Consider the following 54,255-nt stretch of genomic DNA (forward strand, 5'->3'; position numbering starts at 1 on the left):
TGAGTTAATCAGAGTAGTGATCTGAGTGGAACTGGTAAGCTGGGGTGTACTGTTTCTCTTTGGAAGCAGCAAATCCATGAATTCTGTGAGTGTCCTGGGGACCAGAGTCTGGACACTCCAGGGAGATGCTCAGAGGGCTCAAGCATTGGGGTGTGCCAATCACTTAACCTGTAGAGCAGAGGTGGGCAAACTATGGCCCATGGGCCACATCTGTCCCGCAGGACCCTCCTGCCCGGCCCCATAGTTCCTGGCCTGGGAGGCTAGCCCCCGGCCCCTCCCCTACTGTTCCCCCTCCCCCACAGCCTCAGTGCGCTGCCGGCGCAGTTGCAGAGCCGCAGCCTGACCCGGTGCTCTTGGTGGCGTGGCTGTAGCACCGCCAGCCATCGGTGCTCCAGGCAGCACGGTAAGGGGGCAGGGAGCGGGGGGTGGGATAGAGGGCAGGGGAGTTGGGGTGGTGGTCAGGGGGCGGGGGTGTGGATAGGGGTCAGGGCGGTCAGAGGGCAGGGAACAGGGGGTTGGATGGGGCAGGGGTCCTGGGGGGGGCAATCAGGAAGGAGAAGGGGGGTTGGATGGGGTGGCGGGGGGCAGTCAGGGGCAGGGGTTCCGGGGGCCGTCAGGGGACAGGGAGAAGGGGTGGTTGGATAGGGCAGGGGTTCCGGGGGCCGTCAGGGGACAGGGAGAAGGGGTGGTTGGATAGGGCAGTGGTCCCTGGGGGGCAAGTCAGGAATGAAATGGGGGGTTGGATGGGGCGGCAGGAGGCTGTCAGGGTTGGGGGTTCCGGGGGTGGTCAGGGGACAGGGAGCAGGGGGTGGTGGATGGGGTAGGAGTCCCGGGGAGGCCGTCAGGGGACAGGGGTTGTTGGATGGGGCAGGAGTCCTGGGAGAGCCGTCAGGGGGTGAGAAGTGGGCGGGGGAGAGAGGGTGGATAGGAGGCAGGGGCTGGGCCACACCTGGCTCTTTGGGGAGGCACAGCTTCCCCTAACCGGCCCTCCATACAATTTTGGAAACCTGATGCGGCCCTCAGGTCAAAAAGTTTGCCCACCCCTGCTGTAGAGTAACAGCAGGGCCTGCGAGGTTTAGAGAGGAGTGCTTGAGTTGCCTGTGAAGCTGGAGGCTGACCCATGGCTGGCGCAGACAAGGCTTCCTCACACTATGAGCAGATGGTAGCCAGGAGCCTCACAACCCTGGATACTCTTGGAAAGCATCACACATGTCAACGCAGCTAGGGTCTTGAGAGGTCTGAGGAACTAGTTTTGGGATTTAGGGCAGCTGGACTGCAGAGTGCCATTACTCAAGGAAGGGTTCATGTCGTGTAATGGTTGTCGTGGTAATAGAATCTTGTTGAAAGATGAAAGTGCACAATGAAAATAGTTTTCAACTATAGTTTTCAACATCCAGTCGATTCCTTTGTTTCATTTTTATTATGACTAAACTTGAAAAGCTTTTTTCATAGAGGTACATCGATGAAAACGGAAAAATAATATGCAGCGCTGCTTCCCCAACTTTCGGGTAAATTGGGAAATATTTTATCCACAATTCCTCTGGGCTTAAGTTTTCAGAAATATCTTTCGCACTTGAATCATATTTCATTTCGAGTGCTTGTTCTTGCAATACTCCTGGCAATGAATCAACATCAACATTGAACGGATTACGTGCTAATTTACGAACGGGGTTGTCAGAAAAGTTGTTTGGAAAATAGCAGATGAATTCGTCAGCAAGGCAGTCCAGATGAAACACAATTTTGTTCTTTGCATCCTCTTTATAAAGTTCTTGGAAACCTTCATTTTCAGCAAGTGATGAAACTGTTGGAAAAGACAAAAAATTAGGTGTCTGAGCTTGCGTTCAACGTTTCCAAATCTTGATTTTTTCTGTAAACACTTTGATGGCATCGTGGTGTGCTATAATGTTTGCAGTGTTGTTTCCTTGCAGCTTCAAGTTGAGATTGTTCAAAGATTCAAAAATGACCACGAGGTATGACAGTGAAAGTTGAAACATTTGGTCCATAAACACACAATATAACTCTTCTTTTTTCTGTTGCTTGAGGAAAATTTCCACTTCGTCTTTCAGTTCGAATAATCTCAAAAGCATGTTCCCTTTGGAAAGCCATCGTACCTCCGTGTGAAACAAAAGAATTTTATGATCCGCTCCCAAATCCACGCAAAGAGCTGCAAAAAGTCTCCTATTTAAAGCGCTGTTCTTCACAAAATTAACAACTTTGATGGCCAAATTCAACGAGTCACATAGGTCATCTGGAAGGCTTTTAGCAGCCAACGCTTGTCTGTGTATGACGCAGTGAGTCGTGGTTACGGCTGGATTTTTTTCTTTCACCAATGTCACAAATTCAGAGCGAGAGCCAAGCATCACTGGAGCACCGTATGTGCATACACCACCCATGAAAAGTCCATTTTCCCATGAAAGTCCATTTTCTTCAAAAAAGTCGGAAACCATTTTCATAACATCAGAAGCCTTTGATGTGGTCTCAATTCCTTTGAAAAAAGCAGTTCTTCTTTCACAGTTCCATCGTTAATGAATCGAATGTAGATGAGCAACTGAGAGAATTGTGCTACGTCAGTGGTATCATCGCACTGAATTGAAAAAAGAGGAGAAGCTTTCACTGCCTCCACAACTTGAAGTTTTAGATCTTTCGCCATGTCATTGATGCAACGTTTCACGGAATTGTCGGAAAGTGAAATTTCTGATATTTTTTTCTTGCTTTCGGCACCAAGCACAATATCAGCTGCTTTCAACAAGCAAGGTGTCGTAAATATAAAGGGAAGGGTAACCACCTTTCTGTATACAGTGCTATAAAATCCCTCCTGGCCAGAGGCAAAACTCTTTCACCTGTAAAGGGTTAAGAAGCTAAGATAACCTCGCTGGCACCTGACCAAAATGACCAATGAGGGGACAAGATACTTTCAAAGCTAGAGGAGGGGAACAAAGGGTTCGTCTGTCTGTGTGATGCTTTTGCCGGGAACAGATCAGGAATGCAGCCTTACAACTGTTAGTTAGTAAGTAATCTAGCTAAAAATGCGTTAGATTCCCTTTTGTTTAATGGCTGGTAAAATAAGCTGTGCTGGACGGAATGTATATTCCTGTTTTTGTGTCTTTTTGTAACTTAAGGTTTTGCCTAGAGGGATTCTCTATGTTTTGAATCTGACTGCCTGTAAGATTATCTTCCATTTTGATCTTACAGAGTTGTTCTCTTATCTTTTTTTTGTTCTTCTAATAAAGTTCTGTTTTTTTAAGAATCTGATTGGGTTTTGGGTCTTAAAAATCCAAGGCTGGTTTCTGCTCATCTTGTTTATTCTCAAGCCTCCCCAGGAAAGGGGGTGTAAGGGCTTGAGGAGATATTTTGGGGAAATAGGAACTCCAAGTGGTCCTTTCCCTGTTCTTTGTCTAAATCGTTTGGTGGTGGCAGCATACTGTTCAAGGACAAGGCAAAATTTGTGCCTTAGGAAAGTTTTTAACTTAAGCTGGTAAAAATAAGCTTAAGGGTCTTTCATGCAGGTCCCCACATCTGTACCCTAAAGTTCAGAGTGGGGAGGGAACCCTGACACAAGGCTTCACAAGAGTTTCTCCTATTGTGTGCGCTTTCTTGGCTTTAGCCATGAGCAATGACAGTTCATAAGATGCTTCTACCACTTTGGCCGACGCTTGATGAAAAGCTCCAGTAGTGTCTAGCTTCATGAATTTTAAATTTTGAATTTTTGCAGCAAAAAACTCTTTTGATTTGTCTTTCACAGCGCTGTGGCTCTTTGTCAAGTGTCACTCGAGACAACTAGGTCTCAAGGCATCATTGCTGAGAACTGCGTGGCATACTATGCATTGAGGATGATCGATCCCGTTTTTTTCCGTGACGGTGAAACCATACTTAATGTAGTCTTCATCTTACTTCCTTTTCTTAATCACGGCCATAATATACTAATAAAAAAAATCTATAAAAATAATTTTCCTGATTCGTGACTAATAATGGATGCAAGTTAATTTGAGTTATTGCAAACGTTTATTTATTAGTACTATTACGTATGGACGCATGCTACCCTATATATACCCAACCACCAGTCCGGCAAGTAGCCGGTCTTACACGGTGACTGGTGGAGGTAACCACTCCCATAATAGAACAGTCTCAAACACTCTCGTGAGCAAGCTAGGAAGTTTTAAAAAGTTCCATCACTTTCTACATTGGTCTTCAGCCTCCCCACCTACCGAAACAGCACTCCTACACGTTGAAAGGCAAAAAAAAAAAAAAAATATTCACATTTCGTGGTATGAAATTTGAAAACATTACAGTTATATACTTTTATTTTTAATTGTATTTTTATTATTATTGTACTTTGTTATACCTTTATTCTTGTCTATTATATTCATAATAAAAAATGAGAAGATTGTTAATACTTTATTGTAGTTAAATAATATAGGCCTGTAACTGGACAATTTTATGAGTAGTTATTATGTATAAAGAATATATATAATTTATCATCTGTTGGTCTATTAAATTTAAAAAAAAATTTTTTTACGCTGATAAAATTTTTTTTCGTAATGTAAATTTCACAGCCTTGTGCCCCCCCTTGGAATTTCTTTACGCCCCCCCCCCGGCTGCTAAATTGCCACTGTTTGTGGTGAGAGGTAACTACCCAGCCTTAATGGGTAGGTCTTGGCTTAGAAAGATTCAGCTGATCTGGGCAGAAGTGCACTGAATAACTAAAGAAGAAACTGGTCTGACCGCTATACTAAGGAAACATGCTGCTCTTTTTGGAGAGGATCTGGGAATTATGAAGAGAATCACTGTGACATTGAATATTAAACCTGACAGTCAACCAAAATATCTGAAAGCCAGAACTGTGCCATATGCCATCACGCCAAAAGTTGAAGCGGACCTGGAGCGCCTGCTCACAAATGGAGTCCTAATACCAGTTACCTATAGCCCATGGGCAACTCCTATCGTTGCAATAGTGAAGAAAGATGGCCCCCTCCGAATTTGTGGTGATTTTAAATTCACTGTCAACCCAGTGTTGTGTGCAGAGCAATACCCGCTTCTCCGCATTGATAACCTCTTTGTGGGCCTGGCTGGAGGACAAATGTTTAGTAAGATTGATCTGAGTCAGACGTATTTACAGATGCACGTCGATGAAAAGTCCCAAGAGCGGTTGACTATTGTGATGCTAAAGGGCTTTATCGATACTGTCGCCTACCCTTTTGGAATAACATCTGCTCCCACCCTGTTCCAGAGGGTTATGGACCAGATTTTGTGTGGCTTGCCAGGAGTCCAGTGCTATCTGGATGACATCCTGGTCACTGGAAGGAATGAGGAGGATCACCTGACGAATTTAGATGCTACCCTACAAAGACTGGAAGAGTATGGCCTATGAGTCCACAAAGACAAGTGTGAATTCTTCCAATCCCCTTGAATATTTGGGACACATCATTGATGCTACGGGTCTTCGTAAGGCCCCTGCAAAAGTTAAGGCTATTATGGAGGCTCCCTCGCCTCGAAATGTTAGCCAGCTTCACTTGTTTCTAGGACTATTAAACTATTCTGGAACGTTCATCTCAGTTAGCCACACTGCTAAAACCACTTCACGAACTCCTTGGGCAGAACAACGCCTGGAAGTGGACTGAAGCCTGTGATGTTGCATTTAACAAAGCTAAGGGTGCATTGCTAAATTCTGAAGTTCTGACACACTTTGATCCATCCTTACCCCTTATGGAGTGGGAGCGGTCGTGTCACACATTATGCTTTCGGGAGAAGAGAGACCTATTGCTTTTGCTTCACGCAGTCTAAGCAAAGCAGAAACTAAATATGCCCAAATCGAACATGAGGCATTGGGAATCGTTTTTGGAATTCAGAAGTTTCATCAGTATCTGTTTGGACGGAAGTTTACTCTTCTCACAGACCATCGACCTCTGACTTCAATTTTTGGACCCCACACAGGCATCCCCCCATTAGCTGCTAGTCGTATGCAACGCTGGACATTGTTGCTTTCTGCTCACACATATGAAATCAAATATCGGAAATCCACTCTGCATGACAATGCAGATGGTCTCTCAAGGCTGCTTTTGCCAGTCAAACATCAAGATATTGCCCAGAAGGAAATCTTTTACTTTGAACAGGTAGAGAATACACCCATCACTGCTCCTCGGGTAAAGAAGGCAACTTGAGTTGACCCAGTATTGTCCCAAGTTATGGACCTGGTGATGCACAGAACATCTCGACGAACCTCTCCAGTCTCACCCAACCTTGTTACCTACATATCCAGGAGGACGGAGTTATCGATCCAATCTGGTTGTTTGTTGTGGGGGAGACGTGTCATTATCCCACCACCACTGATATCACAGATGTTAGAACAGCTACATTACGGTCACTCTGGAATAGTGAGCATGAAAGAAACTGCACAAAGCTATTTTTGGTGGCCTGGATTGGACAGTGCTATTGAAGAGAAGGCAAGAGCATGTATGTCATGTCAGGGTCTGAGGAATGCACCCCAGTGGGCACCCCTACACCCATGGGACTGGCCTGAAAATCCGTGGCAATGTATTCACCTTGACTTCGCTGGCCTACTTGAAGGAAGCATGTTCTTGGTGGTGGTAGATAGATGCCCATTCTAAATGGCCAGAAGTCTCTATAATGCAGTCCACTACTGCAGAGAGTACTATCCAAAAATTATGGGGACTCTTTAGTCGTTTCACTCTGCCAGAACAATTTGTGAGCGACAACAGACTGCAGTTTGTCTCTCAGGAGTTTCAAAATTTTATTAAGGCAAATGGGATACACCACATCACTTCAGCACCATATCATCCATCCACCAATGGATTAGCTGAAAGATTTGTGCAGACAATGAAACAAGCTTTGAAATCAGCAAGAGGACAATTATCCATTCAAAAGCATCTGGACACCTTCTTACTATCCTACAGAAACACACCTCATGCTACGACCAAGGCATCCCCGGCCTTTCTAATGGCGGGATGACAGCTGCGCACTTGCTTTGATCTGCTGAAACCTTCTGACCCCAACAAATTGTGCAACGTCAGCAGCAAGGTCAAGTCATCAGGTGTGCACCCAGAGCAAAAGACCGAACCTTTAGCCCAGGACAGCCAGTTTTGGCTCAGAATTATACTTCTGGAGCTAAATGAATCCCTGCCACTGTCATTGCTCAAACCAGACCTGTTTCCTACAGTCAGGACTGTAGAGGATCTCACCTGGCGGCGACATGTAGATCAGCTGTTGCCAGGTCATACCAGTCCTCAGGATACATCTTCAGTTGAGTTGCCTGACTTCACCACTTTCAGTGAGACACCGAATCAAGAGTCACCTGTTCCTGACTTTCCTCCTCCATTACTGCCAGCGGCAGAGATACCCTCCTTCCCGGAATGAGCTGATATCACATCTTCACCCATTCGCACTGTGAACCCTGAGCCCATTGTTAGGCCTGCGCCCAAGACATTTTCAGGTGCAACAACACCAGAAGTCTGCCGTAATCCACTTAGAGACAGAAGGCCTCCTCAATGACTGGATCTTTAGCTAGGGTGAACCCACGGTTACCGGGCAAAATAATCCCTGGGGTTTAGCCAGGAACAGAAGCAGTCTTCACTCCTTCTCTAGTCCAGTGTTTGTTTTATTTAGATGTTCTCATTAAGGGGGGAGAAATATGTTGTGTATTTGGTTGTCATGGTAATAGAATCTTGTTGTTGCTATGGCAACTGAGTTAGATTATTAGGGGATAGCCCAGCCAGTTTTGGCTGGTTTTTGGTTAGTTCAGTGTGGGGCAATAAATGGCTGCTTTTAAGGTTTACAGCTCTCTGTGTCTCAAGTAGAAAAGGAGTACTTGTGGCACCTTAGAGACTAACCAATTTATTTGAGCATGAGCTTTCGTGAGCTACAGCTCACTTCATCACTTCATTCATTGCGAATACAGACTAACACGGCTGTTACTCTGAAATGTGTCTCAAGTGATTGTTTCCTAAAACGGTTGCCCCTAAGGATATAACAGTTCAGACAAGAGGTCTGTGCCTGGTAGTGTGCCCTAGAATCACAGACCTATAAACAATAAATGGACCAGGGGGCTTAGAAGCATCTGGGGTCCAGGACTGGATCTGCTTACAACAGATTGGTGACTTTTCCAGAAGAGAGGACTGGGCCAGGTTGTAATATTAAGTATCGCATTGACTTGCAAGTGCTCAGCATCTATCAGGCTTTAGCCTTTAGTGCACAGGACACATTTTATTTAAGTTTCTCTTGACAGTAGAAACACAACACATGGTTTGGGACAAGCTAATCACAAAAAAAAAAAAATACACCAATTGTGAGCCAAATTCTGAGGTGCCCTTATCTATTTGGCAGTATTGCAAGTTCTTCATTTTATCTGAAGCTTTGCCATGTTTGTTGTTTTTATTAATCCTGGTGACTTGGAGTCAAGTAATTACATGAGAATCTGAAAAAGAAAAGGAGGACTTGTAGCACCTTAGAAACTAACCAATTTATTTGAGCATAAGCTTTCGTGAGCTACAGCTCATTGCATCCGACGAAGGTGCCACAAGTCCTCCTTTTCTTTTTGCGAATACAGACTAACAGGGCGGCCTCTGAAACCTGTCATGAGACTCTCAGGTTTCAATAAAAAAAGGGGGAAGACGGGGCGCAAGGCCCCAATCCTGAAACTGCTTCTGCACGTGCTTGACTTCAGGAGTGTGAGCAGCAGTCCCACGCCCTTCCAGCAAAGGTAAAGTTGCGCAGGTGCATCAGCGTGTGTGTGTACAGGCAGAATCAGGACTTAAGTTTCTAACCCTTGGGGTGGCACAGAAAAGCTTCAGCATAGGGCCCAAGTCTGCCGCGACCCCCCGCCCGGAGACTCGGAGCCGCCGTCCAAGGGCGGATAAAATGGGGGGATGCGCGCGCGGTGACCCGGCAGCGGTTCGTTTCCGTTGAGAGCGAACTACAACTCCCAGCCTGCCCCGCGCCCGCGCATGCTCCTTTCAGCGATCGGCTGGCGAGGCTGGGCCGCTGCGGGGCCGGGGCTCGGCCCGTGCCGCGGGGGAGAAGGAGCCGGTTCGGGGGTAACCGCCGCGGTATACGGGGGTGGGGTGAGCCGAGCCAGCGCTGCGCCGGCGCGGGAGGGCGCGGAGCCGACCCTCCCTGCGGCCCGGCCAGCTCGCGGCGGCGGCCCGCTCACCCCTCCCGGGGCCAGAGCCGGGCCCGGGGGCGGCCGCGAGACCGGCGCAGCTGGATAAAGTAGCCACCCGCCTCCTGTCAGTCGCTGTGGCAGAGCCGGGCTTCCCCGATGCGAAGGTCTGCACAGTAGCAATTAGACTTCCAAGGGCCGGTGGGTTGGTGCACTTCTGACCATTTCCTTCTAGTCTTTTTAAAAACAACCAGATCGAATTGAGCTCGAAGTTCAGGTTTTTATAAAAGGACTTTTATAAAAAAAAATAATTTTTTAAATAAAAAAAAAATCAAAAGAAATTGTCCTTGGAGGGGGGGGGGGGGAATTGCAGAGATTTTGATCAAATAAATACTTCACCGAACATTGCAGTGTTTTGCTGATGTTGTTTTAAAGTGGAGAACCAGCTTTCACCTTTCTTTTTCCCTTTCTATTTCAAGCTGGCCAAAAGGTCGCATGTCTTTCTCTTTTGTGCAGACTTCACAACAGCGATTCATGTTTTGTCATCACCAGCAGAGGAAGGATGGTCCAGCATTCAATCCATTTGGCCCTAGCCTAGGATTTAGGACCCTTGGGTTCAAATCCTTCTTCTGTCACAGACTTACACTGTGACCTTGGGCAAATCATTTAGTCTCTTTGTAGGAACATTGTGCATCCCTGTATCTCAGGGTTTTTTTTAAATAGATGAAAAAGACTATGAGGTGCTCAGATAATATAGTAGTGGTTCCATATAAGTACCTAACAGATTAGTGCACTATGCTTTATTTGGGGCTGTATCTTAATTCCATTGGGAAATTGCAGCTAGTACAATTTACAGCAGTTTACTTGTATTTCACAGTGAGCTGCTACCAGTGCTTTGTGATCTGCACTGCATGCTTTTGGGAATTGACCTACACAGCCCTAAATGGCCTGCACTTTTTCTGCCTTGAGAGATCACCTCTCACCTTGTGTAATACTGCTGTAGTTGAGAACTGGAAGTTCTGGAGGTGGCGTTCCCTTGCTTATGTAAAAGAGAGGGCTACGAAGCGTCATGTATTTCGTGTTGCAGTCATGCTTTTGACAGGCATGCCATGCATTTCCACATCTTACCTGAAATGTCATTTGCTTAGGTGTGCTGTGGGAAGGCAACAGGCATTTGACTGCAGTTTTGTATTTTGGTCACTAGAGATACCTGCAGTGCCTGTGGACTAGCGACCAGATTGCCTTCTTTCTTGCTGTTCCTTCTGTTTGACCAGGGCCAGGAATGAGCAGCTGGAGGAGGAGGTGCCACAGCAGCAGATAAGGTGAGGCCTAATACTGGCCCCTGGCTTCCCAGCGGTTCCCCACCCCCACACCAGACGCCAACCCAGCTAGTATCCCTGGCTCCCCATGAGCATCAACACCCTCGGTCTCCAAATCCTAGTAGCATTTGTTTTCCAGAAGCCCCAACATCCACCACCTAGCTTCCTACTCTGGTTCCTCCATTGGTACCCAGCTATACACCAGCCACCCTCCAGTGAGCCCTCCTTACCAGCCAGAACTGCCACTTTACAGTGCTGAAACTTGCATCGCTCAGGGGAGTGTGTTTTCACACCCCTGGGTGAAGAAATTTTCAGCGTTGTAAGTGGCAGTGTAGACAAGGCCTTTGTTCATATGATGGAATTCTTAGTATAGTCATTTTTACTGTTTCACCTGCATGGATTCTGCAAGTGGCTCCACATGGGTGAGAGAAATTTTCTAGGAATAGGAAACTCTTATAGTTTAAAAAAGAATTGAGGGGGTAGCTGTTATGGTACCTGACAACATATTTCTCTCTCTCTCTTTTTTTTTTCTTTTTTTAAAAATATTGACCCTATTGCAAATTGACAACATTTCTGTGTGCATCACAACTGCCCTGTAGGTTAGGGAAGTACTTAGGCTGCTGTGGGTCGGGCGGACTGCAGTGGGGCCCCATTTGCGCGGGGAGGGAGGGGAGTAAGGACAAGGAAACTGGTTCGGTGGTAACCGGCCCGGGCCAGCACTCCAGTGTGGGGTGATGGTGCTGCTCACTTCACTGTTGTGTAGATTTATAGCTAGCTTACTATGCTTGTTATGAATAGTGCCGTGCAAGAGACAGGAAAACTTGCCTTCACCAAGAATCTTCAGGTTTAGTTGAGCAAGGCAAATTAAATACTTTTGATGCCTGTTTTGTTTGTTATTTATGTTACAGAAGTTACAGGGAGTATAAAATGGGGTATAAATTTAACTTTTGCTCATGTGCAGCCTGCGTGCAGTCATCTTCCTGATTTATCACATGAAAAGGAAGAATTATTGGGGTCGCCTAGCTATTGCAGGCAGTGGAATAAGAGATTTTAATCTCAGGGTTATGGGTTTCACTTAGATCATAAGATATTTAGGGTAGGGATCATGAGTTTTTTCATGTGTCTTCTGTGAAGTACTCAATATGCTTGTAAAATAATGAAGAACCCAATAATCATCATAGTGGATGGTTACTCAGCTACTATTGTAGCTGTGATTTAATGCAACTCTACTATTTTGTTGGTGAGCAAGGTTTTCTAAACACACTCTTTGTGTTTATAAATGTTTGTATTAATAACAAACCCTTTGTTTTCATAAACAAGGTTATTCGCACCATAAAGTAAATATTTACAACTTTTCCCCATAGATTCTTTTCCTTCAAAGTAAGTAAGGAAGAACAATGGGAGTTCAAGGACTTTGGAAACTGCTTGAATGCTCTGGAAGACCTATAAACCCAGAAACTTTGGAAGGAAAAATTCTTGCTGTTGGTATCCTTAAAACCTTAAGTTGACATACTGTTGCTGAAACATGCTGGTCCATCTGTTCCACTGTGAAAAATGCAGAAATGTCCCAAATTGACCTTACCAAAACAATCTGTTAGGACTAGGCATAGTACAGGTATAGACCCTGTGAGTTTGACAGATGAAATCTTACGATTGGAAAGATCAAGAGGCAAGGAGTTCTTTAACTGGTTTGGTCTTTATATCTTACACACAAACGTAGAATGAAATGTTCCAGTAAAGGGTGTGCTAATCTTAAAAGCTGAAAGGGACTGAATTCATTCTGTATGTAAGGTTTCACTTTTGGTTCATGCCAAAATAGGATGAGGTGAAATGCTGCATCTGATTGACTCTAGCTCTGTTCCTGACATTTTTCTACACATTAAAGTGCAGTCTGTTAATAAAAGGCTTTTCAGTGTTATCAAAGGCACATTCTAATCGTCTGTATTTAAGACATGGTTCAGACTGAAATGAGTTACACTACAGTTTAGCCAGATGGTGCAGAGAGGAATTTCAAAACCTTGCATTAGTTCAGGAAGAGACATAGACTAGGTTTTTTTTTTTAAAAAAAAACAACTCATTTATAACATGGTGTGGTCTGGCCTACCTGGCTGGCCAAACCAGTATAACTTAGTTTGGATATGGCTGTGTTATTAAAAAAATAAATAAATAGATAAATGCTATATAAACCATTTATATCACACTCATCATCTGAGCATCAACGCATGGTTGCAAAGCATATTTGTTTCAGCATTCTACATGGGGCCCAGGGGAGTGGGATTCTATAACAGTTTTGCTTAGGACAGATGTACTGGCTGAAAATTTATCAGAGCATGCATAGGACACCTCTTTGGCAAATGAAAGTGTATTTTTTGGAACAAAAATGAACCCTTGCCAAAATTCTGTGTATTTTATTTTTATTACCCTATATATGCCATTGAAACTAACCACTAATCTAGTTAGTTATCTTCATGGTTTGACTTCAAGGATTACTTGTAAAAATGTAGGAATCAAGGGATGATAAATAAGAACAAACAATAATTAAACGTGTGCCTTTATAGTTATAGATGCCTTCCACAAACAAATGACAGGTTGTAGGAGTCTGTATTTCATAAGCTCATCTGATGTCTGCAGTGCTGACAGTCATTTGAACTAGAATACAAAAAAAGGGAAAACTAATGCCTATCTTCTGGGTCAGGAAAAATCAGTTCAAATCATCTTGTTAACATGGATGAAAGCTGGGAAGCTATTACAATTCATTCACTTACAGGAGGAATGAGGGTTGTTGTATATGGCTCCATTGCTGCTCTTCGGCTTGGGTATGGTGTAAAATATTCCTTCCTCTCCCATCTTCACTGGTCCTTGGAGGATCAGCTGGCCTTTTGTATACAAACCTAGCTACTTGGGCTTGGAACAACAGACAAGATTTAAACCTAAATAAATTTAATATAGTTTGTTCATTGCATGGTTAACATTATGAAATGTGCTTGTAAGGCTATACATTTTTTTTCTCTTAACTGTCCTTCAAGATATTAGCATTTGGTTGAATCAAGCAGTAAAAGGAGCCAGGGACCGTCATGGTAACACCATACAAAATGCTCACCTACTCACTTTGTTCCATCGACTCTGCAAGTTGTTATTTTTTCGAATCCGGCCTGTCTTTGTTTTTGATGGGGAGGCACCACTACTGAAGAGGCAAACTTTGGTTTGTATTTTTTTTGAGTAATTTTATGTTCTTTCCAGTGCTAAATAAGATGGAGATTTATCAATATGAAAGTTTATAGAGTAGGTGCCCAGTCCTGCATCTTTGTAGTGAATGGCAATTCTGCCACTAATGTCAGTGAGAGCAGAATTGGACCTTAAATCAGCTACAGTAAGTGCAGGAACAAAGGCTCCTCTTATACATTGTTTCTGCATGAACATATGCATAATTATAGTCTAAAGATCAGATTATGATGTTTAATTACTGTGCTCATGCAGGTGAATTGATATATTTAAACCAATATGAAAAATTCTAGTTTCTCACTTGTCTGGGCATGTGTATTTTTCAATGGGTGAGTAAAATCTATAATTATCACAATGACTTTTGATGATAAACTAAATGGTGAGCAAGTAGATTTTGTGCCTGGGTTGGTATTTTCATCTCAAGTTTACGAAGATAATTTACATGGTGAATCACTGCTATGGTTAGTTCTACAGAAGTGTGCAGAAGTCTCTTTAAGATTGGGGGTCCTATGTGCTAGGTACTGTGCAAGCCAAATCAATGATCGGGGAACTGACATTGTGTGGTGGACCTTGTCCCTTCATGGAGTCTCTATTAATTTAATGGGGCAGATTGATACCCCTGGAGATTGAAGTTAATGGGGCCTGATAGAGGGGGTTGTCTGAACAGAATCAGTTGCGGGAGTAAACCCTAAATTAAGACAAGACACAACAAGTTTGTGTGCAAAGAGGAAGTAGGAGAGGAAGAATGAAGAGAGCAGTGGCAGGGAAGTGTGCAGACTAACTGTGTACAGTTTACAAGGTGATTTAGAAAAAATAATCAGACATTAAGCATGACAAGAATCCACCATTCTTCTCAATTGTTTAAGTGAAGTACACTATGCATTAGAAATCAGTTATAATTTCACAAGTACCTATATAATGAACATGGGCTAACCCACCAGTTTAGTAGTGGATGACTTTCATTTCATAGTGCTTTCCTGTTTTAATACCTTTGCAATTTTGGAAAAAAAATGCCCTATAAAGATTGGAACTTATTTGTGATTGGGGTGAGGAATTATTTAAAAACATCTATTCATTCCAGCACATCTCTCTCAGGGAACAATGCTTGCCACGTCCCACAGTGTTTCTTCTGAAGTGTAGCTTGGCGATTAGAAAACTGGATCATCCATCTGTTCTATTTTTATAAAATGATTAGTACTAATGGCTTTTTTTTTCTTCAAAGTACTTGTATTTAATTCAGATTAATTTAAACAAGGAAATGTGATACTATTTTGTGATTTGCCTCTCCTATTTTTCTTAGAAAGCAGGAAATTTAAAAAAAACAACCTTTCAAAACCCAGGAAAAACCCTTCTGGGATGCTGTAGGTTCTGATCATAGCAGATTTGTGATAACCATGAGGGAGGAGGAGAAGTCTAGCAGCTTCCAAATTACCCATTTTAAAACTGGAAGTCAATGAGGAAAGATTGCAGGATTGGGCTCTTTTATAGATAATCTAGTTTCTGATATTTATGCAGGCATGATATGGAAAGCTCCTGTCCATTAATATGAGAACTATTCTATTTTTATACAAAAATCTGTCACCTACAGTGTCTCAATTTACAGCTTATTATAAGAGTAATTCATCTGAAAAATATCTTCCATTAACAAGAAGTCTCCTTTTAGTGAAATCTGATGTTACTCATTTAATGTTCGCAGGCTAAACGAAGACAAAGAAAAGAATTGGCAGTCAGTGACTCTAAGAAAACTACCGAAAAACTCTTGAAAACTTTCCTGAAAAGACAAGCTATCAAAACGGCTTTAACAGGCAAAAGGCAAGGGCAAAAGCATTGTTTTCCTCTTGTTTCAGTGGCAGTTTTTGCTTAGATATTAATAACTCTTCCAACTTTTTCTTAAGCAATGAAGCACTGCCCAGTATTTCACAAGTTCGAAGAGAAGAAATTGATGATATGTATGTCTTGTCTTCTTTACAAGAGGAAGAAAAAAAGAGGTAAGCAATGCTAAAACGAGTAGCTCAGTCTGATATGTGAAAATCCATATTGAAAGTTTTTAATGCTGTTTTTGAGAGTGTTCCTCTGTGGGATGCAAACTGTATTTACTTGCTGGATATTTCTAGTGGATATTTCTAGTAAAAGTCATGGACAGGTCACGGACAATAAACAAATATTCACGGAAGCCGTGACTTGTCCCTGATTTTTGTCAAAAATGTCCCTGACAAAAATCGAAGTCTTAAATCACCACTACTGGGTAACGAGATACACAGTCAAATCTGGACCAGGTCAGTTGTGACAGTTATTTGGAGGCCTCATTCTGATTCTTAGCATAGAAATAGCTACATTAAAAAACCAGCAACAGTGGCTAGGAGCTGAGAGGGGATCCTGCACTACTCTGCAGGGCTGGGAGCTGCTGTGGGGGCCCACGGCAGCTGGGGAGCTCAGGGATTCCCCTGCTGCCCGTGACAGCTGGGCAGGTTGGGGGGCCCTGTTGCCGCTCGTGGCTGGTCTGCTGCGGTGCCCCAATGTCATGGAGGTCTCTGGAAGTCACAGATTCTGTGACTTCTATGACCTCTCTGACAATTGTGGCCCTAGTGATGATCTTTGTATCCCATCCAATTCCTCTGCATCTTTTCTGCTAGCCTGTATCTTTTTTTATTATACATTTCAGATTCCTTAGTTTTCCTGTTGATGAGCAAGCAGTAGGTTCATTCTATTTTGCTTATAAAAAAACCTTATTGGTACATATGTTTAAAAAACCCTACAGCTTCCTTTTTGTCTACCTTGCTTCCTTTTGTAATTTTAGTTCAGAAGACGAAGATGAAAAAGAGTGGGAAGAGAGAATGAGCCAAAAAAAAATATTGCAGGTAACTACATTTGAATAGCCTTGTAATTGTGAAATTTTTCAATCACTCACTTCAAATGGACAACATTAACAACAAGGACCAACAGATATACTGGTTGGGGTGTATAGATGTACCAGATTTAATTCCTGGTGTAAAAATAGGATTGCCTGCCTAAGGGACCAATAACTTTTTTAAAATGTCTGCTATCTTGCTAATCCCAAAATGTAGAAATTAGTGCTATCTCCTGGTGGAGAGCTGGAGACTCAATTTCCTAGTGTTACATAGTATTTCTTTCTAAGGTGGTGATTCATGAAATATTGGACCATTTAGAGAAAAAATACATTTTTGTTACTGAAAGTTAACTATGGAAAACTTAAGACATTAATATATGTATGTTTTCTGTCGTTCTTTCTCTCAATAAACTATGAGAGGATGTTGGGAGTCCCTCCTGTCGAAATTCACAATTTATTCATTTCAAAAACTTTAACTCAGTTGGGCCTCTTCTTTTATTATTATGTCCCTTTGTTTGTCCAATTCCTGTTGTCTCTGCTCCTCCCCTTGGCTCTCATTCCAACTTTTGTCTTTGTCCCTGCAACAAATGCTGTCCCTACAACTGGAAGTCTTTCAGCGCATGCACTCTCTTCAAGCATTTCGTCGTCCCTTCTTCTCTTCATTGAATACTTATAAACCCTCGCTTTTGCAACCATGTTTTAAAGGTCTATACTTTGTGACCTGCTAGGGTTAGAAACACCATGGCACAGCAATAAAAATACTTTCAGAATAGGTAAACTTTTTTCAAATGACATTGCGATTAATGGCACTGTTAAACAATAGAATAACAATGGAAATTTATTAAATATTTGTGGAGGTTTTCTACATTTTTCAAATGCATCAATTTCAATTATGACATAGAATACAAAGTGTGCAGTGCTCACTTTATTTTTTTATTACAAATATTTGCACTTGAAAAAATGATAAAAGAAATAGCATTTTAATTCACCTCATACAAGTTCTGTAGTGTAATCTCTTGATCATGAAAATGCAATTTACAAATGTAGTGTTTTTGGTTACATAACTGCACCCAAAAAACAAAACAATGTAAAACTTTAGAGCCTACAAGTCCACTCGGTCCTAATTCTTGTTCAGCCAATCGCTAAGAGAAACAAGTTTGTTTACCTTTATCGGAGATAATGCTGTCCACTTCTTAATTACAATGATACTTGAAAATGAGAACAAGCATTCGCATGGCACTGTTGTAGCTGGTGTTGCAAGATATTTACATGCCAGATGCACCAAAGATTCATATGCCTCTTCATGCTTCAGCCATCATTCAGCTTCCATGCTGATGACGCTCACTTAAATTTAATTAACAATTTTTTTTTTTTTTTTTTGTGACCGAACTCTTTGCAGGGAGAATTGTATGTCTCCTGCTCTGTTTTGCCTGCATTCTGCTATATATTTCACGTTATAGCAGTCTCTGATGGTGATCAAGCACATGTTGTTCGTTTTAAGAACACTTCCACTGCAAATCTGGCAAAATGCAAAGAAGGTACCAATGTGAGATTTCTAAAGATCGCTACAGCATGCGACCCAAGATTTAAGTGCCATCCAAAATCTGAGAGGGATGAGGTGTGGAGCATGCTTTCAGAAGTCTTAAAAGAGCAACACTATAATGTGGAAACTACAGAACCCAACAGAAAATCAACCTTCTGCTGGTGGCATCTGAATCAGATGATGAAAATGAACGTCAGTCCGCACTGCCTTAGATTGTTGTCGAGCAGAACCCGTCTTCAGCATGAACGCCTATCCTCTGGAATGGTGATTGAAGCATGAAGGAACATATGAATCTTCAGCACATCTGGCATGTAAATATCTTGCTATTTGAAAATGTATAAAACATCCAAAAATATTTAACTAAATGGTATTCCATTATTGTTTAACAGCGCAATTAATCACATGATTAATGTTTTTAACTGTTTGACAGCCCTAAATAAAAGCCTCGTTGTACTAACTTCTGCTTTGAGAGATTAAATACTGTATTTGACTTTCCATTTGATTATGAGTGACTCTGTATGTTTGTTGCCTTGGTCATATGAAATCAGTGTTTGTAAGTTCTCTTTCACTACTTACAGGAAGAATTCTTTGACAATCCTCATTCTGTAGATATTGAATCAGAAGACTTCAGCAGTCTGCCTCCAGAAGTGAAACATGAAATCCTGACAGACATAAAGGAGTTCACAAAGCGACGAACATTATTTGAGACCATGCCAGAGGTAAAATTTAAAAAATCCGTCAGCTTTTTTTAAAGCCAATAGGATAGAGTCTGCTGCCATTAGCGCCGATGAAGACTGCATTAGTATCTCACATCAAAAAATCCTTGATGTGCTATGTCAGAAAAGTGACTGCACAAAAATGTCAGGGTCATGGTTCTCAACAAACTTGCTTTCTATATGTATTCAGAGTTGTTTCTGACTTCTGATAGAATTGCGGAGCCAAGATTGCTTTATAATTTGCCCATTGTTGCATTGTGGCTCATGCCTCACCACCAGAATTATTCTGTAATTGGAATTTAGTGAATCTTATTTATGATAAGTCAGGCTGAAAGAAAACAACTTCACTTCCAGATTCCAAGTTGCATGCAGAGCTGGTAGCTGGGAAGTCGTTTTTTTATTTGTAAACTAAGCAAATGTGTAAAAAGTCATTTCAGAGACAACTGGAACCCTGCAGTGCCATTTTTAGAATAATTTTTGAGAGCACAACTATGTTTTAAAGCGTAATAGGACTGTTTAGATGGCAGCTGGCATTGAAACCTGCCAGGATAGATGTTGTAATAGGCAACCACATTTAAATCACCCCAGTGTGGGTTCCATTATAATTTTATTTGCTCTTGAGTTATGGACCATCTCTTTTAAATGACCAATTTTTACTGGTCATGTAAGGGAGGTATCAGTGTATTTAACAATGTCACAGTTCCAGGGCAACTGTATCTGTATTTCCCTTCAGTGGTACAGCTTCCAGCTGACTGACTGCTTTCAGCTCCCCAGCTGTTACCATTCTGGGGGGAGACCTGCATCTCTCTCCCTTCTGACCTTGGTATTCCCAAGCTGCACAGTTCCCTGCCTTCACTGTCTATTTCCCAGCACAGACAGGTTACCTGAGGACATCTGCTTGGTTTCTCTTCAGAGACTGATAACATATAACTGTTGACAATCACTCTTATCAGGTAGCACATCCTGTGCAAGTCTATTTTATTCTTAAAGTAAAATATAATAAAAAACAAACAAAACCCTATAAGCATGTGATTAAGCTTACCAGAATTAACTACAACCTTAACCTAGATTCTGTCAGGCCCAGTCCTTGGAACCCTATCCTCCAGGGGGGCTCATAATAGAGGAAGTACATTTAGCACCCCTCTCCCTCATGAGAGAAGGTATTTGCTACAGTAACACATACACAGTTGCATTTTTAATAGGGTATACATCAAAGGTGTTACCACTAATTTGATAAATGTTATTAATTAAGTTAAACTTTAACTTCATTCCATAAGGTTCAGGATATTACAGAATATTGTCAGTCTGTCACACTAATTAACCTATTTTTATCCTGTGTTAATGTGTCAGTCCCTTGTGTCATTGCAGTCAGTAACAGAAAAATGTCCTGTGTCAGAAAGTGATGAGATGTAGAGAAACTGATACCTATTTTATTTTTGTAACACAGCCGTTTCCTCCAGAGCCCAATGAATACATTTGCCTCAAAAATTCAGCAGTTGCATTTTATCTAAATACTGTGGCTCATTTCATGTTTAATTTGTTTGTTTTAAGGAGTCCAATGACTTCTCACAATACCAACTCAAAGGTTTGCTTAAAAAAAACAACCTTAATCGATACATAGAAAATGTGGAAAAAGAGATGAGTCAGCAGGACTCAGGCCAAATCCAAACCCAATATGAAAATGAGGGGGGCTTCATGAAAGAAGTGGAAAGCAAGAGGGTAGTCTCTGAAGATAGTTCTCACTACATTCTGATAAGAGGTATTGTAATGTTATCTCTTCACGTCCTGAAATTTCTCACTGGGTGTGGGCACTCTGTATTGCTGTTGGTCTTGTATATACTGCTGAGAAATATGAGTTTCATGTACAGAAACATAGACGGTGAGAGCTTTTTTAACCGGCATACAGGGGAATGGGGGGTGCCGGTAAATTTAAGATGCCAGTTAGCTCAGAGGGAGGGGTTTGGAGTGCGGGGTGGGTGTGCGGGCCAGGGGAATAGGAGGGGCTGCGGAGCATGGATCCTGGGATGTGGGAGGTGGCTTGGGGTGCTGGATGTGGGGGTGCTCACATCTGGCAGCTCCCCGCAAGTAGCTCCCCGTCCCTGCTGCTCCTGGCAGAGGCACAGCTAGGTGGCTTTGTAAGCAGGCACGCTGCCTCTGTTTGCCAGTGCTACTCCCGCACCTCCCATTGGCTGCAGTTCCTGGCCAATGGGCTGGGAGCCCCCAAGTCAGCACTTGAGGAGGAGGGACGGAGGTAGCATGCCTGCAGAGCTCCCTGGCTGCGCCTCCGCCAGCAATAGCCGGGACGGGGAGCCACCGGAGGTGAGTGCCCCCTCCATCTGGCACCCTGAGCCCCTCCTGTGCTCCAACCCCCTGCCCCAAGCTCCCTCCTGGACCCAAACTATCACTCCCAGAGCGCGCCCCACGGCCCCGCCCATGCCCCAGCTCCCTGTCGGCCCTGCACCAACCGCACTATAAACCAGACTTTCAGTGCAGATCTGAAATGTTGGTTTATAGAGCTTGCCAATTGGTCAAGTGCCGAATAAAAGTTTACTGTTGTTGATACTTTCAGTATAATGAACTATAACACTAACTTAATTATTAAATTGCAGAGAAATAGAGTAATAAAAGACTTGATTATCAACCACCAACTTCTTAGGATTTTAAATCTAATTCATTATAGAAGAAAAAGAATATATAAACAGTTATATATGAAGAAACTTAAGTCTTTTTCTTTTTCAGGTATTCAAGTAAAGGAAGCCACCAGTACGCACTTAGAAGCTCTTTCAGTTGGGCATTCCACAGGACCTGAATATAACATACCTGATAAAATACATAATGAAATGAATGCTAATACCAAGCCATCTTCACCTGAAGAGTTAAAGACAGAGAAGGCTAGCAATGCAGCTGGAGCACCACCTTCTCCCAGAACTTTGCTTGCTATACAGGCAGCTATGTTAGAAAGCAGCTCAGAAGAGGAACCAGAGGATGAAGATAAAAGGAAGCTGAATTTGGACCAAGCCACTCTCTGTCCCAGTACAGTTGAAGGCAATGTATCACCAAGAACACTACAGGTTATTCAGCAAGCTTTAAGTGGTGGTGATGATGATGTGAGAGCAGTTATTACCGCTAGTGCTGATAGAACACAAATGGAAATGTCAGGGGTGAAGGATCTTATTAGTAGCTCAGATGAGGTTTCTAAAATTAAGGATGGAAAAGAGTCGCTACTTTTACCTACAGATCTTTCAACAAACACCGTCCTTATGCAAGATGGTGAATCAGACCAAAAACGTACATCAGATTTTTTTTTAATGCCTGTATCTAAAGGTGTGTGCACACCTTGCGTTAAAAATGATTCCTCTGTTGAAATCATTAGAATAGATAAAGAACAGACAGAAGACGAACAAGAGTACACTTCAAAAATGGACTCAAGATCTCTGCAAGAAAGTATGGATATTTCAGTGCAGAAACCAATAAGTTCCACAACAAAGACCACTTCAGTAGCTATGATTCATTCAGAAACTACAGAAATTTCCAACAATGTGGAATATGAAAATATAGAGTGTGTTTTTCCAGAAGCAGAAAAGAATGCTCCTGAGCGACAGCATCCACTTTCAGTCACTCCAGAAATAGCATATCCTAATGAGGCAAGAGTACAAAGGAAATCACATTCTGAAGAGAGTGATTCAGATGGTATGTGCAGCATGCTGTTTTTTTCCATATTTGATTGTGGTAGCCAAGGCCCCAATCAGGATTAGAGCCCCATTGTGCTAATTGCTGAACAGATACACAGGAAGACCAGATTCCCTGCCCTGAAGGGTTCACAGTCTACTGACATGACCCTTGCATTTACCTCTGCTAATAGAGACAAAGATGTATTTTAAAAACGTATGTATGATTTTTTTTTTAAAATTTGGCCTTATTGACAAATATATAATCTCTTGTAGACAGGAAGAAGTGCTTCCTTTTTTTTTAAAAAAAAAAATGTTTTTGATTACTAAGTAGTTTTTAATACGGGATTTTTATTATACTTTAATTGTAGGGAGAAGTAATTTTATTAGATTGTAAATTTGAAATGAGAGGATTTGATTCAAATAATGATTTTATTCTCTGTCACAAATCAATATTTTCCTGAAGAGGGACTGACAGTTGCTCTAATTATGATGAGCCTCATTTCAGAGATCATTCCCAAATTTGTCTTGTTTTGATACTGGTTTATAAATCAGAAGAACTTACCAATACTACGCTTAATATTCCAACAGATTTCAGTCTTTCTGATTTGTCAAAGAGAAATTAATCATTTGGAAATTTCTCTTGACAAAAATCTAGTAACAGCAATGTAGCAAAGCACAGTAGCTGTGACAGAACTGTTCATATAAAAGTGTTCTGTACAAAGAATAATACCCAGATCATCCTTTGTATTTGATTGTGATCTTGGAAGAGTTAAGTAGCCATTTGACTAACAAAATGTATTTAGGTATCCAAATGTTATATTCATTTTAAAAAGTACATGTTATAAACTGTTAATAAGTGGGTAATCTAGGATTTGCCAGAACTCGGACAAATAGGATTTATTTTTTCTAAGATTGAAATCATCCAATGGTTTGACACGATCATCTTAGTCCCTGGGAAAAGAGATGAGGGTCCGTAAACACTTTGTCTCCTTATATAGAAATAATAGATCTTAGGCTCAGTAATAACTTAATTTGTCAAGGAAGAACACTTCTGTCCCATACCAAGTCTGATTTTGGTATTAGAACCTCAAATTTGATGTTTTCTTAGTTTGCTCAGTAAATCTGGGACCATATAAATACATCTTATCTTGATAATTAAATGATTTCCTCCTATTTTAAAACTTTCTCTGATCCTCCGGGAACAAAAAACCGACTAACAGTTTACGTCAGCTGTCAATTGATATCTTAACATTTTGACCAATGATTCAATTCAATGGCAAAAAATCTATATTCATGCAGTGTTAATGTTGATTGGTGGTATGTTGTTCCTTTGCAGAATGCTGAGTTGAGCAAAACGCCAACATCTGAAAACCAGGAACTGCAGAGTTAAGGCTGCACGTGCATATTTAACTCTGCTCTCTTTCAGCAAATCCACCCTGTTAACACAAATACCTTTACTATGCCAACCCCACAGTTCTCGAAATATGTAAGCTGTTCACCTTCTTTTACAATCCACTTGTTCTCTCTCACCCACAGGATTCCATCTAACACTATGGGGGGGAGGGAAAGGCAGTTGACCATGCCACGTTCCCTTTGTTCTCCTGGCATTAGTCAATTGGAATTATTTGCATACACTCCAGGCACAGTCAGTGTGTTAGGTGTACTTGCACTAAATGGTGGAGGCAGCAGTTGGGCCTGCTAAGTAATGTGTGTTTGTGACATATGGACATGTGTGACAGGGCAATGATTAGGATATGAGGAGATCTATGTTTTGCACACTGAGGTGTGAGTGCTAAGGGAAGAGCTGTACGTGTACCTTCAGGATGCAGTATGCATCATTTCTGTGCAGAATTGTGTATATGTTGTGTAATTAGCAGGGCACAGAAGTATTATTACAAAGGGCATTGTCAGCAACAAGGGGGAACATGAGGATTCTAACGCTTAAATGATGGTTACATGAAAGTGAGATTGTATCCTGTGAGTAAGTGTAAGAGAGTTGTAAAATGCTGTGAAGTGGTCCTTAAATTTTACATGTTCTTCTCTCTGAGGAGATGGTTAAGTGTATGAGTGGACACCAGGAACCTCCTGAACCTTAGTGCCAAGGGCCACTGTAAGTATGTGCTACATGCATAGTGAGGCACTGCTCAAAGAGGGTAGAAGGAAGGTGGTGTGGGCAACCTTTCCCCCTCTCTTTTTGTGCTTTAATAGTGGAACCCTATGGATGGAATGGGTTGAAAAAGGTGAACAACTTCTACATTTTAGGAGCTGTGGGATTGGCAGGTTGTGTTAACAGGCCATATTGGGCATTGATGAAAGAGGACCAAGTTAAGTATGCATGAGCATTTCCCAGTTTTCAGACATTTGAGTTTCGCTAAACTGTGTGTTCTGCAAGAGGACAGCATATCACCAGCAGCCTTAACTCTGCATTAATGTAGGTTTTTTTTGCCATTGAATTGCCTCAGTTTTTGAACAGGAAATTATGTTGATAGGAATTAGTAGTCATTTAGGTAGATGAATAGATCATGTCCTACAGTTAGCATATTGAGACAGCTGCAGTCCTCCCCATGCCTGCCCTCCTGCCACTTCTCACCAGTCCTGCTTCAGCATCCCTCCCCAACTATTCCCCTGAGTCATTCAGTGCTTTCCTCCATCCAACCTGGCCCCCTCCCCACTACTGTATCCAAGCCTTCCCACCACAAGCAAGCATTTCTCTGAAGTCTTCACTCCCAGTTATGAAAACAGTTTTATTGCTATTTCTTCACCCTTCCTATAACCTGATTCCAATGCAGTGCCTAGAGCCAAGGAAAACTGTTTATAGTGGAATAGTGTTGGAGTGCAGGGAGGTGAGGGTGTGCTGGCAGAGCTGAGGGGTGCCAGGCCTCCCTCACCTGAGCTCCTAACCTTGCATCTCCTACCTCCCATCCCCATTTATTTCCTTCTCCATAAACCCCTTCTCCTAGCTGCAGCCTCAAACACCTCTGACCCTTATTCCCACTCTTCTTCCTCTCTCCCACTTCCCTCCTCTCCCAGGAAGCATTCACATGTCTTTGTTTTCCCATATACTTTGATTACATTCCCCCCAAAATAAAATTGCCACTTGTGATTCACAAATTGTAGCAACCTACAGCCACTCAGTTCATATGTCCTTTTGTCTTAGGTGGGGGCTTGTGATATCCTTATCCTTAGTGATGTTAATTTAAGGGTGAGGTCACAGGATTTGAGAGGTCTGTGATTCATTCAGTCGTTAATTCCTAGCTCAGTCTAAGGGTATGTCTACACTACGAAATTAGGTCGAATTTATAGAAGTCGGTTTCTTAGAAATCGTTTTTATATATTCGAGTGTGTGTGTCCCCACGGAAAATGCTCTAAGTGTATTAAGTGCATTAACTCGGCGGAGTGCTTCCACAGTACCGAGGCAAGCGTCAATTTCTGGAGTGTTGCACTGTGGGTAGCTATCCCACAGTTCCCACTGTCTCCCCTGCCCATTGGAATTCTGGGTTGAGATCCCAATGCCTGATGGGGCTAAAACATTGTCGCGGGTGGTTCTGGGTACATATCGTCAGGCCCCCGTTCCCTCCCTCCCTCTGTGAAAGCAGCAGCAGACAATCGTTTTGTGCCTTTTTTCTTGAGTTACCTGTGCAGACGCCATACCACGGCAAGCATGGAGCCCGCTCAGGTAACCGTTACCGTATGTCTCCTGGGTGCTGGCAGATGTGGTACTGCATTGCTACACAGCAGCAGCAACCTCTTGCCTTGTGGCAGCAGACGGTGCAGTAGGACTGGTAGCCGTCATCGTCATGTCCGAGGTGCTCCTGGCCACATCGGCCAGGAGTGCCTGGGCAGACATGGGTGCAGGGACTACATTAGAAGTGACTTGACCAGGTCATTCTCTTTAGTCCTGCAGTCAGTCCTATTGAACCATCTTATGGTGAGCAGGCAGGCGATATGGATTGCTAGCAGTCCTACTGCACCATCTTCTGCCGAGCAGCCATGAGATGTGGATGGCTTGCAGTCCTTCTGCACCGTCTGCTGCCAGCCAAAGATGTAAAAGATAGATGGAATGGATCAAAACAAGAAATAGACCAGATTTGTTTTGTACTCATTTGCTTCCCCCCCTCCCCCGTCTAGGGGACTCATTCCTCTAGGTCTCACTGCAGTTACTCACAGAAAAGGTGCAGCGAGGTAAATCTAGCCATGTATCAATCAGAGGCCAGACCAACCTGCTTGTTCCAATAAGAACAATTACTTAGGTGCACCATTTCTTATTGGAACCCTCCGTGAAGTCCTGCCTGAAATACTCCTTGATGTAAAGCCACGTCATCAGTCGCCCCTCCCTCCGTCAGAGCAACGGCAGACAATCGTTCCGCGCCTCTTTTCTGTGCGGACACCATACCAATGCAAGCATGGAGGTCGCTCAGCTCACTTTGGCAATTAGGAGCACATTAAACACCACACGCATTATCCAGCAGTATATGCAGCACCAGAACCTGGCAGAGCGATACTGGGCGAGTAGGCGACGTCAGCGCGGTCACGTGAGTGATCAGGACATGGACACAGATTTCTCTGAAAGCATGGGCCCTGCCAATGCATGCATCATGATGCTAATGGGGCAAGTTCATGCTGTGGAACGCCGATTCTGGGCTCGGGAAACAAGCACAGACTGGTGGGACCGCATAGTGTTGCAGGTCTGGGACGATTCCCAGTGGCTGCGAAACTTTCTCATGTGTAAGGGCACTTTCATGGAACTTTGTGACGTGCTTTCCCCTGCCCTGAAGCGCATGAATACCAAGATGAGAGCAGCCCTCGCAGTTGAGAAGCAAGTGGCAATAGCCCTGTGGAAGCTTGCAATGCCAGACAACTACCGGTCGGTTGGGAATCAATTTGGAGTGGGTAAATCTACTGTGGGGGCTGCTGTGATGCAAGTAGCCCACGCAATCAAAGATCTGCTGATATCAAGGGTAGTGACCCTGGGAAATGTGCAGGTCATGGTGGAAGGCTTTGCTGCAATGGGATTCCCTAACTGTGGTGGGGCCATAGACGGAACCCATAACCCTATCTTGGCACCAGAGCACCAAGCCGGCGAGTACGTAAACTGCACGGGGTACTTTTCAATAGTGCTGCAAGCTCTGGTGGATCACAAGGGACGTTTCACCAACATCAATGTGGGATGGCCGGGAAAGGTACATAACGCTCGCATCTTCAGAAACTCTGGTCTGTTTCAAAAGCTGCAGGAAGGGACTTTATTCCCAGACCAGAAAATAACTGTTGGGGATGTTGAAATGCCTATAGTTATCCTTGGGGACCCAGCCTACCCCTTAATGCCATGGCTCATGAAGCCATAAACAGGCAGCCTGGACAGTAGTCAGGAGCTGTCCAGCTACAGGCTGAGCAAGTGCAGAATGGTGGTAGAATGTGCATTTGGATGTTTAAAGGCGCGCTGGTGCAGTTTACTGACTCGCTTAGACCTCAGCGAAACCAATATTCCCACAGTTATTACTGCTTGCTGTGCGCCTCACAATATCTGTGAGAGTAAGGGGGAGACGTTGAGGCAAATCGCCTGGCTGCTGGTTACGCGCAGCCAGACACCAGGGCTGTTAGAAGAGCACAGGAGGGCGTGGTACGCATCAGAGAAGCTTTGAAAACCAGTTTCATGACTGGCCAGGCTACAGTGTGCAAGTTCTGTTTGTTTCTCCGTGATGGAAACCCCCCGCCCCTTGGTTCACTCTACTTCCCTGTAAGCTAACCACCCTCCTCTCCTCCCTTCGATCACCGCTTGCAGAGGCAATAAAGTCATTGTTGCTTCACATTCATGCATTCTTTATTCATTCATCACGCAAATAGGGGGATGACTACTAAGGTAGCCCAGGAGGGGTGGTGGAGGAGGGAAGGAAAATGCCACACAGCACTTTAAAAGTTTACAACTTTAAAATTTATTAAATGCCAGCCTTCTGTTTTTTGGGCAATCCTCTGAGGTGGAGTGGCTGGTTGGCCGGTGGCCCCCCCACCGCGTGCTTGGGCGTCTGGGTGTGGAGGCTATGGAACTTGGGGAGGAGGGCGGTTGGTTACACAGGGGCTATAGTGACAGTCTGTGCTCCAGCTGCCTTTGCTGCAGCTCAACCATACACTGGAGCATACTGGTTTGATCCTCCAGCAGCCTCAGCCTTGAATGCTGCCTCCTCTCATCACGCTGCCACCACATTTGAGCTTCAGCCCTGTCTTCAGCCCGCCACCTTTCCTCCCAGTCATTTTGTGCTTTCCTGTGCTCTGACATTATTTGCTTCTACGTATTCGTCTGTGCTCTGTCAGTGTGGGAGGACAGCATGAGCTCAGAGAACATATCATCACGAGTGCGTTTTTTTTTTTTCTTTCTAATTTTCACTAGCCTCTGGGAAGTAGAAGATCCTGTGATCATTGAAACACATGCAGCTGGTGGAGGGAAAAAAAAAAGGGACAGTGGTATTTAAAAAGACACATTTTCTAAAACAGTGGCTACACTCTTTCAGGGTAAACTGTGCTGTTAACATTGCATACGTAGCACATGTGCTTTCGTTACAAGGTCGCATTTTGCCTCCCCCCCCACCACCACGTGGCTACCCCCTCAACCCTCCCCCCTCCCCATGGCTAACAGCGGGAAACATTTCTGTTCAGCCATAGGCAAACAGCCCAGCAGGAACAGGCACCTCTGAGTGTCCCCTGAAGAAAAGCACCCTATTTCAACCAGGTGACCATGAATGATATCTCACTCTCCTGAGGATAACACAGACAGATAAAGAACGGATGTTGTTTGAATGCCAGCAAACATACACTGCAATGCTTTGTTGTACAATGATTCCCACGTACGTGTTACTGGCCTGGAGTGGTAAAGTGTCCTACCATGAAGGACGCAATAAGGCTGCCCTCCCCAGAAACCTTTTGCAAAGGCTTTGGGAGTACATCCAGGAGAGTTGCGAATGCCAGGGCAAATTAATCCTTTCGCATGCTTGCTTTTAAACCATGTATAGTATTTTAAAAGGTACACTCAGCGGAGGTCCCTTCTCCGCCTGCTGGGTCCAGGAGGCAGCCTTGGGTGGGTTTGCGGGGTACTGGATCCAGGTCCAGGGTGAGAAACAGTTCCTGGCTGTTGGGAAAACAGCTTTCTCCGCTTGCTTGCTGTGAGCTATCTACAACCTCATCATCCTCTTCGTCCCCAAAACCTGCTTCCGTGTTGGCTCCATCTCCATTGAAGGAGTCAAACAACACAGCTGGGGTAGTGGTGGCTGAACCCCCTAAAATGGCATGCAGCTCATCATAGAAGCGGCATGTTTGGGGCTCTGACCTGGAGCAGCCGTTCGCCTCTCTGGTTTTCTGGTAGGCTTGCCTCAGGTCCTTAAGTTTCACGCGGCACTGCTTCGGGTCCCTGTTATGGCCTCCGTCCTTCATGCCTTGGGAGATTTTGACAAAGGTTTTGGCATTTCGAAAACTGGAACAGAGTTCTGATAGCACGGATTCCTCTCCCCATACAGCGATCAGATCCCGTACCTCCCGTTCAGTCCATGCTGGAGCTCTTTTGCGATTCTGGGACTCCATCATGGTCACCTCTGCTGATGAGCTCTGCATGGTCACCTCTGCCGATGAGCTCTGCATGGTCACCTGCAGCTTGCTACGCTGGCCGAACAGGAAATGAGATTCAAAAGTTCGCGGTTCTTTTCCTGTCTACCTGGCCAGTGCATCTGAGTTGAGAGTGCTGTCCAGAGCGGTCACAATGGAGCACTCTGGGATAGCTCCCGGATGTCAATACCGTAGAATTGTGTCCACAGTACCCCAAATTCGACCCGGCAAGGCCGATTTAAGCGCTAATCCACTTGTCGGGTGGAGTAGGGAAATCGATTTTAAGAGCCCTTTAAATCGGGAAAAAAAGGGCTTCATCATGTGGACGGGTGCAGGTTTACATCGATTTAACGCTGCTAAATTTTACCTAAAGTCCTAGTGTAGACCAGGGCTAACAGACCAAGGCAACAGAAGAAAACAGATTTTTTTTTTTTAAACGAGGGGGCTGTAACTGAGGAATCCTTTGGTCATGAGCCCAAATTTGGTTCACTATTGCTACTCTGAACCTTTGTGAAGCACACCAATTTTCAAAGCAATCCACCTAAACATTTGGATGTTAGCCCACTTACAAGATTTGATCTTTAAGGCATAAAAAATACTCTAGTTCTTTCTCTGTATTGGTACGTGTACAGTGTAAACATGTGTATTTTCTTTAATGTTGTTCGCTATTTGGGTCCTGTAAAGGTTTAGTGGGTACCATGTCCTGCCTTGGGTAAAATGCTGCAGTGTGAAACCATTTTTGACCCATATCTCATCAATAGGTTCATTTCTAGCTCTGGGCAAAAAAAAACAAACCCCACCTAGAAACCTTTTTTTAAAATCTCATTTTTTGAGAGGGCTTATCTCCAGAACCCCTGGCTTGGATGACTCCAAATTTGTGCCATTAATCCTGGAACCTTCTGAGAGACACCAAATTTCAAGGAAAACTGACTGTGTGTCAATTTTAGAGGATTTAGAAAGGTTGACCTTTAAACTGGTAATGATGCACCCACACCACTATATAATAAACATTCTTTGGGCTAGATTCTCCCCTGTGAACATTGTTGCTATTCATGGTCATTGAAACCTGTAGTTTCAGTTTGTAGTTTCATATAATTCTTTGGCGAGGAAGGCAAAGTTTACCATTCTTTTCCCAAATTTGAGCAAACTGTATTAATGGTCAGCCACTTTAGCTCCCCTAGCTCCATGAACCATTTTGCTCATGCAAAAAGTCATGCTGCTAGGTTATTACCTGTCTGCTGCACCTGGATCCCACCTTGAAGGGGTAAGGAAATTCCATGGCAGAGAGGTAAGCAGCATAAATTAATTTAAGCTACTTTGATATGTGGGCTTGCTGTAGAATCTGGCAGACACTTGCTGCCCTTCCCTACCCATAGAAATGTGAGGTCAGCAGGAAGGGTGGTATTCCCCTCATGTATGCTGGATTCACGGGTGCAAGCTTCCCTCTTCTCATAGAAGTGGTGGAGAGAGAAATTCATTGAGGGATGAGGCCATTCAGATGCTTGCTTCTGTCATTAAAAACCTACACTAGAATTTATTTTTGAACTGTTTTGTTTTCCTATACAATGCCTTTAAAACTGAAAATAAAATGTTTAATCTTCTGTGTTTTCATTACATGCTGTCGCAATTTTATTACTCATTTAAAAATAAGATTATGCAAAGTAATAAGTGATCTCTTCTGTTTAAACCCACCCCTAAAAAGACAGAGGCTCCTGTGAGAGAGGGTAGGACTAATGCCATACATAAACCAAAATCTGTTTTCCCCACCATAGTTTCACTCAATCAGGATTGCACAAATATATTTTATTTATTTAAAAAAGCTCTGCAGAAGTCATACCATATAGAAACTATTTAACATGATTTTTTTTTCAGGGGGGGGAGGAGTTCTATGCAATAGGAAAAACATGGATATATACTCATGTGCACACATCCCTTCCTAGTTCTTTTTTTCCCTCTAAAATAAATAAATTAATAACTTTTAGTGTAAAGCTTAACATTTTGTAAATCACGCATCGTCTTTATTTTTATAGCTGTATTATTTTTATATTCCTATCAGCATTAATCCTGAAAACTTTACACTGAGTGGAAGGGAAAGTAAAACTGCAGTTCTCATCAATTCAATACAAATTATTAAAAGCTAGATGAATAAAAAAAGGCCAATTGCTGATATTTCCAAAGATAAAATCTGTCTTCTTTTAACTATAAAGACTCAAACTTTCACATTCTACATGAGTATCAATCTTATAAGGAAATAAAGAAATGTAAAGCCAGTTCAGACAATCAATATTTTAATTCTGTCTTTTCAGGACATCACTAGTCTGAAACAAAAAAAGCTACTACAGAAACTGAGAGAGCAGCAAAAGCTCTTAGGTGGTGATAGAGAGGAAATGTCAACATCTAACAGTGGGATTGCCCAGAGGAGTCCTGGAGCATGGCATTGTGTCCGATGGAAATAAAAAACCAAACAAACATTAATGTATCTTAGGAGTTGTGTGGTATTTTTTTTCCTTTAATGAGGAAGAAATCGTGCTGCTTTTTTTTTTTCCCCCCCTTGTGCAGGTAGCTTTATTGAAGTCGACAGTGAAATTAGTAATGACACTGAGTTTCCAGGTGAAATATTTAAAACATCACATGCTTCCTCTGAACCTGATGAGACATTGGCTGTTGAAGCAGCAGCTACAGAACTGGAGCAGGAAGGAGATGATGGGGCCACAGAGAACCTCCTTAAAGACGCTGCTGAAGAAGTGCAGCTGACTATTCATCAGAATGCTGAAACCAAAAAAGACAGGGAAGGTGCAGTGAATGAGTGGCAAGATATTAGTTTGGTAATGATACTTGTTTTTTGTTAGTTGTATTGAGTGAATAGTAAAGTAATTTCCAGTTAAATTGCTTTTCTAAAGGACACTATTGAATGGACACTTATGGCAGAACTATTGTGTGCCTCCTTTAACTTACCGGCTGCTTCACTGTCTTGTTCATTTGTCTGCTTGAAAGGTACAGAATATATTGAGCCTGGTTTTTCAGAGTTGCTGAGCACCCACAACTCCAGATGAAGTCAGCGGGAGCTATGAGCGCTCAGCTCTTCTGAAAAACATACCTATTTATATCTTTATGATGTATATCTTTATCTTCATTAGGAGAGTATGAAAACAGGCATCTGTGTGAATTAGTGGTGCACAGGCTCCTATTGTAATGATAGTCAAGCACATATATATGTATAAACAATATATACTTCTCTGGTATGACCAAACTTTGCTTTTATTTAATATGCAGGAGGAATTGGAAGCTCTGGAGAACAACCTTTCTGTTGAGCAAAACATGCTTCAGGCTCAAAAACAACAGCAAGAACGTATTGCTGCCACTGTAACAGGACAGATGTTCTTGGAAAGTCAGGTAATGTTTATTGAAGGTCATATTGACATTAAAAATAAAAATCACTGTTTGTACCTCTTGGCAAGTCAAACAGTATATCAAACGCTATTTACAATGTTTAATTCTGGATCACTTTTCTCACTTACGAGCTTGTTTTCTTTCCTCAGCCTACTTGAGAGAGTATTAGAAGAAGAACATGTGTCTCAGATTCAAAATGCCTGAAATAACTACTGTTACACTCCGCAGTTACAGTTTATATTTCATGAATAAATAAGGGAAAATATCTTCCCTTTTTTTTTTTTTCAAGTATCAAGCTTATATTTTTTAGTGTGGGGCAAGAGAAGGGAGCAATAAGATTGAATAGAAATTAAAAAGCCTTTATAAGGTGAAATGCAGCAACTTGTATGTACAATTTTTGAAAATATACACAAACAATTGTTCTCCAAGTTCCCGGAAGGAAGTACAAGAAGTAATGGGCTTAATCTACACCAAGGAAGATTTAAGTTAGATGTTAGGAAAACCTTTCTAACTATAAAGGTGGTTAAGCTCTGGTATAGGCTTCCAAGGGAGATTGTGGAATCCCTATCGTTGGAGGTTTTTAAGATCAGAACACATATCAAGGATGATCAGCACAGGACTTCCCAAGGTCCCTTCCAGCCCTACATTTCTATAATTCTATGAAAACTAAAAAAGTCTTTTGGATTATGCTTGGGTGCGCCATATCAGGCTTTACAGACTGTGTTCATTTTTTTGCATTTCTTACCAATTGAGGTCATGTTAGTAGCTGATTTTTTGGAAGTGTAAGTACTCTCTGTGTCAGGCTCTGGTTACTGCACATCTACACAATAGTATTTTTTTGAATCCTTACAGAATTTTCACTTTTGTGGGGCTTAGATTTCGTGTTTATCATAGTCGAATGAAAAGTATGCTTGAATGCTACCCCCCCCCCCCGACTTTTTACCTTTACAACATTGTATCATTTTATATGGAAAGTCAGGTGGGAGCGAAACCCCTCCCCCCTCACAATAACATAGAATCACTCTAATTTTAATGCCGGTAAACTGTAGTCAGTTAAGGTTTCCTGTAGATTTTTAAGGTCAGAAGGGACCATTATGATTATTATCTGGCCTCCTGCATACCACTGGCCAAAGAGCCTCACCCCGTAATATCTGCATCAAACCCATAACTTTTGTTAGAGCTATAGCATATCTTTTAGAAAGAGATCCTATCTTGATTTAAATACTTATAGGTTTAAAGGTATCTGGTTTTGATTAAAGACTATACTGACTTGACACCCCATGAAATAACATACAGTGGTGGTATAAATGATCTAATATTTGTAAACTATGTTCCAAAATACTAATTTGCAGGTTTTCTTTGGAGAAAAAGGAGGATCGTTCATACGGTATACATTGTGTCCCAGTTTCTCGGATTAAAAGGCTTCCTCATACTTTCACCATGATGTGATTTTAACCCCCCACCAATTAATTGTACTTTGGTAAGAGCTTGAGATATTGAAAGCCACATGATGGCAGACAGACTATTAATGCTGTAACTGAGCCTAATTTAACAGTAAAGCTGAGCAAATTGTTTTGAAACAGACTTTAACAGGGCACAGAACACAGTTCAAACAAGGGTTCTCTGAAAAAAATTAATCGTGCGATGAGTCGCATTGTTAAACAATAACGGAATACTGTTTGTTTAAATATTTTTGGATGTTTTCTACTTTTTTAAATATAGTTAAATTACAACAGAATACAAAGTGTACTGTGCTTACTTTATATTTATTTATATGATTACAAGTATTTGCACTGTAAAAAAAACAAAAGAAATATTATTTTTCAATTCATCCTATACAAGTACTGTAGTGCAATTTCTTTATCGTGAAAGTTGAACTTACAAATATAGAATTATGTACAAAAATAAAACTGTAGAATTTAAGAGCCTGCAAGTCTACTTAGTCCTATTTCTTGTTCAGCCAATCACTCAGACAAACAAGTTTGTTTACATTTGCAGGAGATAATGCTTCCCTCTTCTTGTTTACAATGTCACCTGAAAGTGAGAACCAGCGGTCTTGTGGCACCGTTGTAGCCGGCGTCGCAAGATATTTACATGCTAGATGCACTCAAGATTCATATGTCCCTTCATGCTTCAACCACCATCCAGGGGACATGCGTCCATGCTGATGATAGATTCTGCTCGATAACAATCCAATGCAGTGTGGACCGATGCATGCTCATTTTCATTATCTGAGTCAAATGCCACCAGCAGAAGGTTGATTTTCTTTTTTGGTGGTTCGGGTTCTTTTGTTTCTACAGTGGAGTTTTGCTGTTTTAAGACTTCTGAAAGCATGCTCCACACGAAGGCACTTCAGATTCTTAAACCTTGAGTTTAGTGCTGTGGCTGTCTTTAGAAATCTCACATTGGTTTCTTCTTTGCATTTTGTCAAATCTGCAGTGAAAGTCTTCTTAAAATGAAGAACATGTGCTGGGTCATCATCTGAGACTGCTATAACATGAAGTATATGGCAGAATGCAGACAAAACGGAGCAGAGGATGTACGATTCTCCCCCAAGGAGTTCAGTCACAAATTTAATTAACGCATTATTTTTTTAACAAGCGTCTCAGCATGGAAGCATTTTCTTCTGGAACGGTGGCTGAAGCATGTAGGGGCATGTAAATACCTTGCAATTCCGGCTACAAAAGTGCCATGCAAATGCCTGTTCTCACATTCAGGTGACATTGTAAATAAGAAGAGGGCAGCATTATCTCTGTAAATGTAAACAAACTTGTTTGTCTTAGCGATTGGCAGAAGAAGAAGTAGGACTGAGTGGATTGGTAGGATCTGAAGTTCTACATTTTGTTTTTGAGTGCAGTTCTTGTATGAGGCAAATTGAAAAAACGATTTCTCTTTATCGTTTTTGCAGTGCAAATATTTGTAATGAAAAATAATGTACACTTTGATGTCAATTACAACAAAGAATACAATATATATTATAAAAATGTAGAAAAATATCCAAAATTACAATTGATATTCTATTGTTTAACAGTGCGATTAAAACTGCGATTAATCACAATTAATTTTTTTGAGTTAATCTCATGAGTTAACTCTGATTTAATCAACAGCCCTAAAAAATGTAAACATTATATCTTTGGTAGCATTAGATAAAAATGAATAATATCAGCCTGAAAATACTATAAAATGATCCACTAATGCACAACCATGCTTTGCAGAAGGGAGGAAGGAGAAGAAATGGGGGAGAGTAGTTTCCATAGATGGGGGGGGGGGGGAAGAAATTGTGTAGAGAGTGTACATGGTACATAACTGGAGTTATGTCACACAACAGCATATTTAGCAGAGTCCAGTCAGAAACTTGTTTATCAGAACACCTTTCTAAAGATGATTTATCCGCACCGCTGACCCATGTAAACATACCATTCATTCATATTACAATAAGAATTTTTAGAAATACAAATACAAAAATTCTAGGATGTTATTGCTACCTTTCATGGTCAGAAGTACGGCTATAAAATTACTTGCCCACAACTGTTTGTCTTCCTGTTTTATGCTACATCATTTATAGAAGTGGAGCACCCTTCACGTTAAATCATTGCAATAGTGAAGTCCAAAGCGAACTTCCTGGAATCTGTAAATTGGGAACACCAGAATTAAAGTGGTGTCTGCTGCCAAACATGCTTGAGGATTTTTCAAGCCTTGTAATACTTCACTTTCCTAAAAGAATATTTATATGAGTAACTTGTATGAATTAAACAGTTAAGGAGGCTGAGTGTTTTCCCCTCTAAGTTAGTGATCTACATAGCCAGTTTTCAGTCATTTTGGAATTGAGAAGTACAGGGAGAAAAATTTAGAGGGAGCATTTAGCTTATCCAAGAGACAGTTAAGGGGTGACTTGATCATGGTCTACAAGTACCGACATGGGGGAAAAGATTTCTGATTGCTAGATTAAACAGCCATCTGCTAACAGCTATAACTAGATCCAGTGGCTTGAAGCTGAAAGTGGACAAATTCAGCCTGGAAATAAAGCACAAATTTTTAACAGTGAGGATAACTAAGCATTAGAACAACTTAGAAAGGAATGTGGTGGATTCTCTGTCACTTGAAGTATTTAAATCAAGACTATGTCTTTCTGAAAGGTATTCTCTAATTCAACCAGAAGTTGTGGGTTTGTTGCAGAAGTTACTATGGGAAATTTGATGGCATGTGTTTTGCAGGAGATAAAACTAGATGATCAGATAAGACCTCAAAATCTATAAAAACTGATTTCTGTTCTTTTGTCTCTGGACTTAGATACTTTGTTCCTAGATATATTCTATTAAAAAGAGAGCCAATGGACACATGCTTTTGAAGCATGTTCTGTTCCTGTTCCTGCACATATTTGCATTAAATACAGCTTGCCTGACACCTTATATTCTTGAACTGTCGTCTTCCATACTAGCTCACATTTCATAGTAATGGGTTTCCTCACAGAATAAGGTGCTACTTGCCATGTGTTAGGCTTATGGAACTGAATCCAAAGAGAGTATAGCTGACAAAATAATGACCTATCCAACTGGTGAAGGCTGCTTTCTTCCTTATGAGGTCAGCATGGCATCTCGGTTGGAGAGCTGGGGATGGCGGGGAATGTCCCTGCCCCCATCTCCTCTCCAGTTCAGCTCATCCTGGGTACAGGATGGGGCTGGGGGGAACTGCCATTCCAGACCCCATCATCACATCTTAGGGCTACCTCCCCTAGAAAACAGAAAACCATGATAGGCTCGAGTGGGTCAGAAACTAAAATCCTCAAACTCCACCAAAGTAAGGTGATAGTGTAACAGTTGACTTTCCTGGCAGTACTTGTAAGTAAGATAAGTAGGATTTGGCCCCTTGACTTTTTAATGTAAATTGTTTAGGTTTGTTATGAATGGGTAAACATTATCCAAATGTGAACCAAGCTCATTTTTGAGTCAAGCAGGCATGTATTATGAGCTATCCTTTTCGATGAAGTATTAACCCCACTCCCCACTTTCTGTAGGAACTTCTCCGTCTGTTTGGTGTTCCTTACATTGAAGCACCCATGGAGGCAGAGGCTCAGTGTGCTGTCTTGGACCTTACTGATCAGACCTCTGGGACAATCACTGATGATAGTGATATTTGGCTATTTGGAGCGCGGCATGTTTATAAAAATTTCTTCAGTCAAAACAAGTATGTGGAATATTACCAATATGTGGATATTCAAAACCAGCTAGGTAAGGTGCAAGTTCTTATATGCTGGATATATTGTTTGTTTGCTTGTTTTTGATAGGCAGTTTTGTTCTGTATCTTTTTAATACTGGAACTCATTCAGAATCATATAACTATTGTGGTGATAACTTTTATTGAGAGAGATCAAAGTCACATCAGATACCAGCCTTTTATGTTGGTTTGTGCATGAAGTAATCTGTCTGAATTCACAGCCATCTGTTGCACTGGGGCTAGGCTAGTGACCTAATTATGATAGTAATAGTGGCTACCATGTATGAAATGCAAGTCTGTTTTCTGGTAAACATTCACATTTTGTGTGAAGAAGAGAAAAAACTATGCATAGTTTTAGTCAGAGCAAATTTATATAGGCAGATTACAAACTTCTCTAAATAGAAGTTTCTTTTGGACATACTGACAAACGTGTTATAAAGGGATCTAATGGATTAAATCACTTTGTAGAAAGATTTTCAATGACTAATTAACCCATGGTAATATTTTTCCTTCTGATTGCTTGTGGAAGATCAAAGATGAAAAAAATATACTGGTCTGAACAAAATTTTTAGCCATGGTACATAGTAAACTGTTGAACTTTTAAACTTGTGTGTCTGTCACCTAATTTATTAGGAACAATTTCTGCGCATTCCAGCTCTTCCTCAGCCATTACTTTGGCAAAACTACCACAAAACTCCTAGTTTAGAGATTTGAAACAATATTTTAATGTGGTTATTGATGATTGATCATGCAAAACTTTTCAATAGTTTTACGTAATGGAAAAAGTATTTGTTTTCCTGCTGTGGTTCGTTCTCCCAGCAAAGTCATTTTTGTCCAGTTCTGTGGCTGATGTGATAAACACTTCTTATTTCTATATGCAAGAGTAGCTACAGCAGTTCAAGAAGATAAGTGGAGAAAATATCAAAGTTGGGGTGTGAGTGTATAAAAGCAAGTATCTTTTTTTTCTCTGATTACTTTATTTGTGCCTTTGTCGCAGCGGTTGCAATTTCTTATGTGGAAAAGAAGTGTTCTGAAATTATTTGTGTTTTTAACTATCTGTGATATATTTGGTTTTGGTCTGTTTTGGGAAAAAATCAGTTTCACTTTGTCTTCCATCTTTCCTGTTCTTCCTTTCTTTTGCACATGGTTCCCTATGCCCAGTGGTCTTTCTCTCCTGCTGCCATGGACATACAGACATTCTGATTAGCTGCCTGATGGACCATCCTAGCATGCAAGCTCCTCCCTTCTCCCTCTCCATTGAAGTAATTTCTGGAGTAAGCTGGTGGATCCAGTCCCTGAGTAGTGGTTCTGGTTTTTTGTCCTCTTGTAACACCAATTCCTAGTAGTGGCAGCTAGGTTGATGTCTCCTCTTCCTTTCCAGCTGTTTCAAAAGAGCCTGGAGGCCTGTAGGTACAACTTGAAACAATGAACATCATCACCCTGTCAACACAGTGTGATCAGCCTCCAGCCAGGGAGCATAGACCACACAGTTTGAGAACCACTGCTTTTAAGCCATTTGAATACTGTGATTCCAGACTGCAGAAGGTTGTGTGCAGCAATGGTTCTGTCTCTGAATTCCTGATATCAAAGCCACTAAACTTAGGTCAGAATTGAAAATGGGGTGAGATGTAGATTTTCTTTTTTTAGATGTAAAATAACTTATAGGCCAAAAATTAATGAAGTCCCCAGGGTTCCAAACAGCATTTAATTTTGACTCTAAGGGGTTGTCAGATACAGTACCTTAAAGCAATCGCTAGTGGTTGGACCAGCAGTAATGTTTTGAGATTGGTCCAGAATATAAAGCAAGCCCTGACCTTGAATCAGAGTAGCTTTGATCTCTGTCAATGCCTGTGCTTTTTCCTGTTACTGTTTTTATTTTCAGATAATGTACTACTGTTGTCTGTGGGAGAACAGAGCTTAAATTCATAGAATAATGTCTGGTTTACGTTTTCTGTCTTGCAGGGTTAGACAGAAGCAAGTTAATTAATTTGGCCTATTTGCTTGGAAGTGATTACACTGAAGGAATCCCATCTGTTGGCTATGTAACAGCAATGGAGATTTTAAACGAATTCCCTGGGCATGGAATGGAACCTCTCTTAAAATTCACGTATGATTTATTTGATTTTTTTTTTCCATAATGCAGATGTTAGTTTTGCATATTTTTCTATCACTTTAACATGTAACAGATATTGCGAATATAGGTGAAGAGTAGGGGTTACTATAGAAAACAACATAGCTATCATAGGTTTGGAAGGGATCTCAAAAAGTCACAAAGTCCAGCCCCCTCTGCTGAGGGAGGACCACATACACCTAGACCATCCCTGATAGGTGTTTCTTCAGTGTTTTCTTAAAGTCTTCCAATGGTGGGGATTCTACAGCCTCCATTGGATGCCTATTCCAGAGTTAGCTACCCTTATAATTAAAAAGTTTTTTTCTAATATTTAACCTAAATCTCCCTTACGACGTAATGGGCTCAATCTGCAGCGTCCTACATTCAGTGAAAATGGAGAACAATTGATCACAGTGCTCTTTATAACAGCCCTTACTATATTTGAGTACTGTTGTCAGATCCCCCCTCAGTTGTCTTGTTCTCCCCCCCACTCCCTGCCTGCCCAGGTGCTGCTCTGGGGGACAGAGAGCCGAGGGGAGTTCTCTCTCTCCCCCAGCCCGAGCCCACAGTCCCAGCTGAAGCCCTCACCTCCCCCCACACTCCAACCCTCTGCCCCAGCCCTGAGCCCCCTCCCACACTCCGAACCCCTCGGCCTCACCCCCCGCCACATGAATTTTGTTACGTGCACCAATATGGAGGTGATGATGTATCATATGTCACCCCACATATTGGTGCATGTAACAAAATTCATTCCACACATGCGTGGGAAAAATTAGAAGGAACACTGACTGTAACCCCGAGATGCTTTTTAGTAGTACTACCACCTAGCCATTTATTCCCCATTTTGTAGTTGTGCATTTGATTTTTTTCCTTAAGTGTAGTACTTTGTGCTTGTCTGTCTTGAATTTAATCTTGTTGATTTCAGACCCATTCTCAAATTTGTCAAGGTTATTTTAAATTCTGATCCTGTCCTCCAAAGTGCTAGCAGCCCCTCGGAGGTGGTGTCATCTACAAATTTTCTAAGCATACTCTACACTCCATTATCTAAGTCAGTGGTTCTCAGCCAGGGGTACACAGAGGTCTTCCACGGGGTATGTCAACTCATTTAGATATTTGCCTAGTTTTACAACAGGCTACATGAAAAGCACTAGCAAAGTCAGTACAAACTAAAATTTCATACAGAGAATGACTTGTTTATGCTACATTGTATACGATATCAGTGTTTCCCAACCTGGGGGTTGTGGTTTATTTTATAATATATGGTAAAAATGAGAAAGTAAGCAAGTTTTCAGTAATAGTGTGACTGTGACACTTTTTTGTATTTTTATGTCTGATTTTGTAAGCAAGTAGTTTTTAAGTGAGGTGAAACTTGGGGTAGACAAGACAAATCAGCCTCCTGAAAGGGGTTCAGTAGTCTGGAAAGATTGAGAACCTCTTCTGATTGCCTTTTTTGTCCCTTGTTAGCTGTAACTCATTTTTTTCCTTAGCCTTTCCGATTTTGCCCCTTCATGCTTGTGCTATTCTTTTGTACTTCTCCTTAGCTATTTGGAAAGGTTTCCATTTTTTGTAGAACTCCTTTTTTATTTTCAGGTCATTAGAGAGCTCCTGATGGAGTCATATTGGCTTCTTACTATCCTCCCTATGTTTCCTTTGCACTGAAATAGTTCGCAGTTGTGCCTTTAATATTGTGTCCATGAGAAACTGCTATGGGACCTTACCTACCTGTTCTCTGAGTTTGTTAAGGTCTGTCTTTTTGAAGTCTATTGTCCTTATTCTGCTGCTCTTACTCCTTCCTTTCCTTAGAATCATGAAGTCATCATTTCATGATTGCTTTCACTCAGATGGTCTTCCAGCTTCAGATTAGCAACCAATTAATCCCCGTTGGTCAGAATCAAGTCCAAATGGCTATCCCCCTGACGGCTACTTCCACTTTCTGATAGAAGAAGTTGTCCTCAATGGATTCTAAGAAGTTAGCAGATATTTTCTGTAATATGGGAAAAACATGTCTGGGTAGTTAAAGGCCCCCATTACTACCAGATTTTGTGTTTTTTAGATATTTCTGTTTGTTCTAAAAATGCTTCATCCACCTCCTCTTCCTGATTTGGTGGTCTATAGTAGATTCCTACCATGATGTCTGTGTGTAGCAGCAGGCAGATAAATGGAGGAATTCCTACCTAAAGTATCTTTGTGCCGTTCGATTGTATGTTTCTTGGGGCAGAGATTGTGCCACCTTGTTGTTTGGAAATTGCCAATCATATCTTGGCGCTACTGGAAACAAATAAGAAATAATAATAATAAAGAGTGTTTAAGTTCTCCTGATAGCCCTTGATATTGTAAAATGTATTTTACTGAAACAATTGTATGTCTCTCTCCTCCTATACTGTTCAGTGAATGGTGGACTGAAGCTCAGAAGAATAAGAAAATAAGACCCAATCCACATGATACTAAAGTAAAGAAAAAACTGCAGCAACTGCAGCTGAGTCCTGGCTTCCCAAATCCAGCAGTAGTAAAAGCTTACCTGAAACCTGTGGTGGATGAGTCAAAGGGGTCATTCATCTGGGGAAGGCCTGATGTAGAACAGATCAGAGAATATCTTTTTACAATCCTATCTGGTTGGAGTTGTGAACCAAAGTTGCTTTGATAGAAAAGAATGCATGAGTCTATTAGTAAATTCAATAACCGAGAATCAAACTCTGATTGTCTCACTTGCGTGAGGAGTGATATTGTAGTCTCACTCACTTCAAGCAAAGGTAAGATGAGGAGGATTTCACTCTAAATGTAAACTGCAAACAAAATCAGTGATTCCATCCTCACTTTATTTGTACTCCCTTGCCACAGTGCACGTATTTCTTGCACTGATTGCAATTTGAGATACAGCACTGTGTCTAAAAATAGATGGTAATTGATCCATAGTTAGCTAACTAAATGAAGCCTCTGGTGTATATACAAACATTGAGTGTTTTTTCTTTTCTTAAGGTTAACATATTTTTACAACAATATTGGATGTAGCCAGATGGATCTTTTTGTTGTTTGAAACACAGTTTATGAATAATAGAAAAGAATAAGCTTTTCTGAAGACATTTGGGATAATACTGGTGATAGTTATTAAACCTTGAAATTTCCTTTGATCTTACAGTGAAAAAACTTTTAGGTACAGTATCCTTTTTTTTTTTTTTTTTTTTTTTTTTTTTTTGGAGATGCGTGGTTAGGTAAGGAACTTCCATTTTTCACATTCATACTTTTGGTAGTAAAACGTTTTTTTTAAATTTTTGATGAACCTTAACTGCCTACACATTCTGTCAGAGTTGCTTTGGCTGGACTAGGACAAAGACAGATGAAGCCCTTTTGCCTGTACTTAAACAGCTGAACTCACAACAGGTAAGCATGTTACTGGAGGATTTTATGTTGTTTAACGCTGGCTTGAAAATTTAAAAAGTAGTATTTTTAAAATAACCAACAGAGCTTCAACAAAAACTATATTACAAACCTAAATCATTTAACAGACTCTTGGTCAACTTCTGTGCTGAACTACAACCCCTGCAATTCCATTGAACTTGTGGGCTGTCACAAGTTGTAAGTCAGCATGGAATTAGGCCTTATGCATGTAGATATTAAAATTGTAAGTAAATATATTTTTAAAATGACATAACATTAGATTGTAAATTCTTTTGGGCATACATGTTGTACAGTTTGTGTGCTGTGAAGCACTTTAGTATAATTTTAAATGCTGTAAATTAGTAAAATCTAATGGTTCTTCTGCCTGTCAACTCCTGAGTTCAGGCTTCTGTTTGTTCTGCAGTAGCTGATATTACAGATTCCTAAAGCAGCATAGGTAAACCCCATTTAATCCCTACTTCTGGTGCAGTGAAGCTTGGCTCCTCTAGGATTTTCAAAGCAGGCTTGCCAGTCTTCCATTCATGTAAAACCTGATCCGTCTGAATGTTTTTAAATGTTCTCTCAAACAGTTTGGCTAAATGAGTTTGTACTGTATTTTCTATAAAGCTTTATATGTTAGTAATCTCATCAGTTCTTGCAGGGAGATGCAGCTCCTTGAATATAGGAGTTGGTAGATAAATGGAGGAATTGCTTTTAAAATACTTCTTGTTTTATAACATAAATATACTGATGACTTTTAGATCTACACACACACTGTTAACAATGTGGAATCTTAAGTGACTCTTTCAAAAGGGGTGCAGGTAAGGCTTAAAATGTTGCAGTAAGCCTTCAATTCATTTGATCAATGAGAATAACGTTTTATTTCACTGGTTTGTGCAAATGAAAAGCATAGTTGTAGGGTTTATTTAGTAAAGTAATCATTTTATTATGTTAATAGATTTGCATTTGAGAATATGCTAATAAGTATGTGTGTTTGCAGGTCTGGGAGTCTTCATTTGTGCTGTAACTTCAAATAACGTATTAGAAGCATAAACACAGTATTTGTAAAACGTGCAGGGAATTTTGCTTCCTTAACCATTAATTTGTTTCTTTAAATAGGGCTGTAGTGTTTCCTGCTGTAAGGAAGCTTTTAAAACTTACTGAGTAATTACACAGTAATATAATTACTAATCTCTTCTAGTAAATCATCTTGTACTCTGTATATTCTTGTGATTCATATTTCATTTATTTGAGCAGTCTTTGTTCTACACCAATTTAGACTATTGCATAATCTATTTTATTTATAGAATGCCTATCACCATGGTATCTAAACTTCACCTCTTTAATTGTTGTGTATACTTGTAGACTCAACTTCGAATTGATTCATTCTTCAGACTAGCACAACATGAGAAGCAAGCCATTAAGAGCCAGAGACTTCGAAGAGCTGTGACTTGTATGCGGAGGAAAGAAAAAGAAGCAATAGCTGATGAAATTCAGGAGGCTACTGCTGTTGTAGAAAGAGAATTTAAACACGGTGAGGAAAGGAAAGGAAAAATAGCTGTCCAAGGTACAATGGATCTATCTACTGCAGCACAAAGCCAAAGGATAAAAAGGAAAAAACATTCAAAGTCCAAAGAGGAGAGTTTCCATGGAGGCGGTTTCATTGGTGAGGTGCAGCTGTCAGAAGGATCCAGTGGGTCTTCAGGGGAGGATTCTGAAAGTGAAGTTTTAAATAAGAGCAAAAGAGGAAAAACTGTCAAGGAATCAGCAATTCAGAAAAACGCAGTGAGACAGGAGGAAGACGTGACTAGTAGCTCAAGTGGTGAGGGTGAAGATGAAGAAAACACAGTCATGGTGACTGCCCGATCTGTGTTTGAGGGCAAAAAGGGAAAATCATGGAATATGAGAGGAAGAAAAAAGAAAAAGTGCTAACTGTGTGGGGGGGGGCGTTGTTTATGATCAAGTCTTCATCTGTAAATACTCTAATGAATTGTCTGGTAGAAAAGAATAAACGTAAATTATCCCCTTTTTTTTTTCTTCTGTGTATTGTATTGACATTTTGACAAGACTTTTTAAATAAGAGGCAGTTTTAGCAATTTTGAACTGCAGTTTTTTCAGGACAATTATTCAAAAGGTCCAGTGTTGGTCTTTTTATTCAGTGAAAGCTTCCATTAAATAACTCAGGAAAAACTCCTATTTACTTTACAAAATTGGGCCTAACGATGACATGTCAGTGTTATTTCCTAGGAAGTGAGATTGCGTCACCATCTATCAACTTCACAGTTCAGTGAAGTTTGAGACCTGATGTACAGAATTTGGGAGTACGGGGGAAAAGAAAATAAGTTCAGACAGTTTTGGTTCTCTTATCCTCTTCGGTCTGCCTGTCTTCAAAAGTTTCATGTTCCAAGTCTGTTGTTTACTACATCACTCATGGTGAAAAAAACCTACAGAATCGTGTGGTAACGGAAGAGGGAAATGGCAGCACTGTGAGAATTTAAAGAATCCAAAGACAAATAATCTCTTGTAATATTAATCTTAAATTATACTTTCTTCCTTCAGATGTGTGTAGGAGGAAGAGGGACTGAAACATAAGCCCCTGTATCAGAGGCCTGGGCTAAAGTTGCGGTCAAAACTTTGCTCATATAAAGCAAAATCAGGCTGTGAGCTCGAGGCAAGCCCGGCTCACAGAATCTGACAAGAAAAGCGCTGATATTGCAAAATACACATTCCTAAGAGATGGTAGACACAGAGCACTCATGCAAACAAATTCCAGAAGGATGGTACCAAAACACCTCGATACCAGCACATTCCCTAAAGATAACAAGAATACACTGACCCGTCCTAAAGATAAGATCAGGACACTGTGTGATGGATAGAGATGTACAAGATGGTGGGTCGTAATCAACTACGTCAGAGGGTGTCAACTAACTCTGCCAGAGGAGCAGTACATAACTAGTTTGTATTGATGTATAAAATGGAGCCTCAAAGGGAGTATCTCTGGCCAGTCTAGGGGGGAATGGAAAATCCTGCCATTCACTGAGCTGTGTCCATTGTCACAGGGATACATGTGCTAATGTAACTGTAGACATTGATCCGGGGAGCTAGGACCATGCTACGTCAACAATAAACCTGGCCAGGTGCCTTCATACCTTAACGGATCTTGTGGTGATTGGGCGGTTCGCTCGAGGTCTGCTGTGCCAGCTGTTTGCGCAGAGCTGGGATGGCACACAGAACACATGCAGCCGAACATCTGACGACAATGTGTATGACTCCCATTTTGAAGTCATGGGAGTCATCTGAGCATGTCCAAGGGCAAAAATTGTCCAAATTCAGAGGTGATGGGAAACTTAGACTCCATTACACCTTACATAAGACGAAACACTGACAATGATGCAGGCAGTGATTCGACGAAAACACCCTGTTGGTGTTTCAGGATGCCTGCCAGTCTCTGGAGTCCTGGGAGGCTCCCTGCTGTAGTACAAGGAGCCTTTCAGACCCTTTAGACAGGGTTATAGGGGCTGGCAGGTTTCCCACTCTGAGGTAGCAGCCCTATGAGTCCCTGTTTGAGCCAGGACAGCTCTGTGGCCAAAAGCCTAGCCTCCTAGCTTCCAACTGGGACTCCCAAAGCTGGAATATTCCCTGCCAATTAGTAGCTAATCGAAATTGAATATATTTCTCTGTTTCATGACTGTTCAGTGAATAGACAAGAATTCCAATTTCATGTTTTGTTTCAGGAGCAACATATCCCAGCTAGATGCAAACCAAAATCCCTAAATTTTGGCCAACTCTGCGTAAGACCAACTAAGCCCTGGTCTACACTTGAGGTCGGATTTAGCAGCATTAAATCGGTTTAACCCTGCACCTGTCCATACCACGAAGCCCTTTTTTTCGACTTAAAGGGCTCTTAAAATTGATTTCCTTACTCCACCCCCGACAAGGGGATTAGCGCTGAAATCGGCCTTGCCAGGTCGAATTTGGGGTACTGTGGACACAATTAGATGGTATGGGCCTCCGGGAGCTATCCCAGAGTGCTCCATTGTGACCGCTCTGGACAGCACTCTCAACTCAGATGCACTGGCCAGGTAGACAGGAAAAGGCCCGTGAACTTTTGAATTTCAATTTCCTGTTTGGCCAGCGTGGCAAGCTGCAGGTGAGCAGAGCTCATCAGCAGAGGTGACCATGATGAAGTCCCAGAATCGCAAAAAAGCTCCAGCATGGACCGAACGGGAGGTACGGGATCTGATTGCTGTATGGGGAGAGGAATCCGTGCTATCAGAACTACGTTCCAGTTTTCGAAATGCCAAAACCTTTGTCAAAATCTCCCAGGGCATGAAGGACAGAGGCCATAACAGGGACCCGAAACAGTGCCGCATGAATCTTAAGGAGTTGAGGCAAGCCTACCAGAAAACCAGAGAGGTGAATGGCCGCTCCGGGTGAGAGCCCCAAACATGCCACTTCTATGATGAGCTGCATGCCATTTTAGGGGGTTCAGCCACCACTACCACAGCCGTGTTTGACTCCTTCAGTGGAGATGGAGGCAACATGGAAGCAGGTTTTGGGGACGAGGAAGATGATAGCTCACAGCAAGCAAGCGGAGAAAGCGGTTTTCCCAACAGCCAGGAACTGTTTTTCACCCGGACCTGGAGCCAGTACCCTCCAAACGAACCCAAGGCTGCCTCCCGGACCCGCCAGGCGGAGAAGGGAGCTCTGGTGAGCGTACCTTTTAAAATACTATACATGGTTTAAAAGCAAGCATGTTTATGATTAATTTGGCCTGGCATTTGCGGCTCTCCTGGCTGTACTCCCAAAGCCTTTGTAAAAGGTTTCTGGGGAGGGTAGCTTTATTCCATCCACCATGGTAGGACACTTTACCACTCCAGGCCAGTAGCAGGTACTCATGAATCATTGTAGAACAAAGCATTGCAGTGTATGTTTGCTGGTGTTCAAACAACATCTGTTCTTTATCTCTGTGTTATCCTCAGGAGAGTGATATAATTCATGGTCACCTGGTTGAAATAGGGTGCTTTTCTTAAGGGGACATTCAGAGATGCCGGTTCCTGCTGGGCTGTTTGCCTATGGTTGAACAGAAATGTTCCCCGCTGTTAGCCACGGTGAGGGGGAGGGGGGCAAAATGCGACCTTGGAACGAAAGCACATGTGCTATGTATGTAATGTTAACAGCAAGGTTTACCATGAAAGAGTGTACCCGTTGTTCTATAAAATGTCTTTTTAAATACCACTTTCCCTTTTTTTTTTTTCCTCCACCAGCTGCATGTGTTTTCAGGGATCACAGGATCTTCTCCTTCCCAGAGGCTAGCGAAGATGAGAAGGCGAAAAAAACACACTCTCGATGAAATGTTCTCTGAGCTCATGCTGTCCTCCCACACTGACAGAGTACAGATGAATGCGTGGAGGCAGACAATGTTAGAGTGCAGGAAAGCACAAAATGACCGGGAGGAGAGGTGGTGGGCTGAAGAGAGGGCTGAAACTGAAAGGTGGCAGCAGTGTGATGAGAGGAGGCAGGACTCAATGCTGAGGCTGCTGGAGGATCAAACTAATATGCTCCAGCGTATGGTTGAGCTGCAGGAAAGGCAGCAGGAGCACAGATTGCTGCTACAGCCCCTGTGTAAGCAACTGCCTTCCTCCCCAAGTTCCATAGCCTCCTCACCCAGACGTCCAAGAACGCGGTGGGGGGGCCACCAGCCACCCAGCCACTCTACCCCAGAGGATTGCCCAAGCAACAGAAGGCTGGCATTCAATAAGTTTTAAAGTTTTAAACTTTTAAAGTGCCGTGTGGCCTTGTCCTTCCCTCCTCCACCACCCCTCCTTGGCTACCTTGCTAGTTATCACCCTATTTGTGTGATGAATTAATAAAGAATGCATGAATGTGAAGCAACAATGACTTTATTGCCTCTGCAAGCGGTGATCGAAGGGAGGAGGGGAGGGTGGTTAGCTTACAGGGAAGTGAACCAAGGGGCAGGGGGTTTCATCAAGAAGAAACAAACAGAACTTTCACACTGTAGCCTGGCCAGTCATGAAACTGGTTTTCAAAGCTTCTCTGATGTGCACCGCGCCCTCCTGTGCTCTTTTAACTGCCCTGGTGTCTGGCTGTGCGTAACCAGCAGCCAGGCGATTTGCCTCAACCTCCCACCCCGCCATAAACGTCTCCCCCTTACTCTCACAGATATTGTGGAGCGCACAGCAAGAAGTAATAACTGTGGGAATATTGGTTTTGCTGAAGTCTAACCTAGTCAGTAAACTGCGCCAGCACGCTTTTAAACATCCAAATGCACATTCTACCACCATTCTGCACTTGCTCAGCCTGTAGTTGAACAGCTCCTGACTACTGTCCAGGCTGCCTGTGTATGGCTTCATGAGCCATGGCATTAAGAGGTAGGCTGGGTCCCCAAGGATAACTATAGGCATTTCAACATCCCCAACGGGTCTGTTCCTGGTCTGGGAATGAAGTCCCTTCTTGCAGCTTTTGAAACAGACCAGAGTTCCTGAAGATGCGAGTGTCATGTACCTTTTCCGGCCATCCTACATTGATGTTGGTGAAACATCTCTTGTGATCCACCAGTGCTTGCAGCACTATTGAAAAGTACCCCTTGCGATTTATGTACTCACCGGCTTGGTGCTCATGTGCCAAGATAGGGATATGGGTTCTGTCCATGGCCCCACCACAGTTAGGGAATCCCATTGCAGCAAAGCCTTCCACTATGACCTGCACATTTCCCAGGGTCACTATCCTTGATATCAGCAGATCTTTGATTGTGTTGGTTACTTGCATCACAGCAGCCCCCACAGTAGATTTGCCCACTCCAAATTGATTCCCGACTGACTGGTAGATGTCTGGCATTGCAAGCTTTCACAGGGCTATTGCCACTCACTTCTCAACTGTGAGGGCTGCTCTCATCTAGGTATTCTTGTGCCTCAGAGCAGGGGAAAGCAAATCACAAAGTTCCATGAAAGTGCCCTTACACATGCGAAAGTTTTGCAGCCACTGGGAATCATCCCAGGCTCGCAACACTACGCGGTCCCACCAGTCTGTGCTTGTTTCCCAAGCCCAGAATCGGCATTCCACCGCATGAACCTGCCCCGTTACCGCCATGATGCCCACATTGCGAGGGCCTGTGCTTTGAGAGAAGTCTGTGTCCACGTCCTCATCACTCTTGTCACCGCACTGACATTGCCTACTCGCCCGGTTTCGCTTTGCCAGGTTCTTGTGCTGCATATACTGCTGGATAATGCATGTGGTGTTTAATGTGCTCCTAATTGCCAAAGTGATCTGAGCAGGCTCCATGCTTGCCGTGGTATGGCGTCTGCACAGAAAAAAGGCGTGGAACGATTGTCTGCCGTTGCCCTGACGGAGGGAGGGGCTACTGATGACGTGACTTACAGGGTTGGCTTATAGGGAATTAAAATCAACAAAGGGGGTGGCTTTGCGAGAAACTGAATGGCTCCCTCAAGGGTAGAAGTCAAAACCTCAAGGACAGAACTCAAAACTGGGTTTAGCAGGCCGTTGATTTCACAGAGGGAGGGAGGAGAAAATGAATACAAAACAAATCTGCTGTATTTCTTGTTTTGAGCCACTTCATCTATCTTTATACATCTTGCTGGCAGCAGACTGTGCAGTACGACTGCTAGCCATTGTCATCTCCTGGGTGCTCGGCAGAAGACGGTGCAGTATGACTACTGGCCATCATCTTCTGCTGGCTGCTGATTAAAAGACCGTGCACTGCCGGTAGGACTCAATCACCATGAGACGAAACTTAAAAGGGAAATGACCTGGCTGAGTCACTCCCATGTTTGCCCAGGCGCCCCTGACCTCATCGAGGTTGGTTAAAAGAGCACCCAGGACTACGTTGACGACAGCTACCAGTCATACTGCACTGTCTGCTGCCCAAAGGCAATAAACTGCTGCTGCGTAGCAATGCAGTACCACGTCTGCCAGCACCCAGGAGACATACGGTGACGGTTAGCTGAGCGGGCTCCATGTTTGCCGTGGTATGGCGTCTGCACAAGTAACTCAAGAAAAAAGGCGCAAAATGATAGTCTGCCCTTGCTTTCACGGAAGGAGGGAGGGAAGGGGGGCCTGACGATATGTACCCAGAACCACCCGCAACAATGTTTTAGCCCCATCTGGGATTTCTACCCAGAATTCAAATGGGCAGCGGAGACTGGGAGAACTGTGGGATAGCTATCCACAGTGCAATGCTCCAGAAGTCGACGTTTGCCTCAGTACTGTGGACACACACCACCGACTACATGCACTTAGAGCACTTGTGTGGGGACACACACAATCGACTGTATAAAAACGCTTTCTACAAAACCGACTTCTATAAATTTGACCTAATTTCGTAGTGTAGACATACCCTTAATTTACCATAACGTAAGAGTATCTATATTGGTGTAACTTGACTGTGTGTTTTTGTTTTTGTTTTTTCTGCCGAACTTTCCTCTCTGTAATACTGCTTGCCACTTCCCAGCAGTTCTCTGGATCAGTGAGGGCCACTCCATGAGTATAGCCAATTTTTTCTTCCCTTAGCTTCTTGTAGAACAGGTCTCTACCAATCTGAAACATCCCTCTCTATTTTTCCTATTTATCTTTCCTGAGTTTTTCCAACTTCAGTATTATTCTATGGAAGTTTAGGTGCTATACAAGACTTCAGGGCTATAATGGGGCTAATAACCTGGAGAAAGATATTTGCATATTCCTGCCTCAAGAAACGTGGATAAATCCACTCAGTTGTACTGGTTGGAAAGTCACTCTATATGAAAAGAGGAATTTAGTGGTGTAACTGTGTCTTTCTAGGGGTATGAAGAATGTGCTTCAAGCTCTTGAAGTCTAGGAAATATCAGAAATTAAGAGTCTCTGTTCCTTTTTGGGGGAGAGTTCTGAGTGTAAACTTGAGTTCCGTTTAATGTTTCCATACAGCTGAAAGGCCTTAGTTTTAACTTTTCATCATTTGGAAGTCCACGCACATACAGCGAACTGCATGGAACTTTATTTATCTACCTCCCAAGGACGAAAGGCTGGGGTGACTTTGATAGGATTTGACCTTGTGGTTCCAGGGCATCTAGTATTTCATGGAGGAGTCTTACAGCAGTAAGCCATCCCCTCTGGGTAGTACCTTTTGTAGAAAGTGAGGTGTTCTGATACCCCAAGCATATATCCACAGGAGTGGATTCAGATGAAAGAGGTGGCTGCAGATCTTTCTCTAGTGCAGCGGTTCTCAAACTGATCCATGGACCACCAGTAGTCTGTAAGCTCCATTCAGGTGGTCCGCGGATAGTTCCCTCTAAGGTGCGTGCCTGGGCGGCTGCACATAAGAGAATGAAGGGCCACCCACCTAATTAGTGGAGCCACGCAGCCGTGGCTCCAGTAATTAGGTGCCTGGACCCTGGAGAAGATGCACATGTAATGTGAGGTGGTGGCCCTGGGGGATGGAGGTAGGTGGGAGGGGGCAGTGGAGTGAGAAGAGGGAGTGGTGGGAATTTGGGATTTGCAGGCTGTGGTGGCCAGAGAAAGAGGTGACTCCCCAGCTCCAGGGCTGTGGCTGTCAGGGAGAGATGGCCCTCCCCAGCTTCAGCTCTGTGGCTGCTGTGGCGGGGAGAGAGGGAGAGAACCCCCTCCTTTCCAGCTCGGGGGGCTGCCACAGTGGGGGAGAGACGGCACACCCATCACATTAGAAAGGTAAGACTACTGATATTAAAATATGCGTTGTGTGCTTTTATTTGTAGGAAAAAAATTAATTGTTTTTTATATAGTGCTTTTATCCAAAGCACTTTACAATAGCTAACGGTACAAACAACATTTGAAAAGAGCATTAATTGGTCCGCCGAGACCCTCAGTAATTTTCAAGTCCACGAAAAAAAAGTTTGAGTACCGCTGCTCTAGTGGTCAGCTTGCCTCACATTTGAGACTAAGTGGGTTGTGTTTGACAGGGCTCCCAAATATAAAATATGCTCTCCAGTATTTACTGTTGCTGAGTATGGTAGAATCCTGCTGTTCTTTATTTAAGTTCTAGCGAGATTTCATTTTATGATTATTTTTTAATAGTAGCACCTATAAGCAAATGAGATTGGGACCCCGTTGTGGCTAGATGCTATACAACGATAGAGTAAGAGACAGTCTCTGCCCTGAGG

The 54,255-nt window shown here is 42.4% G+C and overlaps 1 protein-coding gene and 1 pseudogene across 5 annotated transcripts; one reads left to right on the forward strand and one right to left on the reverse strand.

Moving 5' to 3' along the window:
- Positions 1-1,373: 1,373 nt before the first annotated feature.
- On the reverse strand, positions 1,374-3,686 carry LOC140917586 (protein FAM200C-like; annotated as a pseudogene).
- Positions 3,687-8,992: 5,306 nt separating this feature from the next.
- ERCC5 (ERCC excision repair 5, endonuclease) lies at positions 8,993-46,812 on the forward strand. Of its 5 annotated transcripts, none has more exons than XM_073349098.1 (17): positions 8,993-9,047; positions 10,317-10,434; positions 11,796-11,916; positions 13,458-13,633; positions 15,350-15,465; positions 15,549-15,641; positions 16,451-16,511; positions 18,623-18,763; positions 20,312-20,519; positions 21,500-22,450; positions 32,578-32,843; positions 33,292-33,411; positions 38,423-38,636; positions 40,585-40,729; positions 43,121-43,321; positions 44,026-44,110; positions 45,473-46,812. In XM_073349098.1, the coding sequence occupies exons 3-17, from the start codon at positions 11,829-11,831 to the stop codon at positions 46,037-46,039; spliced, it is 3,432 nt and encodes a 1,143-aa protein (XP_073205199.1). In that variant the 5' UTR covers positions 8,993-9,047; positions 10,317-10,434; positions 11,796-11,828; the 3' UTR covers positions 46,040-46,812. The 5 variants fall into 5 exon arrangements, with proteins under 5 accessions (XP_073205199.1, XP_073205207.1, XP_073205217.1 ...); XM_073349088.1 differs by lacking the exon at positions 8,993-9,047 and adding an exon at positions 9,078-9,313; XM_073349077.1 differs by lacking the exon at positions 8,993-9,047 and adding an exon at positions 9,078-9,279.
- The last annotated feature ends 7,443 nt before the right edge of the window (positions 46,813-54,255 follow it).

The sequence above is a fragment of the Lepidochelys kempii genome, chromosome 1 (assembly GCF_965140265.1).
Source record: "Lepidochelys kempii isolate rLepKem1 chromosome 1, rLepKem1.hap2, whole genome shotgun sequence".
NCBI classification, from domain to species: domain Eukaryota; kingdom Metazoa; phylum Chordata; order Testudines; family Cheloniidae; genus Lepidochelys; species Lepidochelys kempii.

What these genes read in the sequence shown, in the direction of transcription:
- ERCC5 (XM_073349098.1), top strand. Translation starts at nt 11,829, where the DNA reads ATGGGAGTTCAAGGACTTTGGAAACTGCTTGAATGCTCTGGAAGACCT. An exon ending in TACTGAAGAGGCAAACTTTG is followed by an intron (nt 13,634 to 15,349) that starts GTTTGTATTTTT and finishes TAATGTTCGCAG; the next exon opens with GCTAAACGAAGACAAAGAAA. An exon ending in CAAGAGGAAGAAAAAAAGAG is followed by an intron (nt 15,642 to 16,450) that starts GTAAGCAATGCT and finishes TTGTAATTTTAG; the next exon opens with TTCAGAAGACGAAGATGAAA.